Raw genomic sequence first — 72,089 nt, forward strand, 5'->3', positions numbered from 1 at the left:
CACCTAGAAACACCATAGCAACCACCCCGGATACCATAGCAACACCTTAGCAACCGCCTAGCAACACCATAGCAACCACCTAGCAACCATCTAGCAACACCTTAGCAACCACCCCAGATACCATAGCAACACCTTAGCAACCCCCTAGCAACACCCTAGCAACCACCTAGCAACCACCTAGCAACACCTTAGCAACCACCCCGGATACCATAGCAACACCTTAGCAACCGCCTAGCAACACCCTAGCAACCACCTAGCAACCACCTAGCAACACCTTAGCAAACACCCCGGATACCATAGCAACACCTTAGCAACCGCCTAGCAACACCCTAGCAACCACCTAGCAACACCTTAGCAACCACCCCGGATACCATAGCAACACCTTAGCAACCGCCTAGCAACACCCTAGCAACCACCTAGCAACCACCTAGCAACACCTTAGCAACCACCCCGGATACCATAGCAACACCTTAGCAACCGCCTAGCAACACCCTAGCAACCACCTAGCAACCACCTAGCAACACCTTAGCAACCACCCCGGATACCATAGCAACACCTTAGCAACCGCCTAGCAACACCCTAGCAACCACCTAGCAACCACCTAGCAACACCTTAGCAACCACCCCGGATACCATAGCAACACCTTAGCAACCGCCTAGCAACACCCTAGCAACCACCTAGCAACACCTTAGCAACCACCCCGGATACCATAGCAACACCTTAGCAACCGCCTAGCAACACCCTAGCAACCACCTAGCAACACCTTAGCAACCACCCCGGATACCATAGCAACACCTTAGCAACCGCCTAGCAACACCTTAGCAACCACCTAGCAACACCTTAGCAACCACCCCGGATACCATAGCAACACCTTAGCAACCGCCTAGCAACACCTTAGCAACCACCTAGCAACACCTTAGCAACCACCCCGGATACCATAGCAACACCTTAGCAACCGCCTAGCAACACCCTAGCAACCACCTAGCAACCACCTAGCAACACCTTAGCAACCACCCCGGATACCATAGCAACACCCTAGCAACCACCTAGCAACACCTTAGCAACCACCCCGGATACCATAGCAACACCTTAGCAACCGCCTAGCAACACCTTAGCAACCACCTAGCAACCACCTAGCAACACCTTAGCAACCACCCCGGATACCATAGCAACACCTTAGCAACCGCCTAGCAACACCTTAGCAACCACCTAGCAACCACCTAGCAACACCTTAGCAACCACCCTGGATACCATAGCAACACCTTAGCAACCGCCTAGCAACACCTTAGCAACCACCTAGCAACACCTTAGCAACCACCCCAGATACCATAGCAACACCTTAGCAACCGCCTAGCAACACCTTAGCAACCACCTAGCAACCACTTAGCAACACCTTAGCAACCACCCCGGATACCATAGCCACACCTTAGCAACCACTTAGCAACACCTTAGCAACACCATAGCAGATACCAGCCAGCACTGCAATCACACTCGCAGTTTCTGTAGGAACTGCAATCTAGTTCCACCTGTTTTTTGTCCGGTTAACTAGTGCCGCAGTTTTCGAGATATCGACTTCGTTCAAAAGACAAAACGTGCGTCCTTATCGGGAATGGTGGGCTTGTATACAGCTTTCCGATCGGACTTACGTTTTTCGTAAAAACTTCGTAAGTGTGCGCTTTTTTGCCCATTGAAAATGAATGGGCAGAACTTTGCACGGCCGTGTACGTCACAATTTTTGAGATACGAAGATGAAACCAATTGAGGACCTGTAGAACTTATTGAGCTCTTTCCGAAAATATGCGTCACGAAACGTTACGACATACGAATTTCGTACGATTGTCGTACGAAGTGGCCCCATAGGAATGAATGGGGCCATCGGAGGATGGCAGCTAGATCGAAGGACGGCAGCTAGAACTCCAGTACTGTGTGTAATGGAGCCACGGGTCAAAAGTTTGGGTACCCCGGCCAGCACTGCAATCACACTCGCAGTTTCTGTAGGAACTGCAATCTAGTTATTATTATTATTATTATTATTATTATTATTACTGCAATGCTTTGATTGCAATGCTTCTTACACTCCTACATGCAGGAGAAAATGATTTTTTTTATCGCATTGTTTCTATTGTTGATTTTTAATGGTTATATACAAAAAAGCTGTTGGTCGTCACTCTGGCAAATAACCACAGTATTTTTCCCCTGCAGCCCTGAAGACAGCAGGTTTAGAAAAGGTCAAAAGCATTGTGCAGGTAGTTTAAGTTCCCTGAGAGTGCAGCATTCCCTCTTTCAGCCTACACACTTCTTCACTCTACTCTACTTCCAGATCATTCCAGCCACCTGCAGCGACTCACAAAACAGCCAGTGATGGTTTAAGAAGAGCAGGGTTCACATAACACAGAGAGGTCACCTTCACCTTCAGCTTCTGGCACTAACTCAATATCTTATCTTTTAATCAACACTCGCTGAAGTCAAGAGATAAGGCGAAGTAGTCCTCCTATAAAATTTCATTTCTGAATACACTTGTAATACACTTTAAAAGAGTAGTGGTCGCAAACACTTTCAGGCAGTAGTAGCAGAAGCTGTAGTAGTAATTGTAGTAGTTTTAACAGAAGTAGTAATAGAAGTAGTAGAGCAGTAATAGTAGTAATATTGGTAGCTGCAGTAGTAATAGAACTATGGGCAGTAATAGTTATAATAATACTGTAAGTACAATACTGGCAGTAGTAGTAGAATCAGTATTAGTATTAGTAGTAACTGTAGTGGTAGTAGTAGTAATATACTAATATGGGCATTAGTAGTAGTAATTGTTGTGCTAGTAGTAGTAAAATGGGCATTAGTAACAGTACGTGTAGTGCTAGTAGTAGTAAAATTGGCATTATTAGTAGTAACTGTTGTGCTAGCTGTAGTAGGAGTAAAGTATTGGCATAGTAGTATTAGCAGCAGTGGTAGGGTTGCTACAATAGTAAAAGTATTAGTAGTATGGGCAGTAGTAGTATTGTGGGCAATAGTAGTAGAAGTAGTTGTCATATAGTCATAGTAGCAGGGCCATTCCACCAAATGGGTGCTTGTTGTAACTCTTCCAAATCAAACTCTTTTAATTTGTTATTTTCTCTCAAGAAAGTGTTTATTTTAAAGAAATGTTTGAAAGAATTTTCAAATACTTAAATAGATAAATGGCGGCTATGCTAATAGCATGAGGAAACTGAGCACTTTCTAGTTATTTTCCCAAATTTGTATTTTAAAAATGAACAAATAAGATCTAAGAATTAATTTAGGTAGCAGAGAGATAACAAATAAACAAATGAGTGCACTTAATTTTGGTCTTCCCATGATCTTTAGAAGAACCAACTGACGTAACTTCCTCTTGTAGTTGTGACTTGTAGAATGTTCTGGATGTTTCAGAACTATACATTTATTATTTAAAAAAATCAATCATAGATGGGATTTGGCGTCACACAACAATAAAAAAAAAAAATATTATATTTCATGGTAAAGTTGGGGACAGGTAACAAATGCTATTTTTTCAGTGTTCTTTATTAATGTTTTTATGAATGTTTTTAATTACACATCTTACTTTTGCAATTGGGTCAATGTACAAGACACTGGGCTTGATAATAAAATGTATTGGAAAGTTATTTTTGTGTGCAAATTTATACATGTAATTTCCTGGGGACAGAAATGGCAGCTATTAGGCGGAATAGGCCAGTAGGGTTAGTGAAGTAGTAATGTTACTTGTACTATTGGCAGAAGTAGTAGCAACAATAATATAGTAGTAATATAGTAGTAATATGAACTTAGTAGTCTGATGTCTGTTTTTCGCATGTATAAAACTCGTTCAGAAAAAGACAATCAGCGATGAATTTATTTTATTTTGGTTTCACACTTTGTCCACTAGATAGCAGCCTCGTTTCAGTAATGGAGAATTATCGCCTCTGTCTCCACCTAGTGTTTATGAGCATATAAATTTACATTTAAAAGAAATAGACCAAAGTTGATAACGTTAATATAACATTCATCCATATAATGTAGTAGGAAACGGTCTTTTGAAAAAAAAGAAAAAAAAGAAAAGTTACCAAAATATTCCTTTCAAACGTGCTGAAATTGTATTTACTTTTTTGTTGTTTATTTGTAATCAAACCAACTATGATTAACTCCTTGTATTCCTGTTAGCCTAATTGTAGTTGTGACCATTATATCTGTTTAGCAGTTATCATTTAAATTTCTATAATATATACTTAGTTTTACAGCTTCAGTTAATTTTTTTGACTTTCTGTTTAGTTTTTAATTTTATTCTTCTTGTTTAAAGCCCTTTCTCAGAATTATTTATTATACCTTTTTAATAAATATTAATTTGATGATCTTACATTACTTGTAATACAATTTTTGAGTGTTTAATGTATGTATATGTCTCCACTTACTTATGAAGGTGAAACGAGTTTGTAATTAAACCAACTATTATTAACTCATTTTATTCCTGTTAGCATAATTGTAGTTTTGACCATTATTTCTGTTTAGCAGTTATTGTTTTTTATTTTTATCATCTATAGTTTTACAGCTTCAGTTTAATTTTTTTGACTTTCCTTTTAGTTTAAATCTTTTGTTTTTCTTGTTTAAAACTATTTCTCAGATCTATTTAATATACTTTTTTCAATTATTAATTTGATCATCTTACATTTCTACTTTTGTATATTAATTAAGTCTTTTTTTAATGTTTTAACTTCCCACTTACTAATGAAGGTGAAACTCGACACCACAATCCCACAGGCTGTAAAAGATGATATGACGAGGCAGGACACAGCTGGGGAAGATCAGTGAAGTGAAATTGAAAGTAGTTGGGGATTCAGGGCAGAAGTAAATATGGCTGAGTACGAAGATTCAGGAGGTTTGTATAGTTTTTTTTTTTATTTTAACTTCTGTTGTTTACTTGGTAAATACTGGAACTGCTAAGAGCAGATATATTCAATCTCAATTACTTAACCCGTGCTTTACTTCTGCTTTCTTTTGTTTGTTGTGTTTTAGTTAATCAGTTTTTGTCTGGCTGGGGTTTTGCTCAGTCAGCTTAATACTCATCAGTCTGTGCTTTCCAACACCTTAAACAACACTGAGATCTTTAAATCCGATCCTACCTGATCAAGAGCGCTAATTGTCCCAGTACTGTGCATTTACTCGCTGTCAGGAACGGGACAGTGTGGACTTGTTGCTCTCTTCCGCTAAGTGTCCAAAAGTATGCGGACTTCCTTTCTAATAATTAAATTGCTATACACCGGTATACACAACCCACCCCCAGCTGTCAGCTGTGGATTTTACCGAGTGTGCTCTTAAAATATGGAGCTCTATCCTCTTTTTAGGTCAGTAACGCTCTATTGGCTGGGCATTAATATTCTCTAGAATGGGCCTTAGCAATTATTGACAGCTGTAGTACTGGTAATTTAGTAGTAAAAGCACTGGAAGTACTAAGAGCAATAGTAATACTATTAGTAGTAGTGATTGTAATAGTAGTATGAGGCATACTGTATATCCCCGAATCTGTGCCATTTCTGTCCCCAGGACATTACATGTATATATGTGCACACAAAATAACTTTAAAATACATTTTATTATAAAGAATAGTGTCTTGTACATTGGAAAATATGTCATTAAAAACATTAATAAAAACTTATTTGAAAAATAGCATTTGCTACTGGTCCCCGTTCTCTAACTATAAACTTTATCATGAAATATAATTATTAAATCTTTCAGATAAATCCATAAATCCATAATATTTAAGTTTAAATACACATTTTAGTTGTGTCTCTGGGTTTTTACTCAGTCCTGTTAAGTTTCCTCATAAGTTTTTCTGTATATTTGATCTTATTGAAACTATGACACTCTCACTTGTTCCCTAAATTTATTTTTAGATCTTTTTGGTTTATTTAAAAAACAAAATTTGGGGAAAATCCCTAAAATGTGCTCAGTGTCCTCATGCTATTAGCAGAGCCGCCATTTATCTATTTTTCATGTATTTACTAATTCTATGCTAAAAACTCAGTTCTGTTACTTTCCGCTCTGTTACTCATAACATAAATAGTAACAGGAGTTAATTCCAGTAACAGGAGTGAGTTCCAATAACAGAAGTGAGTGCCAGTAACAGGAGTGAGTGCCAGTAACAGGAATGAGTATTATTAATGTGATTATTAGGTAATGTAAACCACTTTTTCAATTCTGTTTGGTTCATAATTTATCCATTTGTTTAATAAATTGCATGATAATAAATTTGAACAATTTCACATTTGGGCATCTTTTAGAATAAATACAGAGTGTGTATGCATATATAATATTTTTTGTCATAAATAACAATTATTTGAACATGCAATCAACAATTTGGTGGACTTGCTTTTAAACATGCTTTTTAAATGCAGTTTAAATGCTGAGAAAAATATAACCATCTTCGGCTTAGAAACCTTGAAAAAAATAAGTAAAGATGCCTGAAAATACATGTTTTGAATAGTTAAATATATGTGTTATTAGATTTATTAGATGTGTTATTTGTAGCTGATTGTAGTTTTAGCAGTAGTAGTAGTTTTATTATTAAAAGAAAGCGTATTTCTTTTATATTTTTAGGGATATACCAATGTGGGAATTCTGGGCACATCTATATATCAGCCGATGCCAAAAGTGATATACACACTATTCTAATCTGCTTTGACATTTATAAATAAATATAAATGAGCTAAAATCAATGTATTAGAATAGTGCTGCAGCGTCTTATACTACTTGAAATATTGCATTCACAGTCGCTTTGTCCTTTTCCAGCATACAATAAATACGCCAACATGTATCAGTTTGAAATGTGATTCTAAAATAAAAAAAAGAAATTAACGGTTGATAGGGAAGTAATTCAGATATCATTTTGCATTTTTTTAAATAATTTTATTTCCTTAAAGACTCAGAATTTATTTTTCAGACTAGCTCCTATATTGCTTTAAAGCTAATCCTGCTAAATTTGCTGTTTGAGGTTTTTAGAATTAATGCAAAAGCTAATGCCTCCCCTCCTTTTTTAACACAGATATAGACTTTATAGACTTACATAGACATCATTTCACAATGCAAACCAGAGCTACAAAAAAGTGTAAAATCATAAAATGAGGCACTTGCATTATGGCATTTTTTATGCGATAGAACAGGAGCATCCACTTCACATTTGTATAGCTTACAACTGTTTAGTGGATTGGTGCTGATTTTTTTCACCTCTCTCATAAAACTATGAAAAAAGACTTGGCCTAGCTAATCCAGTGATGAAGCATGTGCTTCTGTGTTTATGGCGAGTTTGATGCTGTATGTAATCACTGATGTTCCGTGCCTACACACGGATCACAGCAACCAAAAGGAAACGCATGGGCTTTTCTAGTTTCACCTTTGGTTTCTTGGAAAGGGAGGGGAAAGACTGTAACCATTTGGTCCTATGACAGCGCATTTACTATTTCTTACTTGTACGGACTTGCCTTGAGTGAAACTGTAACATATACCCTTTCATCCGTAGCTACTTGAGGAAGGCAAAACTTTGTTCAATTCCTGACATTCCGTTCCTGAAGTTATGAACCGGGAATATGTCATAGAAGGCTAATATTACCATCACAGAGGGTGTCTGGCTAGAATTGTCTGTGTGAACAGAGAAGTGACTCACATTTACATTCAATACATGAGACCACACATACAACTCTGAAAAAAAAAACACTTAAATTATGAGTTTCTTTGATTTTACCAAATTAAAACCTCTGGAATATAATCAAGAGGAAGATGGATGATCACAAGCCATCAAACCAAACTGAACTGTTTAAATTTTTGCACCAGGAGTGGCATAAAGTTATCCAAAAGCAGTGTGTAAGACTGGTAAAGGAGAACATGCCAAGATGCATGAAAACTGTGATATTGATTTGATATTGACCAAATATTGATTTCTGAACCCTTAGTACTTTATGAATATAAACTTGTTTTTGCATTATTTAAGGCCTGAAATCTCTGCATCTTTTTGTAATTTCAGCTGTTTCTCATAAAAAAGCAATAGCATATAAATAGCAAAATCAGAGAAACTGATTCAGAAACTGAAGTGGTCTCTTATTTTTTTCCATAGCTGTATATCCCACAGGTCAGTGCAGTGTTCTTTAGCATCCATGGGACATGCCAAAAGTCAGGGTACATGATACTAGTTTCCATCCCATGATTATTGGTATGACAGTGTATTATCTCAATAGAAAGCCATATGTCTAAAGTGTGGGCTAAAGGGGTATAAAGCACCCCAGCATCAGGCTGTAGATAAGTGTAAAGCCTTTTCCAGAAGTGTAGAGGCTGGTACTGCAGCAAAGAAGGTGCAAAGTCCCTATGAATACCTGTGATATCAGGTATAAAAACACTGGGGTGAGCAGACATAAGTGCAGCAGTAGCTGATAACAGGTTTTTAGATCTTTTTAGGTTTTAGGTCTTTTTAAGCTATTCAGCATGATATTAGACTAATTATAGATTCGAAGAAAAAAACTTGATTAATTGTTCTGGACTTACAATAGAAATAATGTAATGAAATGAAACCAAACTTCATTTTTATTTATTTATAGGAGGATTAGAAAAGAGAGAAATCATAACAAAACTAACGTGACTTTTTCTTTTCTAGAGGAGAGTGTGTCCGGCTTCAGTGATACGGACACTGACTCCCACGCAGACTCCCAGTCTGGCTCAGACTCAGACCAGGGTTCAGCAGCAACACAGGTCAGTTCTATTTTAAGGAAGTTATATATCAGATATAATGTCTGTAATGCTTTAAAAACAATTATTAGTAGATATGTTTTAAGAGGAGACCATATGAATAGAAGACAGTTATGTATGCAATTGCTGAATTCTGTCAGTAAGCATTTATTAAAAACATATATTTATTCATATGTATGAATGTTGACTGTTTTCAGTCAAATATATTTGTATATCGATATAAGCTATACAGTTGATTTGTGTAGTTAATTTGCTCTTTATAGCCAGATTTTAATGCTTTATTTTACAATATATAAGATATAATTTTGAATAGTTATTAGTATAATAATTACAGTAGAATTATAATTAGACAAGTGCACGACCCAGGGTGTCTAGGTAGCCTAAATGGTTTGCAGTGTTTGCTTGCTAGGAAACAGTGTCAATATGCTGAAACAATAATATGAAATAATATAAATTAGATAGAAATTTAGTTGTGCAATGCATAACCATAAATATAATACTATATAATACTCACACAACTATAGTTTACATCCTAAATTATTTTTGATTACATTTTACAACCCAAAGTCATGAATTAATTTATTAATATAATCACAAATATGCAAAAATATTTGCTGTACCTAAACATTTGCTGACAGAATGGATCAACTGACTGCTGACTTTTATTATAAGTGAGTTTCTTCCATACTACATGGAACTGCTCTAAATTCCTTGTTACGATATGAATGATAATAAAGTACTGGTTAGAAATAGATGGATTACTTTGAGTATTATGCAAAAAATGTATGATTGTATGGTGTATATAGTTTATACAGTAAACAGAGATAGATTCATCCCACATTCTGATAAATCTGTGGTTATTAAAGCTATTAACAGACTGATGAACAGTTTAGCAGTTGTTTTGTGCTATTCCATAACCCACAGCATTGCTAACTTCTGTCTAACTGTATTGCAGCTTTTTATTAAACGCAGTGATAATGTTTTTTTTATTATTAATCAGAAAGTCTGCAAGTACTACAATGAAGGTAACTGCCGCTATGGGAAGAAATGTCGTGATCTGCACGTTTGCAAGTATTCGTTGAAAGGCAACTGTCGGTATGGATCCTCCTGTCGCTTCAAACACATTCAAGGCTCTGATAGGTCATCTAGGCAGGAATATCGTGGAAGGAGGACCCAAGGCGATACTAGAAGGGGTTACCGACATCGGAGCAGAAGCAGATCAGATTCATCAGATGGTAGGCCTATACTATAAATATTGAAGTGATGCTAACTGAGCCATTAAAAACAGATCTCCAAAACAGCTACTTTACAGGAGAGAGAGAAAACTTTGTAAACTGTCAAGTGAAGTCAATGTAAAAATAGTTTTTTTCAGGTCATTTTGAAGAGTTTCTATTGGTCCTTTCATCAAGAAATTTTGGCACAGTGTAAGGGACAGTTTGTCTGTTCAAATTATGTAGTAAACTAAAAATCGACAAAAATGGAGATAAGTGTTTTTCATAGGACAGCAACGATATGCACTTTTACTTTCAGTTTTGTATTAAATAATTTTAAGTAATCCCACAGGGGATTTGGCCTCATCATAAACAACATCAGTAGAGCAGCACAGATAGCACATAGCCTATATAAGATTTGCTTACCAGTAAAAGAATGACCCCCCGGTAAACTTAGCTCAACATGCCTTCCAGTCATTTGCCCACGATGAGTAATACAGGGAGGAGTGTTGCATTCCCTGTGTTTGAACTTTCTGCCACAGAGCTGCAGAACTAAACTGAAATGATGCACTAAAAAATAAAGAGGTTGAATGGTTTTAGTGAGGGGAATCTTGACTGTAGGAATTATAAATAGATTAAATGGACTTGCTTAGGTGCGAATAAACATATAAATAATATGCAATAATTGAAAGTCAGTGATTGCTTTCATACCATAAATAAATATCCACAACATCTTTGTTTGTTTAACACTTTTACAGAAAGTCTTAGTGGGAGACCCTACAAATGGCAGCTGGATCTGGGACAAGGCTGGGAAGATGTAGCCCATGACTATATACTGGAGGCTCAGTACTCACGCCCCAATACCAAAGGCATCAGGATCTACAATACTCCCTGTGGGTATGTCTCTGCCATGTGCCAATTAGAAAAGATCCAATATAGAACTGTTTAGTTCTGTTCCAGATATAAAATTTAAACATTTTCAAATATTCTACAGTATATATTTCAAAATATAAATGGAATCCTGAATAGTATATTCTAAGGATTTTAGAATATACTTATATTGTGTCCTATGACTACGACCAAAGCTAAAGAACATTGCAGTGAGCTGTGGCATATGGGTCACTATCATCACCCCCCCCCACTGCTCTGTGCACTGTGGGTGGAAACGCTTCCTATGACATATTCTCAGTACACATGTAACTCAATGGGTCGAGGAATGTTAAAAGCACCTTGCCATGAGCACGTTGACCAGTGTTCAACCTCACTCACAAGATAACAACTCACAATTTACACAGGTGTGGGTTGCTGGTGATCCTAAATTAATAAATAGATTTTTAATACATTTGAAAGAATTTACATTAATATGATTTACTTTACATTTTATTTTACACTGTGCTAATGTAAAACCACATGTTCATTACCTTCCTCTGCACAGTGCTCTGTCAATCGACTTCACTAAAATGCGCATTCTGAAGAAGACTAAACTGAGAGTCCGGCGCAAAGGCTCCCGCCAGAATGAATGGCTGTGGCATTACCGTGGCAATCATGGCTGGTATCAGTATGGAGAGAAGGTAAGCCTCTGTAACAATTAGTTCATCTATGTTTTTAGTTTAAAATAGGAATAAAAAAATAGGATTAATTATTTGAATCTCTTACATTTTTAGTAATCATTTCTGAAATAACAAAGAGGCGGTTTCTAAATCTAGTCCTAGAATAAGCTGCCCTATTGCTGTTTTTCTTAACACATCCAATCTATTACCTATTGCATTTCATCTCAACTAATTAACCCTTTAATGCCAAGACAAAGTAGCATTCTCGTGAGATCTCTTTCTACCATTTTCTCAGTGGATTTTTTATTTTATTTTTAGCCATGTTTTAGTTTAAAAAATCTGTTTATTTTTCAGTATATATCAATTTAACAATATATGGTATAAAAATGCATGGTTTCTCCTTTATTTTTTTTGTAATCAAGTTTTTTTATTGGCAGTTTTGTAGATAACAATATGGTACATTACAAACAGACAATGGTTTACTATCCCTTTTAAATCCCATCCACATCCACATCCACCCTGCCCCGCCCACACACACCTCACCCTGCCCCGCACACATACAACAAACCCTGCTTCCCCACATTCACCCCATCTGCCCCGCCCACATAAACCTCATCCCGCCCACATCCACCCCATCAACCCTATCCCGCCCACATCCACCCCAGTTCAACTTATCCACAACCATCCCTCCCCGCCCAACCACCACACGTATACACAATATTTACATAAAACAGACATAGTATATTATAAGAAAATTATCATGTTAAAAGAAGTATCTTCACATCCTTAACAACAACAGCGTGTTTGAGTTTATAACATGATTTAGTTACATGACACTTAAATCATATTTATAAATATCTTTATTTTTATTATTATGTTAAGAATTTAGGGCAGTTCTGAAATACCATGATATTTTCTGACATGGTTACCAAACTGTGAAAATTTCATACAGTTGGAACCCTATTGGCCCCCAATGTCTTAAAGACATCTTTAAAAAAGGAATATACCATGAGATGCCATAGACTTCAGGTTGTTATTGCTGGCTATGTCTAGTGGAGTCCATGCCTTGACAGGTCACAGCAGGTTTGGCAGCACCAGAGGGCACTATACAGTATTAGGCAATAGGAAATATAATGTTTTGCCTGATCAGTGTACATTTAGGGCCATGACAACAATTACGCTCAATTTCGGACCAAAAAAAGGGCCCACCATGTCTCTGATTGGCGTTTGTGAACACCCTATCTAATGAGTGAATTATCTCTGGAGCACATAAACAAAAACTGGCACATTGTCTAATGCAAGGTGTGAGCTAGAAAGGTATAAAGCCCTTGGAAATATTTTTTTCGGATGTTATTAGTTGGGGAGTTGAAGAAAAGGTGCGCTGGTGATCATCAAACATTCTGACCTCACTAAATAATGCTCTTTGATATACTCTTAATTCAAAAGAAACAATAAATGAGGAAGTGTCCCAATATTTCTGTCCATATAATATAGTGTACATACAGGAAGAAAAACACCAGACTGTACAGACTGGTTTAGAAAAACGCAGTCGCTTTAATATGTGTATAAAGGTTAAAGGAATATGATTACATTCTGAATATTTATTATTTGCAGGATTCAAAAGGAAATGCCAGTTCCATCAGCAGTGCCAGCCTGGAGAAAGAGTACCAGAAGAACCGGCAAGGAACAGTCCAGTTCACCATTGACTCCACCACCTACGAGATTAGATTTAGAGGTGTGTCTGAGCTAAGAGTCTGCAGTAAAACAAAAGTAAAGAGCTTCAAAGATTTAGTAGTGTGTAAAATCATGTGTGACCTCCTGGGTGTGTGTTTTCCCAGATATGTCTCAGAAAAACCTGTCCACTGGCCACAGGAGGCGGATCAGGAGGCGTCCGAAATATGAATCTCCACGCGATGGGGGGTGAGTTTGTTTACAGTGTACTGTACTGATCTGATCCAGCGACTAGAGATCAGGTCTGATCCTGGCATATTTGAATGCACTGGTTCTTGACTATTTTAATCCCAATCCATTTCCAAGGCTTTGCGTTAAGCCCAGTGTAGAGCACCCACTGCTGTCACAATACTGTCCAGCCGGCCACACTGGGGAAAGTTCTCAGAAGGTACATAAGAGTTTAGTTAGAGTCTACAGTGTAGAACTATTTTACAGTGGAGAATAAAATATTACTCAACCGCTCTCTTTTACCTGCAGGACAACCACAACGTTTTTTTTTTTTAAACCAGCATTGAACAGCACACTCAGAACCGAGTGGAGACAATATGTTAAGATGTGCATTATAAAAACCCAAATCTTAGAACATTCACCACTACAAACTACTTACCATATTTTTTGGTCTGTAAGGCAAACTTAAAATACTATAATTTTCTCAAAAAGTGACAGTGTGCCTAATAATATGGTGTGCCGTATAATGTCTACCAGTCAAGTATTAAGAAGCAGTAAAATCCACTCCACTGAAGTGGAGTTTTCAGTAAAGTTTCTCCAGCACTAAGGATGGGTGCAGCAGCATTAGCATTAGCCTTAAAATTTTGGTGAGCTTTATAGTCCGTAAAATACGGTAGTACACATCAGTAGTCAGCAAACAACAATATTTGTCAGTTTAGAGTGTATACCATCACACACACACACACACACACACAGAAAGTGACTTGACTGCAGTTAAAGGAACTGGGACCTGATATTCAGGTAGGTCAGTCAGACTGAATAATAGACTATTATTGTATATTTAACACACCACACTATAAAACAGCAATTTTCAAAAAGTCTCTACTAAGCGTAATAAATCACTCCAGACTATTGCATTATATAATCTGTTATTATACTGTTATCTGTGATTATATTTCAGTATCAATCAGCTTTTCATTTTATCTAAACTGTATGGCTGTATTATTTATAAAAACACAATTAAGGGGGAAAATAGCCTAAATCTAATAAACAAACATAGGCATCAAATGTATACCTAAAATGTATTTAAAATGTAGTCAAAGCAAGCTAGCATAACAGTAGTTTCTGAATCTACATAGTTTGGATTGTTCTGCAGTGGGTTAGTAATGTGATCAGACTGGTTTGTCTGACTATTTAATGTGTTTTGTCTACAGAGTGAACGTGGTGACAAGGGCCTTCAAAAACTTGACCTCGTCTTCTTCTAATAAGGCACCGTTGTGGCAGTATGGAGGAAAGCGTGGACGCTGGCACAGCTTCTCACATCGAGTAAGCCACCTTTTTACATAAACACTTAACAGTATATGGCCAAATGTTTATGGGCACACCTTATGGGAATTCCTTTAGCTACTATAAGTTGCCCCATTGCTGTTATATGGATCCCATTATTGCCAATCAGGGTAATAGTATGAATCTTTTTGTCCAAGGCTTTGCCTAAATGTATAGCCAAAACATTAGAATTGATCATATAAGATAAGCAGAACCTATTGTCCGGTGTTGGCTGGACAGATTTACAACCCCCAGTACTGAGGTATGGAGCAAAGGATCTATGATCTCAGGAATGATGGTGCTCTGTCCAAAACTTTGGGATGAGTTGGGGAGTTGGGGATCAGGTAGGGTGGCAAGCATCAATCAACCTGGCCTCACTAATGTTTCAGAGTAACAGATATTGCAATATATGTATATATACTGTTTCTTGAACACTTTTTTTTTTGTTTTTAGGGTGCCTGTTCAGTGTCCAGTGAAGACATTGAAGAAGAATACCAGAATGATCCACAGGGTTCAATCAGCTTCACAGTCAACGGAGATCCGTACACTATTGACTTCAAAAGTAAGTAAAGAAAATATATTAAAATCTTCTGAAATAACTACAGTGCTTATATTTATTATATACACATCAGAAATCACATTTATTGTTGCCTGTGCAAAGAAAAGACACATGAAATGCCTGCTGTTATTTTTTACCAATGTGTTTAGATTCATTAAACAAATAGAAATTGTGTCTAAATTGGGCCTGCTGTGATAATTATGTTATAAACTTATCGAAGGATAAATATACATGACCTCAATAAGCTATGGCATAAAATTAGTTTAAAATGCCAATAGAATCATTTAATCGCAATAAATCCTTGGACATTATATCAGCCATTAATGAACAATTATTGGAATAGGCCTAGGGTAAAGCATCTAATTAATATTAGAACATATAATATAAGTTTTCTTACTGTGGAGGATTTGCTCACTTTTTTCAGTTAGAAAATCAACAAACACTTGACCAAGAGCATAAATGTATACATTTATTCATATATAGGTATATTTTCATTTTTGTTCATAATATTTATAAATATATATTTTTGTTGTTTTTTCCCTTAAACAGAGATGACCCAGACCAATACGAAAACATCTGCCACCCGGCAAGTCCAGCGTGTGTAACAATGGAGATTAAGGATTAACTGCAGTTTCAGCTATAGTGCCTTTACACAATCCCTTCACACAGATCCACTCAGAAGGGTGGGATGGGGTCTCTGTTGCTTTTTAATATACTTGCATTGTTAATGGTGAATTCTGGGAGATGAGGCTGTAGATTAATTTTCTTTCCGTCTGTTTTATATGCTGTTTTCTCAATCTGACTTTTATAATGATAAACCTCAGAAGAGTATTTAGTTAGAGGGTATGACAGTAACTGGACAAAAGTAAGAATATTGCTTGAAGAGTGGTGTTTTGAACACAATACAAAAATATCGCAATGTTAAGGAGCTCCATATAACTTATATCCAACACCTTTTAAAGAAGGGGAGGAGCTAAATTCTTAACCTAGTGTCTCTCTGACAGCCTCAAAGCAAAGAAACTGCAAAATCCAGTTAACTTCCACAGAATGTTAAGAGTAGACCTATGATTCTTTGGATTGTGTGGATGTTTTCAATTTAGCTTCTTCAACCATAGACATATCTCCCCTTCTATGGAAGGTGGTGTATATAAGTTTGGTAGTTAATTAGCGGTATACAACATTAAATGAGAAATTGAAATGTTGGGTTAGCATAATTAGCTACTTTATGATCAGTGTCCACAAAGTAGCTACTTCAAATTTACTTTATTAGAAATTCCAACACAAATGCATAAGAAACAAACTTGAAAATGGGCGTGGCAGAATAAGATGGATGAGCCATAGATCTTCAATGCACTGTGATACTATACTCAGGCAAATCTATGAATTGAAACAATTATGATGATTATTTTTATTAATGTAATGCTTTCTGCACAACAGGCTGCATATATTGATAAACTAATTTATATGAATTTATAAGCCTTGGCAAAACCGGTACGATATAAGTCTACAATAGGCAGAATATTTTTTAAGAAATCACAATGCTTTTTATAAAGTGCTGTCAAAAATATCATCATCAAAAACATACCAAAAACAATGTGTCGGATAAAGGAAGCTGATGTCATGGTGTGTGGTGCAAATTGCCTTGAGGACACAGATGTCATGGGCAGCTGCTTCACCAGACCTGTGCCATACTGAAAATGTGTGGGATGGACTCCCTGCCAATCCTGTTCATGCAGCTTGCCATCGGCTACCGGAGCCCTGAGAGAGCACAATTGGTCTTGCTCCCTCTGGGTGGTTAGATGGCGCTCTCTCTCCACATCACTTCAAATGCTGATGTCAGTCAGCACAAGGTGTCTGTGAGCTGATGTGTCGGAACCGAGTCGCTGCCCTTTCATCCGAGTGCGCTGTGATGCCACTCGGCAATGCTGCATCAGCAGCAGTTGGAAAAGTGTCTAACTTCACATGTATCGGAGGAGGCATGTGCTAGTCTTAACTCTTCTGGTGTTGAGGCATCAATAGTGATAGGGTGATTCCTAATGAGTGGGTTGGGTAATTGCTGGGGTATTTTAGGGAGAAAATGGGGGAAAAAATTGAAATAACATTGAGAATATCAGAGCTGCATGGGATGAATTATCACTGGTCTCCATTAGGAACCTCTACAACTCTGAGATTGCATTACACACTGTATCTTCATATTCTGACACTCCATTCTGAGTGCAACTATTTTTTTGATGATGACTGTATATCAATGCAACCTGGCAATATAAATGCAGATCTGTTATTTTGCCTGTATTGTTTGTCACTGATGTGTAATAATATGTTTTATTTGAAATGTGTTGTGGTGGAGTAACTATGCAATAATCTCAACTGTGATAACTTTAATGTCTTTTAATAAGCTGCACTGCCTTCTGGAAAGTGGCTGTTCTGCAGTAAGTGGATCTTCAGTACTTGACATACCTGGATGTACATGTTTACAGCCTACTGTGTACATAGTTAACTGTGACAGGAGAATGCAGGATGGACTTTGTCCAATATGATAAGTGAGATGTTAAAAAACATTTAACAATGTGATCCACTTATGCGAAAGTCGTAAATTCTTTGAATAAAGCTTGAAACATTCTGGTGGAGTATTGCGTAAAGCTCAAACTCAATAAATGAAGGATTCTTCATTCTGTTTCACTTTACTCATTATCATTGAGCTTAAAGAGAAAATGTATCTGTCAATGATTACTTTCTCAGTGATTCACAGCAGATAAACTGGCCATAAATGGCCCATGCCTCATGACAGTAACATTGCTTTTAGCAGCGTCTTCAGAAGGGGAGTTAAACAGGGTTGGAGAAAAGTAAATGCTGGTAATGGCAGCAGGTATCCCTGCTGTTTTAAATATTACAAAATATTTATAGGAGACAGTCACACATCAGTTTTGTCTACAAGTGAGATGTAAAGATAAACAGAATTGAATTATCTGTGTGAATTTTTAACATATTTAAAAAAAAAACTTTCAATGAGCACCTATTTTATGGGGTGGTTTCACAAATACTTTTTCACAGATACTTCATCAGATCATGATGATGCTGCTATTTTTAGAAATCGAAGGTTCTGCCTTGTGAAGATTTGCCCTGGATCACTGCTCTGGGATTAAAACAGGATTGTAATTGTGGGCATAGTTTCTGAACTTTGAAGGCGTGCCTTTTTTTTGGGGTGTTTTCCACGATGGATTTCTCACAGATGCAGATTGCAATGTTCCGCCATTTCTAATCATATACAGGTTGTGTATAATAAAGGATTAAGGATTAATATATAAATAATTCCTGGGAAAACAAGGTGCAATTTTGGAATTAAGATAGTAAAGCCTATTAAATGTACGTAGTTACATGCAGTTTGAATTTTTAGGACTTTGATAATTTGGTTAGAAGTATCCCAATTTTAATTAGATTACAATTATGTAGAAATAGAATTTATTTTAGATTTATTTTTTTCTGCATTTGATATTTTCTTTTTCTTTCTGTTGAGTTTCACTTTTTGGGTCATTATTCCAAGCAGAGATAAAGATGCTAATTAAGTAAATTTCATATGGTGCAGCTGAATAGGTGTTACAGTACCTGAGCTGGTACATTTGTACATCTTCTAAGTCTGTGTTTGATTAGATAAGAACACTTAAACTGTTAAATGTGACAAACCATACTTAAAATGGAATAACATATCTGGTGGGATTTCATATCAAAGCCTTCTTCTTTATTTTTTATTATTCGTCAAATCTTTCACAGACCTCAGTTCAGTGACAAAATGCTTGCATAGTCTCACACACATTATACTTACACGCCTGGACTGACAGACATGATCCTATAAGACATTCCAGCAGCCTAGTCGATAGAAAAAGAGAGAGTGAGAGAGAGAGAGAGAGAGAGAGAGAGAGAGAGAGAGCACTGCTGCTTAGGCTAATTTGTACACATGTGATCTGTGTACACAAGGGGGAAAGACTCTAATCAGTGAATAAAGCAAGGTAAGTGTCAGCAGATTAAACTGTGAGCTCTTGTGCTCAGTGTGTCTCATGTGTACTTATGCTTCATGTCACTGGGGATATTGATCACTGCCATCTTACACAGTTAAAGGTGCATACAGTAGAGAAGGACAGGGTCAGTCAAATCTGCAGTGACGTTAGCTTAATAATTACACACTTTTTCACCATTTAATAAAGTAGCAGTTTTGTGTTAAAATCATAGAAGCCAATAAACTACCTTAAGTTTAACTGAACCTAGTTTCATGTTAGGGACCGTCACACAATTACCAGAAGAAAAAAAACAGTTAAATAACTTTTTGTAAAAAATAATGTGAATATTGTATGGTTAAAATCCTGATGTAACAAAAATGTCACAGCAAAAATGTCTTGTAAACTTGTATTTTAACATTTTGTTCTAGAAATCATATGGAAACTAGTTAACTTGACTTTTGTTGAACAAAAAACATTTAATAAGTAAAGCTTATTAGTCCGGAAGGCTTGGTCCGATAGCTTGTGATCATCCGTCCTCCTCTTAATTATATTCCAGAGGTTTTTAATTTGGCAAAGTGGTCTCTATTTTTTTTCCAGAGCTGTATAATAATAAGTATAAATTTAAAAATCTTAATTATTATAATTAGAACAGAATAAGTAAATTCACTATTCACTCACCAAACATACACTCCTACATTTTATATACATATGTTCTAGGTCAGAGGAGTATTAGTATTAGGACTGAAGAGAGGAGTTCAGGTAGCTCCTGCTTGCAGTAGGAAGCCAGTCCCCCTCTCTGAAAAGTGGAGTCAGGAAAGAAAGATAACAGAGTAAAAGTAAGTAGGTGGATGCTGTGGTGGATGGTGTGGTGGAGGTTTGTGCAGACCTGGCACAAACATGTGAACAGGGTAGAGATGCCATATGTAGAACATTAGATTGGAAAGAGCGAGTTCAAGTTTCTTTCTCCTCCCAAAATGTAGCTATTTTATAACGACACAAATATACATATATATATATATATATATATATATAAAGTCAGTTTGACAAAAAAAGGTCACTTAAATTAACACCTAAAACAAAGAAACATCGAAAATTAAATTACATTCAAATAACTGTCTAAATTCAGTAATAAAACAAAATGTCAACAACACACAAAGTCAACCTTCCTAAGGAGGAACCAGGATTCACGGGGGACTCATTCTCCTCTGGACGTAACTATGTATAAATTACTGATTAAAAAATGTACTGTTTCATCACATAAGACAATATTAACAAATAACTGTCACTATATTCCCAAGCTGGTTTGACATTATACTAACCCAAAAGGTGGTATTATATTAACCCATGATTCCTAACAGCACTCTGTCTTTCATTTTAAATAATAATGTCCTTAAGGTGCTCATTTGGGTGTGCAGAGTTTGTGCTGGAGATAAAACTAGTTCCTTTTAAAAAGTAAATAATAAAATTCCCTTTTATTTTAGTTTTATCCTTCTACAGGTCTGTTCCAAGCATGTTAACAAAAGAAATGCTTTTATTTGAATTTTTGCACCAGGAGTGGCATAAATTTATCCAAAAACATATATATATATTTCTGAACTCTTAAAACTTTATGAATATGAACCTGTTTTCTTTGCATTATTTGAGGTCTGAAAGCTCTGCATTATTTTTGTTAATTTAGCAATTTCTCATTTTCTGCAAATTAATTCTCTAAATAACAATACTTTATTTTTGGAATTTGGGAAAAATGTTAGAGTAAAACAAAAATGTTCATTTTACTTAAACATATACCTAAAAATAGCAAAATCAGAGAAACTAAACAGAAACAGAAACTAAAGTGGTCTCTTAATTTTTTTTCCAGAAGCCAGAAACACGTGTAGGTTCCACTGGTGGTTTTGGATAGTAAATAAAAAGCCTTTATTTGCATTGTAAATATTACAAGACCTGGTTCCTGTCATGCTACTGTATGAGAATTTGAGGAAGTACATTTCTCTTAAATGGGACATAAAGCATAAAAGCACTTTATTTACAAAATGTTATTTCTTAATAATAATAATAATAATAATAATAATAATAATAATAATTATTATTATTATTATTATTATTATTATTATTATATCTGAAATGGTGTTGAAATACTTTTTTTAGAGTGTTGTCTGTTTAAGATTATTCAAAATTTAAAGGAAGCAAGTTAGCTAGCTAGATAATGCTAGCTAAATGGCTAAAGCTAATCATAACAATTTAATGGCTTGTTTACCAAAGGCTAAGTGAGTTAACATGTATTTTGTGTCACTGTAAAGGTTTCTAAATTTCATGCATACACTGTTTAACAAAAAGACTTTAATGAACACATTATTATAAATAAACAAAAGTAGTTACATTTATACAGTTTTCTTTGGTGTGTGTGTGTGGGGGGGGGGGGGGGGGGGTGGGGGGGGGTTGGGTTTTGCCATGTCCACAGTGTTGCCTGATTAAGATGAATCAATCTTTAAAATGGTTAAATAACACTTACTAACATTATGGAAAAGATTCCCAAAATTAAAAATTAAAACATTGACAAAGTTGATGTTGCAACAACGTTACCAGAACATAATAAAATGTTTAACAAAAACATTCTAAGAACATTCAGAAAACTTTAAAAAGATTGAATGGGAGCTGCAGTCTTATCTTATGCATTTTCATAACAAAAGTTAACTGAAAGCCCTGATGATTGACAAGAGAAGGGGTGATGTCCTCGTGATCATCCTTGTGTTAAATTTAAAGGGGGCCATTGTTCTAAAATGTAATGTAAATATCTGTACTGCCTGCCTGGTTTATAGGAAATGTAGCTGGTCAGGAATTTGGTAGAAAGGAAAGTGAAAGCACGGCAGGTCGCTGCTGTAGCTGCCTGCCGGTGGTCTGCGAGCTCTCTGCCGCTCATTATCTTCACCAGTGAGTATATTTTACTTTTTATACCATTACTGCTATATTAAGTGTTTAAACACAACAATTAACAATACAATAATCTGGTAATAAAGAGCTCAGCTGTCGATATAGCCTCTACACTGTCTGAATGAGAAAGTTTTAAAGCTTTTACTGGTCAGTAATGCTTCCTGATCACTGTGTGACTTGTGTTTTTACGTTCTGATGATTTGCAGTGTTCAGATCCGCGTTTGATTCGGTTTTGGTAAGTAATATGTTGTTATGTACTGGTACATGCTGTAGCTACATGCCTCCCATTGACATACAGTATATATTTATAATAGGTATACATATGTAAAAGTATAATTATTAATAAAGTACTAGAGCTCAGCTGCACAAGCAGAGATCTGTTTACTGTAAATTCATGGAGGATATAAATCTCTCTCACAGACGGATACCTCAGATTCAGATGAAGATTACACAGTAGAGGAATATGACACAACAGAAGCAGCAGCAACAGCAATGCCAAATCTGAGGAGTGCCTCAGGTAAATTATATTTTTTATTTAACTATTCTGTGTTTTTATTGATTTTTGACATGTCCCATTTAAGATAAACCTGTGGGATATATGAATATATGTGCGCACTGAATGTGGAGTTGCTTCTGTGCTGTTTACAATTCTAGCCAGACACCACCAGTCATGATCATTACCACCCACTGTGCTACCCACTGGTCTTCCTTTTCTGGGATGGCCCTGATGAGTGCCAGTTTCCTCACAATGTTTTTGAAGGGCTTTGCATCTGCACTTAAAAATACTTTTAAAGTTCTTGAGATTTTTCGGATTTACTGACAAGTTCGGCACAGCTGAACCATTCCAGGTGACTCTACCTCATAAAGCTGACTGAGAAAATCCAGCCAAGATGTGCAAAACTGTCATCCTAAGAGGTGCTTGCACTGTATTAACATGGAAGAATACTGGTCTAAAATTGTTCTTTTAATTATCACACATTGAAAATGTTTTTTAGGGATTTAAAAGTGGTTTGATGACATGGCGTACATTTTTAAGTGTTGAATTTCACTGCTCAATACCAAAAATAAATCAGGAACCTGACAGGAATTAATGTATTATCATATACTGTATATATGTATATCTTTCTATAAATTGTATACTGTATATATATATTTCTATAATAATATACTGTATCTTTCTATAAACACATTCCCAATATTTCAGTGTACAATTTGAGGTAAAAACACTTTTTTCTACATACTTGTCAGTTTTCTGTTGCTTTTATATTGTTTATATTGGAATTGAATATTAAAAACAAAATGAATAAATATATTTTTTACAAATATATTGTAAACATATATTAAGAATATTTTGTCTAGATTGTCCAGTGATAATTAAAGCTATCTAGCTTCATTATAAACATGAAAAAAAAAAACATATACAAGTTTGTCAGAGTTTTAAAATAATTCTGCACTTGGGCAAAAAGCAACATTTTGCTCCAGTCATTAAACATTTGAATCACTTGTTGACCGGCTGTTTCTGTGGTTTCTGACATTTTAATACGCTGTGATATCAGAAAAATGACAAAAGATTTAACGTAGGCTTTATTTTTGCTACTTTTTGCTACAACTTTTGTTCATTATTTCCGTTTGAAGAATAACACTAATAATTTAATTTTCTTTACATATTTATTTACAGGAAACCACTATGAGTGGCACTTATTTGATGGGCAGAAGTGGTCTCAGATCTGTAATGACCACATAATCGAGGCTAACTACTGCCAAGTTGGAGTGAGAGGGATGACGATACACACAGACTTAGGGTGATTTTGTGTTTGTATTAGTGTTAAATATTTGTGTTCTGCGTACTCGTATTGACTTTCGATTTCTTCTATTATGCTCAGCTGCAGTTCTTTTTCCTTTTCACAGATCTCTGTACATAGACTTTGACGCTATGACGTTGAGAGGGCCATTCACTGGACTCAGGATACGACGACAAACCTTCCTATCACAAGGCCAGACACAGGATATAGCCTGGTACTATAAAGACGATACCTGCTGGTGTGAATATGGCTCTCAGGTGAGGGACGTGAAGTATCTGTATTGTATTAAAGTTCTTAAAATGCAGAACACTGATGCAGGAGTTAATAAAAGACACAATCTGTTGATATACACAGCAAAATTTATATATATATATATATATATATATATATATATATATATATATATATATATATATATATATATATTAATAATAAGGACTGCACAGTGGAAACAACCCCCTTTACAAAGACAAGTTGGTAACTTTAAATGAGAACAAAAAATATATATAATCTTTACCTTTCAAAGGAAATCAGTGCAACAGTAAAAATATATATTTTAAGCCTTTTTGTAGCATTTCTATTGGTCAATTAAAAATAAAATAAAAACAATTATTAAAATAAAAACAAATAGCAGATTGAAATAGTGACACTTTACAGGAGGGGTAAAAAAAACAGGACTTACGGCAGATAAAAACATCGTTAAATGGTTAAGTAATGTCTCAACTAATTAGTAAGTGACACTTGTTGCTAATTTTAATACTAATAAATGTTGAAAATACTAATATATAATTATATAGAATACATTTGTAATGACTAATAAAGTGTTAACTAGTGTCAATTAATAACTATTTGAGACATCACTTTTTATTTATTTTTATTAAATCATGTACTCTTATTGTGTTAAGTGTTATCAGTGTCTCCTAAAGCCTGCAGAAACATGCATCTGAAGATATGCTTGGTCAGAGTTCCTGCAGCACCCAGCTCATTGCATAATCCAGCATTAGATTTTGTAATCGCAATATTGCAATAACAGTTGATATACTGTAGACTCAACAAAAACAAAATACACTCAGAACAAACAATGAATAAGCACAATATTTTGTACATATAGTATCTTTTGTATATATTTATCCAGATATACATATATGTCTTTCATGTTCATAGGATTATATGTTGTAAATATGACTCTTTAACAATAAAATAAATAGATTAAATAACTATTTAACAATATTATTAGTAGTTATTCTTAATACAAATAAAATAATCAATGTAAGATAAACATTTATATTTGAATGTGTTTAATTGTATCTTTTTAACTTTAAACACAGATTTCTTTTTGTGAACTATATTTTAAGTACAAGCTGAATTGAGAGAAAGACAGAAAGAAAGAGAGAGGAAGGGGAATAAGAGAGTATTCATGTTTAATTCACATTTCAATATAAATAAAAAATAATCCATGTCCAACTTCTTAACTTCCTAACTTCTAAAAAATACAAAAAAGCTAATACGCCAACAGGGTCTGTAAAATGAAGTTGCTAAATTGATTCAAGTTGATAAAATTGGTAAAATGATTAATGTTTTACAAAAATTAACATGTTAAAGTTTTCCGATTAATCGCATGTATTACCATGGTTAATAACTAGTCAGGGACTAGGTTTAATCTGTGTGAGAATGGGTATCTGTACTGAAAGTCCCACTTTTACACTAACAGGGAGCGAGTCACAGCACTTCTACAATAAACAGCCAAGACCTGGAGAAGAGATATAACTCTAACCCCAGAAGCTCCTTCCAGTTTACAATCGGATCCAATACCTACACACTGGACTTCACTGGTAACTTTCCTGATTCTATTCATATAGTGTTTTGGTATTAAAGATTAAATATACATGTTTACTGTTTTGTTTGCTGTTTTATAGCCATGACCCAAACCAACATGTATACTCATATGGTGAGGAAAGTGAGGAGGCGGCCGAAGTTTAACTCCATCGTCTCTGTGAATAACAGGTGCTGTAAACACTACTTATTCTGACTTGTTCCATATTAACTACGGGAAATTGTAAACAAGTGTCAAATATTGTGTGTTTGCAGTTCCCAGATGAATTTTGCACAACTTTCATTGTCCACACTGTCCATGAGTCCACCCACTGGGGTCATCTGGGAGTTTATGGGTGATGAAGGTGTCTGGACAGAATATCAGAAACCAGTGAGTGATTTTCTTTTATATTAATGTACATACTGTATATAAGAAAGCACAAGTCCTATAACTTGCAATGAAAATAACTCATTATTTGAACAGTTGGAATGAAATGTTCATAAATAATGTTATATGGTAGTAATAGAGATTTTAAAAAATATAAATATTTTATTACAAGTGATTTTGGATCATTTCTATTGGCCTGTTCATTATGAAATTTAGTCACAATATAAGAAACGACTTTCTCATTTCTGATGTGCTGTTTCAGCTCTCTTTCTCTCTCATATCCACCAGCTGTCACCAAGAGAAAACCGACAGCTAAGCAGATTTAAAGTATATCACAAAGTAAAAAAGCATTGGAGATTACTGTACACTGTATTAAAGAATACTAAAAGGTGTATCTCTGCTGCCAGTTAGGGTTAGCTATCATGTATCAGACGTATCATGTATGATAAATTATTATAGTTAATACTCTCAGGTTTCTAGTTGTTTGAACAGTGTCAGATCTGGGCTGCTAATCCCTATTATTACAACCAGGCTTATCTGAATTAGTATTCTGTGACAGGCCTCGAGTGTGAGCCAGACTCAGTTCAGTTCAGCAGAGGAAACTGTGAATAAATTATTGATTTGAAAAGATTGAAATTAATATTTTGATACAATGTATGATAAATGAGATTCACATTATGTTGATATTGATTAATTGTTGAAATGTGATAAAAATGTAAAAAAGGGATCATTTAATATAATATATCTGTTTCCATACTTATGAAAAAAGAAAATAAACTTCCAAAAATAAATAAGCAAAAAAAAGTGAATTAAACAAAAAAAATTAATGTATTAGGAATGCATCAGATACAAATGCATATAATACATAAAATGCATATAATACAAAGTAGTTTCCTTTAAGCTCTACACATTTGAGAAGTAAAAGACAAAGAATGAACATACAATATTCAGCTCTGGAAAAAATAAGAGATTACTTAAAAACTTGAAACTTTGATTTTACCAAATTGAAAACCTCTGCAATATAATCAAGAGGAAGATCATAACCATCAAACCAAGCTGAATTGCTCGAATGTTTGCGCCAGGGTAAAAGCATAAAGTTATCCAAAAGCAGTGTGTAAGACTGGTGGAGGAGAACATGCCAAGATGCATCAAACCTGTGATTAATAACCAGGGTTATTGTTTAATAACACAAATATTGATTTCTGTAGCAATCTGCATGCCTAGGTGCTTGATTTTATACACCTGTGGCCAAAAAAGTGATTGGAAACTGAATTTAATGATTTGGCAATATAGAGATACTGATATAAATGAGACTAATTTATATTCAAATGTAAATATAACTATGAAACTATTCTGTAAATTACTGTATGTAGAACTGTTCTGAGCATTATGTGTTTCTGCAGGGTTGTTCTCTGAACAGTGCAGACATAGAGAGACAGTATCAGCTCAACCCACAGAGACAACTTAACTTTACAGTCGGCCGATACAGTTACACGCTCAGCTTCAGTGGTGAGTTTCACAAACGAGCAGCAATAACCTGATCATTTAACAACCAAGGAAATCAAGCCAAGTGTGCTGTTATTACATGTTCTCCACATAATCACTAATTTGTTATTGTACAGTATAATCTCAGTGGGTTTAAGTGGTATAGCAAAATGACAGTAATTCCTTTAGACTTGTACAAGTAAATATGCCATGTTTTCCCACAGAAATGTATCAGACCAATGATAGATTTGGAACAATGCGGCACATTCGGAGGACTGTTGGTGGAAACCTGTGTATTAGTAGGTAAGAACCCACCAGTACTACAGGAATTGGAAACAAAAAGCAATTAAAATAACACAAAAAAATATGTGTTGTGCTCTGATCAAAGGGCAGGTAAAAACACTCTTGAACTATTAATTTCCACAGTACTGGGAGATGCTGCTTTAGCATCAGCAGCCGGAGTCTGAGAGAGAGCACAATTGGCCATGTTCTCTTTGGGTGGGTACAGTAGATGGTCCCTTTGGGAAGTTGGTCGACACATGTGTCTGTTAGCTATTGTATCAAAGCTGAGGATCTGGCACCTCCCTGACGACAGTTGAAAAGAACCAAAACCTGCTTTAACATGTATCAGAGGAGGCATGTTCTGGTCTTTACTCTGCTAGTGTCAGGGGCATTTCTATGATAGGAGAAGTTCATATGAACAGAGATTGGGCAATTGGCCTTTCAAATTGGGTAGAATTATAAAAAAAACAATAATAATTTGTTGCACTTATGCAGTTGTGATTGATTGTCATTTATTGTACATTGATGTCTCCTCAGTTCTCAGTCTCAAGCTCGCTGGCAATTTAGAGACATGGACGGCTCCTGGAAAGACTATGTTAAAGTAAGAGAATTAGCTTTTTTTTCTGGCTGCTTTTGCGGGAATGCGCACGTCACTCAAAAAATATTTGGACATTTAAGTGAATATGAAATATAGAACAATCACTACTCATGTTTTAAACATGCCTACTGAAGCATTGGTGCATTCTTTTTATATCGATTTTAAGGGACGAAGGAGCTTTTGAAAAATGTCTTTGTTATGGAAACTTAAGAAGGAAAATGTTTCGTTTTTTTTGTTTCATCAGTCTGGTTATTAATAAAGCTAGCAGATAGTTAACTTTACGTTTATAGCTTATTCAGAATGACTAGCAGAAAAAACATGGACAGTGTTAAGTCTATCAAAAGTAAAGCCACCACAGGTCTAGCACGTCTCCTTGCTGGTTGCAATATAATGCTATGTGTAGCTCCGCCCATCCCCATATGTTTCGAAAACAAAATAGCCCCACCCATTTTCTGTCTCATCTTCCTCTTTTAAACTCTCTTTCTAGTGTCAGTGTTTAATTTGAACAATTACTTTACCCTGTTTTTCTAATATTGCCACTTTACATTACATTATATTTAGCATTTTTAAATCCTTATTCTTCTACAGTATATAGAGAGAAGGTAGGGCAGCACTTCCTAAATCTTAAACCTTTTAAAACATTATATCTGTCTGCTTTGAATCTGTTTGCTTAAGCAGGGAAAGTACCAAAATATGGTGGCAACTTCAGATCCATGACCGAAATTGAAGAGTTATATTATGAGTTAAAATAAAATTAAAATAATGTAAGTGGAATTTGTGTGTGCTGACTGTTCATGATCGTTGGATTGTGTTTAGGGCAGTAGGCGGGGTAATTGTACTGTTTCCAGTCAGGAAATCGAAGCTCAGTACCAGCGGAATAAAACGGGCATCATGAGCTTCAGCACAGGAAAATTCAACTATCAGCTCAACTTCACAGGTACTATTACATTATCAATTGTGTTGTTCTTTACATTGTCTGATGTTGAGTACAAACTCTGGTTTACCTTCAGATATGCATACATTCAAAGCTGTTTACCCTGTACATAATAAAATATGAGCTATTAATACTGATTATTTCTGCCTTAGCCATCATAGCTGAGCCCCATTCTAGAACACTGTGAAATAAATAGCTATAGCTACAGTTATCTACATATATATGTAGCTATCTTTACATCACATTGTACTGGCATGTTACTTGATATTGTAATTAAGGAGATGGACACATTTATGTTTTATTTAGCACAGTAAACTTTCATTCTATTAAATTCTAACTCTATTGTATGCCTATAATTATTAGTTGACTTGTGTATCTGCTTTCGAAATGGGACAAAAATATTTGCAAATGTATTTCTTAGTGCCACTGTTAATAGGATTACTATCTTTGTTTTGAAAGGATTTATTGCTAATTGAAATTTTCAGGTTTCGTACCACATAATGTAACATAGCTTCTCTTTTTGCTTTGTTTTTTCGCACTATAAGACATTCCATATTATAGGGCGCTCAATAAATAAACGCTGGGTGCTGAGACATCTAAACTTAGCTAAGTTATGTAAACAATATATATATATATTTTTTAAGTCAAACGAGCACTGCATGTTAATCTACACAGCTTTCTCTCCTGATAACTGTTAATTTGGTGGAGTAAACCACTTCCGTTTATTTACAGTATGCTTAGATTTCCAGATTTTCACATGGTTAGCGGATAACGCCGCCCAACAGCTCTAGACTGAGGAGCCTGAGTGTTCCAGTAAGCCAGGGTGATATTAGCTAGCAGTTTGTCCCACGAAGCTTGTTTTAATACAGTAAACACACAAACTACAGGCCGATAATACTCACCTCAGAATGGAGAAAGAGCTAGTACTTAGCACAGTTAGTGGGTAATGCTAATGCTTCAGCAATCCTAGTCAGGGTTAGCAGCAGGCTACAGGCCGATATTCACCTCTGAACGGTAAAAGAGCTAGTGCTTAGTGGCTAATGCTAATGCTGCTCCAGTGGTGCTAGCCAAAGTTAGCAGCAGGCTACAGTCTGATAATACCTTAGAATGGCGAAAGAGCAAGTGCTTAGCGGCTAATGCAGCTCCAGCAGTGTTAGCCGGGGTTAGCAGCAGGCTACAGTCCAATAATACTCACCTCAAAACGGCGAAAGAGCTAGTGCTCAGTTAGCGGGTAATGCTAATACTGCTCCAGTGTCGGTGCAGGAAACTGTTCCAGGACTATCCTGTGTGATTTCTTTATATTTCAGATTCAGGATTTTGAATAATAAGCCACTTAAAAAAACCTGTGTTCCTAAAATAATTAAAATACTTAGGACAATCAAGTCATTTTTGGTTCTATGAACAATTCCAGTATCATTTATGAACAATATTTTGTGTTTGTGTGTATTTGTATTACAGCCATGACTCAGACTAACCTGTCCACTAACACGAGGAGGCCGGTCCGCCGACTGCAGCAATAAGAGTTGGACTGCACGTCTGGAAGTTCTCAGGAACCATGGAGTTTACATGTCTTTAGTTTACCTGTATCTACTAAACAACTGCTCTTTTACAATGCCTCTGTTCTGTCACTGCCCTGTCACTTTTACTACCTCCTGCTAACCTGCACTGCCAGGATATTTAGTACTTAATTGGCGGATTGATTCTGAACTTTTATCGCTGTTTGTGTTTTGTGCAATGGGAAGTTTGTCTCCCTTTTTTCTAAACCATGACTCAGAAAACACAATTTGATCTGAATTCTGAGTTTTGTGATGTTACTCCACTAATACTACCTAAGTATAGGAGATTATTTGGACAGCAATTTGTAAAATATACTGCTTATGGTAAGTACGCAGTAAATGCAGTAAATGCAGTAAATGTTGTGGATAATGAAGATGTCTTTTAAATATCGGGATAGAACTTTTTTTTTTTCATACAATATAAACCAAAATGTATTATTTTGCCCAAAAAGCAACAAAAAAATGTATAATCATTATTTCATAAGAGCATTAGTCACAAGGTTTATGAAAGTAATATCTGTCAATCTACAATAGGAGTCAGTTTTTCTGGTGTCTGATGTTTTTTTTCTTTACTTTTCTTATGTGATATTCCCTTATTTGTAATGTGATGCACTTTGTATAAGCCGTGTTCTTAACATAAAATCTAGAAAAAAAATAAATCTATTTCTGTAATCTGTAAAATATGCTGTGAAAAAATGTGAACACCGCCAATTCTCCCCATATTTCAAACCCTGCTTGTAGCAGTTTAAAATGTTCTAAAAACAATACTGCGCTTGTATATGAGCTCTACATACATTATCCAGTTTTAGTCCTTATTCAAACTTTACTCAATCAGTCCTCCTTTCTGTCCAAATCTATGCACTAAGATTAGAACTGTACACAGATAAAGTGACCAAAAGGCATTAAAGAGAAAGTCATCAAGTGTATTTTGATAAATATGTACAGATTTCCATGAAAACTCTCAACTTCAGACAATACAACCCCGTAACACAATACAAAGTTCACAAAGAAGCCACATTGTACACATTACATCGCTGGAATATAAAGATTCTGATAGAAGAATAGGCTTTCTTTTCTTTTTTTTTTCTTTTTTGTGTTCCATTCATTTAGGTGTGAAATTAGTAAGTAGTCTTGCTGGCAACTGGAACCGGGTCCAATAACAGAGGGTAAAGTCCAGTTTACTGTAAGGAAAATTCTGAATTTCTGGTTCAACTAAATATCACCTAAGAATTAACACAGCAAAATCTAAGCATTCGTCCTATGCAGAGGATTTCTTTCAAGCAAATGATTTCCCCACAACATACAATATCCTTTCCAGATCACTGGGCCTCATTCACCAGCCATTTCAGGTTTTAATGATTTTCTTAGAAATCCTCTTGAGAAAAGTAATTGTCCTCATAAAATAAATAAATTCCAAATGAGAAAACCATTATTATTATGTAAGATCCTTCATGAAAACTGCAGAAATGTTGCAGGTCATTAGAGCAGTAAACCTTAAACCTAACCCTGACTATTTCAATGAACATGGAATTGGAATATTACTCATTTAAATGTGTCTATATTATTTTAGAGTTATTAAGATTACACACACACTGTACAAGTCAGTTTGACCCAGAAGTGATGCTAAACGTTTGATATGGAAATGTATATGAATTAAGCTAAAGAAAAGCTAGAGAAAAATATTATTAAATACATTTAAGTTTTGGACTGTTAAACATGATTAAACACGGGTCAGTTTGAGCCATTAGTCACAATAAGGGCTTTTTATGGTGAACTACAGGGAATTATCATAAACGAACCATGATTTGTAAGAGGTGAACATTTTAACACAATATTAAATATATATTTATATTATTTGAGGTAAAATGTCTATTGTTTTACATTGTTGAATAATACAAACTTAATTTGAACTATTGTTGACAATATGGGCTTTAAAATGTAAATATTTAGATAAAAACCTATGACTATTTTTTATTTACTTATAGAATTATCATTATCATAGAGGAACCATAATCTGAAATTAAAATTTGATTTTTTTTTTGGCTGGCTTTTTCATCTGACTTTGGAACATTACTGCCGTTTCTTAAAGGTCAACATAACAGGAGGTTAAATAACGTAATTTCTTCTTACATATGGCTGGTGAATAAGACCCTCTGCTCACAAATCAATTAAACAAACTTCCAAAATTTCCAAATTACTTCTCTGATGACAATCCAGTGTGTAATTCATTTATTGAAAACAAAGCCCAGATACTGCTTAGATATGAAAACTGCATGTGTTAAAACACTCACTCATTCACATCAAGCCTTTTACAAAACCCTTCAAAAGTCCTATTATTGCACACCTCTCTTCATAAGGCTTCTGTTTTTTCTCCATTCATTCACTCGTACTCAGAGGTCCCCTTTGAGAAAGTGATCAATAGATAATATATTAAAAAATCCTAACCCATATCAAATAAATCTCAATATACTATACACTTCATTCACTATGATATGTAAATACTATACACAGTTCTAGGAGAGTGGCTCGCCGTGTCTCAGCTATCTATTTGGTCATGATGAGGAATAAAATGTTAAGCTGACCGGTGTGCGGCTTTTCTTCTCTGTTCTTGTTTTCTTGTTTGTTTTTTTTAAACCCCTCCCTCCACCCACTCTGTCCCAGTACTACCATCACATTGGCTCCAGTGCAGGTATGATCAGTAACATGCAACAAAAGAACAAAACATATTGTCACTCTTGGACAAAAACCTTATATCTCACAAATTGCAATTTTACAGTACAGAAAAAAATCCTTTTTGACTTTTAATGAAAGTCAATGTAAAAAGATTGAATTTGTTAATTTGTTTCTATTGGTCCATTCATCAGGAAATTTAGACAAAACTTTAAAGAACTTGAAAAACAGAAAATGAGAGACTAAAGATTTTTGCATGACAGCAACAATAGGTTACTTACAAAATATATGGACGCACACCAGCTGGACAAACATAGGTACACAAACATACATAAACAGACTGTCTAGTGAAGCTTTTAAAGGCCAATAAAGCTTTTTAATATTAAAAGTGTTACTGTCTTATAACCCATAAAACTACACAAGTTGAAATAATTGAAATAATTACTACCTATTGGGTTTCAGCTAATCTGTATTTTTATGCAGATAACTTCATTGGCGTTTAAATGCTTCCATACACGTAAACACTTAAACTAAAATTCAAAAGGTTTCATTATACTGCAGATCTAATGAGAAATCTGCATGTTTCATTAAACTGCACATAACACTCCAGTGTGCAACCCAGCAACTGTTATATAACCCCATTCTGAATAAAAATACAAAAACAGAAAAAGGCAGAACCCAAACAGATACATTAAAAACAGGTTCCCTCCATTATTTTGTCATCACACACATTCTCACACACACACATTCAAACAAACAGCAGAGATAAAACATTCCACCTTTTCTAATGTTTTCTTTGTAATCTTTTCTGAGACTTCGGTCATGTTCATTTGCTCAAATGACAGAAAACGAAAGTGGTTTAAATCGGACCTGAAGATACATGGCTAGTGTGAGGAAAAGATCAGTTAAATGAGGAAGAAGGAAAAAGCCTATTGGTCTGCCTGCCTAAAACAAAGCTAAAGTGCAGCCTTCTCAAACTTCATCCATCCACAGAACTATAGAGGAATAGTGTGACATGGTCTCAGTACTGGATGGACAGCAATTAAAGCAATACTTCAATAGTTTCAGCCAGATCTCTGTCTGCAGCATTCATAGCGCACACACTTAGTAGAAGCCACTTTGCAGCAATTGTTGCAGCAGTACAGTATTGTTTTGCTCAGTACAGTACTGAATTATTGTGGTAGTAAGTAAGTTATCAGTATTGCGATACACACGGACATGCCAAGAAATCGTTATGTTAAATGATTATAAAGTGTCAACTTAGGACGGTTTGGGAACATCAACAGCTTTATAAAGTTGTGAGGTGTTATCATGTGAATAAGGTTGTACACTGGCCAGTGTGCTCATTGCAAGGTAACATGAATTACAGGAGTTGGAGTGAGGTGTAGATGGATGGGACGACGTTCCATTTCTGAACTTGTGTGGGTATTTAATATTCCTCCATCCACAGTTTTAGGTGTGTACCAGGAATGCATCATAATGTACCTATACACCCTTAATAATTAGGCCTGGTTAGTTGGATTTAGTGCAGTTTATACATAAAAAAAATCACCATACTGTGATTCTGTGATACTCGATATATCGCAAGGATAAAATCCTCAAATAACAGGAATTATGGATTTATTGGTCTCAGTTTCACAGAATTAAACAACCAATATTCCTTACTGCAGGTTTACCCTATCATTAGATTAGCACCGCAACATGGAGTAATAAAGCAGTAATATCAGTAATCAAATTTGGAGACAAGTCTTAGGAATTTCAGATTGCCTATGTTTCAATAAATATATTTACATTTGATGCCACTTATTGATAATGTATTGCGAACAAAAACGATACAATATATCGCAATACTGATATTTTCTCCCACCCTATTAAGCACATGCCATTTTAATAATACAAATAATACCGTAAAACAGTATTGAGATATTTTAACGTGTGGTATAGCACCCACACCAACCACACGCTAGAGATGAAGCAGACAAAGATTAGGCTGAAGGTGTTCGGCTCAAGTACTTAGTGGAAGATTCTCCACACCTTGCCTGCGTGTCTGTTGTTAAGAATGTTTGTATATGTATGTGTATAGACCTCTGGTATGCAGTACTCAGGCAGAAATACCAGTAAGACGAGTGTGATGTATAGAAGAAATATGCATGAACCTGCCTGCTTAAGGCTGGTGGCCGTCTTCTGATTTACTGATGCTCAAAAAAAATAAAAATAAAATAAAAATAAAAAGGTCCACCACAAATTATACAGTTATACACAACTCAAAATTAACCAGATGAAAAACAAAGCAAAAAGCAGGCAGTGGTTCATTAAGATGGACTATAAAGATCTTCTTCACCCTCATATTTATCCACGGCATTGTTGATATCATTTCCTTTAGAGCTCTCTGTTGACAGGCAAATAGAAAGAAGAACGACAGTCAGCCAGAACTGGTTTAACCAAAGAGGTCCTTCAGATCGTTATTGACCGAAGCGCTCTGTTTCAACATTCCCGTGTTCATGGTGGGGTTAGCTCCAGCTTGTGAGAAGTTCTGTGGGTTAAAGAAAGGGTTAGCTTGCATTCCAAACCCACCTTGCGACCCTGCTGCTGCCATGCCAATCGGTGCTGCCTGCATGCCGGCAGTCTGCGAGGGCTGGCCTGCACCGAACTGGTTGAGCCAGGGGGACGGGGCGGCAGGGCCGGCGACTGGTTTGGGGGTCATTTGGTTCAAGCTGACTTTGGGCTTGCTAGCAGAGAAGAGGGAATCCAGGGCTGACATGTCCGGAGGTTTGCTGGGCTGAGTCTGGTTCTGTGTGAGGGCGCTGAAGTTCGGGGTGCTGGTGGTGGTCGCCATCCCTCCGTACAGGCCAGGGGTGGCTGGCCGCATTCCCATGCCCCCAGCGTGGAAGCCCATGTTGGAATTGAAACCATTGTTCATGGTACCCATGCCACTCATGTTGGGTCCACTGGAGAAGCCAGAAGAGAGTGCGCCTCCAGTCTGCATGGGCGTTGTCCGAGGGCCAGAGCTCAGGGATAAGGTGTTAAGTGAGGTCATGTTGTTCAGTAGACTGCTGGTTAAGTCCTTTGCCTGGGAAAGAAATAAATGAGATTAAATTATTACTGTACTAATGACACAAACTGTAATACAAAATAATACAAAATAATATCATATGCCACAAAAATATATTTAAAATATTATGATTGTGTAAAGTTAATTTCCAACACCTAACTGATATAAAATAAAAAAACTTGCTGAGTATGGTTTTAGCCCAATCTTATATTAAAAGTAACTAATAACTGTGTACACTCAAGATAGCACCTCACCAAGCAAGCAAGATAGATCTATTTCTGGTGACTCTACCTCATGAAGACTCTTAGATTTAAATATAAGGAGTGTGCAGATCTGTCCTCAAAGCTAGATGTGGCTACCAAAGTATCAAAGTTATTCTGATTGAACACTTCTAGTTTAAAGAAAATACACTTAATAAGGAGGTGTATCCAAACTTTTGACCGGTTCTGTATGTTTATCCGTATGAGAGAGAAAGTAACCTGTGTGGTTGTTGTTGCAGGTTTCACAGTCTGTGGTGCCAGAGGTTGCTGGCTCCTTAGTTTGGCAGCCTGCTCCTGCTCCTTAGCCAACCGCTGCTTCTCCTCCAGGGTCAGAGAAACCTACACACATGCAAATATATGCTTATAAATATAAGTGAAGTAATAGCTCATGAACATGTACAACTGCACAACTTTTAGAATAGTTTAACACTATTCAAGCAATTATTTATAGAAGCTACAAAATAATAAGTCAATACTCTACAGCAGGGGTCGGCAATTAAGTTTGGCCGCGGGCCAGATTTTTTCCAAGCCATTACATGGCGGGCCACAAGCACTTGGCGGGGGGGGGGGAGGGGGGGCGGATTGGCGGGCGCGGTGGCGGGAGGGCGACAAGCAGACATTCAAGTGGGCTGATGTGGGTGAAATCTGTTTGAAATACCTGTTTGTTAAATAAAAAAAAAAAAAACGAATAAAAAAAAAATAACAGAATAAAGAAGCTAGCAGTTATCTTACAGCCCGTGGCTCTATCAAAAAATCTTTAATAAATTTTTCTGTTTTGGAAAATTAAGTTTCTAAATAAAGAGCATTTTTGAGACGGACAGTCCGATTTTTTATTTCCATTATAGTTCAACCTCACGGGCCAGATGTTTCTTGCTTGCGGGCCGCATCTGGCCCGCGGGCCGCCTATTGCCGACCTATGCTCTACAGATTAACCAACAATCTCAAAAATAGCAGCTTTATAGGAAAAGGCTAATCTTTCAATGCAAATCGATGTAGAATTTTTTTGTTGTGAAATTTTTTAGCATGACAGCAGTAAAATCTAATGCAACCTAAAATAGTTAAATCAAACAACATTAATGATCACCATTTATGACTTGCATAGCACAGTAAAGACCTAATTGAGCGTATACTCTTACTGTAACTGTCTGCTCATATGTTTTATAATCTTACACATATTTGATGTGTCTGTGTTGCGAGAAGCAAACTCACTCTAGAGGGCTGCGAGATGGTGGCGGATGAGCCGTTCTCTTTACCATTTACTCCTGTACTCGCTGAGCTTCCACCAAATATGTCATCAATCTGAGAAATGAAAATAGAAATGTCGATTCTGCCCCATGTCAGCATTTTCACATTGAATAATAATGCCAGAAAAGCACTCACATCTCGAACCTGACTCGACACATTAGGGGAACTCTTTGTGTCCTCTGATGGGTTCATCTGGTTGGACAGATTTAGGCTCCTAAAAGAGACACATTTTGTTTCACTACTGTTAAATACATTTAGACAGCTCCAACTGTACCCAATATTTGTATGTAAATGTAACAGTACATTTTCCTAAGGCTTCAAACCATCATTAGTATGGTGGTGATCAAGGGAAAAAATAAGAATAAAGTTTGTTAGAGAACACGTACACAAAAGACCAGGACTTCTGGAACAACATGCTTTAAAAAGATTAATCTTGAGTCTTGCTATGAATCATTTTACAGTACATGAATATAACATAAATATTCATAAACATATTGCCTGCTGTGTTTTCTTAGCAAGAAGAGCACATTTAATTAGTTATTTGTTTTAATATATTTTTTATTTATTAATGATACTTAAACAGTTTTATATTTCAATCCAAATGTCCTTTTAATTTTTCAATTAAAAGTGTACTGCTATTTAATGATCATTTGCAAATGCATTACAATCTTACAGTATTATCAGCATATTAGTTGAACAAAACAGCCTTAAATCATAACAGGCCAAGTCAAAATCAGACATGTATAAAGTACTAGAGACCCAGTACAAGTAAACGTACAAGTGCTGTATCAAAATAAGTGATTTGAGTAGAAGTTAAAATGTTCTTTAAGCATCATACTTAATTAGAAGTACTAAAGTATTCTTTTTTTGTACTTAAGTTTTGCAAGTAGTTTTTTTTATAAAATGCACTAGCCAAGTACTGAAAGTAACCGTACAGTATTGTGTTATGTATTTTTACAGAAAGCTATGGAAAGGAGTGAAAGACTCACTCACACATGTACTAACATCACAGAAAATCATGTCACTTTTCTGTCAGTTGAAGTGGCATATAATGTGGTGCGAACCATAAAATAAATAATAATTGGAAATTATTATTTGGGGGAAAAAAAAGTCTTATCCAAAAAGAGAGCATTCCTGAAATGCCTGGGGTCGAGGATGTTGCCATGGCTTCTTTGAGGACAGATTTTTATACGAACAGACAGAGACAGACACACAGACAGAGACAGACACATAGACAGACAGAGACACACACACACACACACACACACACACACACACACACACACAGAGTCCAGTCTTATTGAGAAAGAGAGCATTGTGTAATTGCCTAGGGGAGGTCGAGGATGTTGCCATGGCTTCTTTGAGGAGAGAAGCCTGAGAGAATTCACCCTTCACCATCACAGCCTTTCACACACTAACCCAACACACTGAGAGCCTGCTTTTTTAAGATTAGTTACTTGCTTTTAAGATTTACTTGCTAAATGATTTGTCTTAAAGTCATTGTCTAAAAGATAATGACTGATTTTCAACAGTTTCATTATGTTAAATGTGGTAGGTAAATAATTTGAAAATGTGTTGCTGTAAAAGCCTTTTTAAACAGGAAAGACCTTTACAAAGCAGGGGTAATACACTTTGGGTAGATTTCCTCTTCCCTAGTGCTGGTCACAATATTTTGGTCACTAAAAATACAGATCTCTTTAAACGGCCATACTAAAACTTTCTAACTTTGAATGGAAGCCAATGTAAACAATTTAGGAGATTTTAAAAGCTATTTGGAATCAGTTTTTTGGACCATTCATCATAATTGAAAAAAAAAAATAAAACACTGTCACACTGTCAAAAAAGTTCAAATATGGATGTTTGCATGATACTAACAAGATGTTCACTGGTTGTTTTTAGAGCCACAATTCCATAACAGTGACAGAAGGCCATTGCTGATTAACATTTTAGGAAATTTAGGAAACTTTTGTCAAAACCTCAATATTATATTTTTATTATGGGGTCCTAATACTTGATATACTATTTATAATTATAATTATTTTTGTTTTGTTGTATTTATGACCTCTTAGTCTTAGATTAGTTTAATACTACTTAAAAATAAAGATTTTAGTGGACTCGTCACAGCATTAGAATTTTTTGTAAAGCTAACCAATATTGAATTATAATTTTTTTCAACAGCACTAAAACATATACACAGCCATGTGCCATGTAAATATAAAGGTAAATGTGAAGGTAAAGAAAGTAAAAAAGAGAAGAGCAATAGCAGTACTGCCACAAAACTAAATATTAATGGATAGGGTAGGGCGCTTTATGTAGATAAGAAGAGAACATGAGAAGAGAACTTGAGCACCTCTGCTGTTCCTGCATGCTGTGGAGTTGCTCCAGCTTGGTCTTGTGTTCTGCTTCCATTCGATTCAGCATCTCTCTGATCACAGCCATGAAAGAGTTAAACTGAAACACAGTTAACAGGGGAATCAGTTAATATGTGCAGTTTTGTGTGCATATATCTATAAGATAAATATTATTAGAAGTTAGAAGTTTACTTGGTTGAGGTTGAGGTTGTTTTCAATACTGATGCTGACCAAATGAGGCACACTTTTCCCTGCGAGGTGTTCCTTTGGGATGCCTAGTTTCTTATGGGCAAAAGTGCACTTGTATATACCTGTAAAAAGAGATGCTTGGATTGATTTAATTGCTGAATGAAATCACAATACATTCCTTATTGCAGTGGTTGATCTGTGAGATGGATTTTCGATTCAACAAAAGATATTTAATTTCCAATATGGCTGAAGTAATAGACAGCGAAGAAAAATATGTGTGTGGCAGAAAATAAAACAGAAAAAAAAATTACCCAGAATTCCCATGAGTACAGCTGGCTCCCGGGACGGAATCTGCTGCAGGAAAGGCAGGATTTCATCAATGACAAACCACTTATCTAGATACTCCAGGATTTTCCCCAAGCACACCAACGAGTTCACCCTCACCTACAGAAAGAGAAAAATCCAGAATAATTGGAAACATTAGATTTTTTCAGAGGATTTATTCAAAATATTGATAAAATCAACAATGCTTATTCATTTTTTAAGATTTTAAGACTTGTATGGGCCAGAGACTCTTTACAAACGCATTATGTCCCTCAGTGACATATACTAAACATCATAAGAGTCACAAGATTTACCATATTTACAGATTGTATGTGTGCTGGGTTAATGCAACTGGCCCCTTAAATTTGTATTTTTTGTTTCTATAACTCTGTTTCAACCATTTTAACACTCCAAATGCTTTAATTAAATATTTGCATTCCATTAAACTAGCTCTGACATAATTTCTAGAACAAAATGTTAAAATACAAATTAAGAAAATTGTTGTTATTTATGTTGCATCAGGATTATAAGCTTAAAATATTCTGTCATGCGCCCCAAAAGAAAAAAAAAACTTTGTAAAGCTAACCAATATTGAATTAATATTTTAAACAAATATATTAGTTAATCAAGCAACAGCACTAAAACATATATATATATATATATACATACACACACACACACACACACTAGGGCTGCATGTTATTGAAAAAAATATATATTTCAAATATTCTTTTTTTGGCGATATATAACACGATATTAAACAATGCAGGGCTCATGACATCACCAGCCACGCCCCCACCCACGCACTGTCTCACTTCTGGAACGATCAAGAGCTGAGTCAGCTCTGAGCACTCAAAACCCGAGGAAAACTGCACAGGCATTTAAATGACTTTTTAAAATATGAAAATGAATGAGCTGCTCACTGAATTTCTCTGATTCCATTTTACATTTGGTATTAACATTCAGACATGAGTCTGTGGTTTGGGCTCTAATGCGTTAAATGTGTAATGCTCTGAACAGTGAAAATCTGATATGCAGTAGAATTTAGGGGAATTCGAGACTCACAGCCAGCGAAGAGGTCTGCAAACAGGCCGATTTGATGCGAGGGATAAGTGCATTCTTCATGGATGGATAGTCAATCAGATTAGCAAAGCTGGGGATGATGTTCAGGCACAGTTCCTGCAGACAAAACATAAAAAAAGCTTGAGCTCTAAAATTATTAGAACTGCGGAGAAGATATGAAGAGGATACATTCTATGGTATCTGGAACATAAAAAGGAGCATCAGTTTACCTTTAAACCTTTTTCAATGCTCTTTACTGTTGGTGTACCTGGATTTGAATGGACGGAGCCTCCAGTGCTCTGTAAACCATGGGGAGCACACTGTTCTTGATGTCCTCAGGAGGTGTTTTTGTGAGAAGCAGGTCCATCTTTTGTAAGAAGATCAGGAGGATCTGAGCATGTGAAAAGAGAGCAGAGGGGTGAGAGGGGGAAAATGCAACACAGCATAAATAAAGTGCAAACTGGTAAAACAATGAATATATTATACAGGTGTCTAATACTAAGAGGGAATATAATAAGGGTTGCAATGGTTAATCAGCAATATTGAAATTAATTAATAAAGTTATAACTGCATTTAATGCTCCACAAATGTTCAGAGATTACAAACACTCATCTACTTAGACTACAGTGTATTAAAGGATGTGTAGAGGGGGTATGGCTTAATTCTTTTATAAAGAAATTAATAGGCATTAATTAGCTAAGCAAATTTGAGGTATGACGATGCTAAGTGCAAACTGTAGGAAGCGCAATGACTAATACAAATGATTAAATCAATAATAGTTAATCTGATAATTAAACTAAAGCAGTTAAGACAGCTATATAATATGTTAAATACTACTGAATAGAACTCTTAGCCACAGTACAGTTAATGGAGCTACCAGTACAGGGTGACCAACTGGTTCATAAAAGGTCACTCACCATGTTGCTGGCCTGAGAGCATGAAGGAAAAAAGTAAACGGACAGGCTCAGGGGATTGATATACATTTAAGAATTAACAGATGGGTAGCAGTAGATGTATATGTTTGTATGCATGCGTGCCAGTGTAAACTGAGGACAAAAACTGTCAGTTTTAATGAAAAATACTTATCAAAATTTACCAAATATATACCAAATCTCCCCTTTGGGAAAAAAAAATCTCTTAATATTTTTACTAAATAATAACTTAAAGACAATAAAGAAAATAGAAATTAAATGATTTTCTAAAAATGTTTTTTTTGTTAAAATGTCTCAAATCATGCACATTACAAACAGACAGTACATGTAATTGAGCTTTGTTCGTATGTCTTTACAGATAGAGCAATGGAGTGTTTTTTGTGGTTTGTGTGTCTGCGTGTTTGTTGTCCTCTGGTATACCTGAATGGGCTCCTGTTGTTTGAACACTGGGGTGAGGTCTGGTAAAATCAGACGAACATACTCCTCTTTTGTGCACTCTTCTGCTATGAGCAGCACATTGGGCAACACAAACGGCACCATGTCCGGATTCACAAACTCTGAGGTGAGAGCTGGCAAGATTCGATACACCACCACCCTCTGTAGATCACAGAAACAACAAGCACCCAGCTTATACAAAACAACTCCACCAAAACATCTTCCCAGTTTTCATTATATCACTAAATCACACACCAGAAACAGAAAAAAAAAGAATGTGTTAACCAATAATAATCATTCACTTAGAAGTAGGTCATGATAAGGAGGGCATATTCATTTTGCTTTCCGATCATACAGATTTGTTGTAAAGACCATGAAATGAAAAAAATAAAACATTAAAAAAAAACAAAGTTTTTAACAATGTATATTCAGTTATTAATTAGAAAATGTAAGCCACGAAAATCAAAATAGTAACAATAAATGTAAATTTCCTTAACGTAACCCAGAATGGTTAAACTTCCAGGCTGTTGCAAGACTGTTGCTATGTGGCTCCAGGTTGTTTTTACAACCTTGCTTGCTAGTTGCTATGGTGTTGTTAAGGAGATGATGGGTGGGTGCTACAGTGTATCAACGTATTTCTTAAGGAATTTTAGCTATTTTTTATGATGTTGCATATTGATAGGGTTGACAGGAATTTGCCAAGTGGTTGCTAGGAAATAACTGATGAATCTCGGGTGTTGCTGTGTTGTTTTGGGATGTTGTGCAATTGCCACAGGTGGTTGCCGTGGTACTTAGTTTCGATGGTTAGGTGTTTATAGTATAATTTGTACTATGGTTAAATTCAAAGGGTGGCAAAACTTTTGCACCTCATTCATTCATATGCTAAATAAAATGCGCCAAAATCTGCTGCTATGCAGGGACAACATCTCCACTGTAGATGAAAGCAAGACTTAATCTATAATTAAAGAAATTGGATGCAAAAATAATCAAGCTCATCCTTAATTAAACCTAGACAGAACTCTTCAGCTTGTCACAATCTCTCATTCTTGCCTTGGGCAGCTTGGGTAGGACTTTAGGGAGGCCTTTATAGAACTGGGACTTCTGTAAATTATCCCTCTGGAAGAGCGAATCAAAATACTGCAGGGTCACGGCACCAACATCGTCAAAGAAGGGGATCTGAAAAGAACAGAAACACAAAACTTTGTAAGGAAAGGGTGTCTGCAGTAATGTAGCCATCTAGGACTAAAGGATACTTTAGTTTTTTTCACTTGGAGTTCACTTACAATCTTTAACAGGACTTTCTGAAGCTAAATTAGAGATGTTTAAACATGGTCTTCCAAAACATTAGATAAATAGCTAGACTTTAAAACTCCTGACAGTTATTTGCTTGATATTTTAACTACAGATCTATTGAAGCAAGATATTCAAATTTATTCTCATATTTAAGTTTAACCACTCTGCAGTAAATGTTCTTTATACAAAGAGGAAAAAAAATATACTCACCTTTGTCATCTGATCAGCATCTGGTCTCACGTTGGCTGTGACACTCAGCAGCATCTTCACATGTTCTCGCACCTCGTCTGGGATTTTGCTCAGCACTCCAGGACTCAGACGACTCAACTAAGAACAAGTTTAAAACTCAGGAGGAATCCAAAGCCAACTGCTCACATCCTTTATTCACTCTAATATTACAGTGGGACATGCTGGACTAATGTTGTTGTTGGGGTAATGTAGGTAAATATTAAACCCATAAAAATCTCATTCTTTAAAAAAAAAAATCTTAATTCTTAATTAATTCTATAAAAATCTACTGAAGCAACTGAGCAAAATAGCCTGGAAGGACCTTTAAGTTCAAGGATAAATGACCCCCATCATTTAGTGGTGCAGGGAAGTTTAATCTATAAAAAACATTCAGTAGCCACAAAATGTGTGTTCTAAACCAGAACAATTTTTCTGCACAAAAACAAGTTTTAATATTTTTAGCAACATTACCCCAAAACTGGTCTATTCTAAAATGAATAAAAATAAATTCAGATATAAAATGTATTGGCTAATCTATTACATCTGGAGAGCAAGTATTCCTATTAGTATAAAGAATGCAGAATGGATTTCTGATACCCCGCAAAAATACTGGAATACATTAATAACATATCTGGCATTTGATCTCAAAGCAATAGATAGAATATAATAAGTATCAGAAAGGCCAATTATTCATAAAGAAAGATTGGTACCACTTTTAAAAAAGACTACCTTTATAAAGGATTCATAAATGGTTTACAATTAGTTTATTAATGGTACTAATTAGGTTGTAAATGCCTTACAAATCATTAATAATCAGTTATAACACATACATAGAAAGGGTAATAATATAGATGGCTTTGGGTTCACTTTTTGGCAAACAACAGATCATTGTTGCCCTTTCTACATATGTGATATAACTGACTGTTAAGGATTTTTAAAGGCATTTACAACCTTATCAGTAACCATTAATAAACGAATTTGTAAACCATTTATAAACCCTTTATAAAGGTAGTCTTATTTTAAAGTGTTACCGAAAGATTTGACATTTTCCCCTCACTCACCTGGTCTAGTTGCCTGCTGAAGCTCTTGAAGATGTCCTGCTTGTTGACCCGAAAGACTGGCTTCCCCTCGTTGAAGACCGCATGCACGACCACTCCTAATGAGTACATGTCAGAGGCGGAGTCACAGCTAACTGACAGGATGTATTCCGGAGCCACATACTCCGGGTTGGGGAGACAGAGAGGGGGCGAGTTGGGGTCCCACTCCTTACAGACGTATTTTGGCTACAGGACACAATCAGAAAAACAAAACACACACACAAAAAAGATATGGGAGTCAAGTTATATAATATGGCTGCAAAATATTATATACAATATGGCAAATATACAGTATATTGCATCAAGCACTGAATATGACAAGGTTACAAGGCTGACCTGCATTATCTACTGATGTATTAAAAAAGCCAATTTGAATATATAGTACAATATTACTCTATAACAGTATTACAAGAAAAAACTGTGCACATATACTGCATACTAGGGGCATATCATACTGCCTGCAATAAAATTGCAAAAAAACCTTTACCACAATAAAAAAAAAAAACCCTCCATATCATAATAACAGCAATATTTTTGAAAGCTTACTTTTAATTGTTTGTTTGCAGTTTATATGCATTTAATAAAATGTGCTACCCTTTAGTTCTGTGGTAGATTTTTGTTCTTACATCACTTCATTTTTGTTACATTTTAAATTTGTTTTGCTATTTTTATTCTCCCTCACATAATTTATATCTGGCTTCACAGCTGTATAACTGTCTATACTGGACACTAGGGGGCAGTGTATACTGTTTCAGACCTCAGCATCTGATGGGTTGCTGGAAGAGATGCTGAAATCGAAGCCCATGATCTTCCAGGCTCCACTTTTATTTAGGATGATGTTCTCTGGACACAGGTTACCATGTACCATCTTTACTCCACTGTGCAGGAATGACAGGCCCTCTGAGATCTGTGGATAAAGAGGGAGAGATAGAAGATGAAAGATGGAATTGTGCTGATGGAGCACCATCTAGTACTTTTAGGATGATTTGTGGATTGGGGATGAGGTGGCCAAATAAATGGTTTTGTCAGTAAACACACTGAACACAACTAAATCCAACAAAATGTTTCAAAATCTAGCACAAGGCACATGGTTACTCCAATTAAAGCAGGATAAACTTTTTTATAACACCCTTACTTTAAAAAGAAAGAATGAATACTGTGTCCCAATACTTGTATTGTCCATGTATTGTCTAGATATGTTCATATTTACTTAATACTTTGAAAAATGTTTGTTGACAGAGATCCCAGAGAGTTAATTAGGTCAAAACTATTTAAATAATTTTATTCAAAGTTCATCTGAATAATTTTATTCTGAAGCACTGTGGACTGTTTTTAGACAGATTATACAGACCATAGAATGTCAAACTGCATTTACCTTCACATAGCTGAGCAACAAGTGTTCAGTACATGAAAATGACAAAATACAAAAATACAAAAAAAAAAAAAAATAAATAAATACTACGATCAATTATTTAGCACCTTGAAGTTTATTCCTGGACTAAAGAGTATTTTGAACACAGATATTAATATTATGGGTATGGCTTTCAAGCATCCCCTCAAAGAAAATATATTTTAAAAACGACTTCAAGAATTGAAACCCCATTGACTGACTTCATTAAGAACCTCTAAGAAAACTCAATGGGTTTCAGTAAAACAACAACAAGATCATCTCACCTGCAGTAAACCATACTTGGTCTCAACATCGTAGAGTTTGTAGTCTTTGATGTCTGTGGGAACAGGGCTTGGCAGATTGTCCCACTGGCCCAGCACGTTAGCCAGGCTAGCAAACACTGGCTCTGTGCAAAATGCCAGGCAGTCCCTGAGAGAGAGAGAGAGAGAGAGAGAGAGAGAGAGAGAGAGAGAGAGAGAGAGAGAGAGAGAGAGAGAGAGAGAGAGAGAGAGAGAGAGAGAGAGAGAGAGAGAGAGAGAGAGAGAGAGAGAGAGAGAGAGAGAAAGAGAGAGAGAGAGAGAGAGAGAGAGAGAGAGAGAGAAAGAGAGAGAGAAAGAGAGCAAGAGAGAGAGAGAGATTATAAAGCAACAGTTGTTTGTTTGCTAGTACAAGAAAATAAACACATTTAAAGTAATCTGTATGTTTCTTAACTGAGTTTAAAGAGAAGGAGGAAAAAAGCAGAAAGTTATTCCCTATTCCGTCTTTCACACTCTCTGTTATGTATTATTCATAGGCCCTGTCTCAGAGCTGGGTCGAGTCTTTTGATCCAATATTGAGGCTCTACACAGCAGTCCAAACAGCGCTTATACACTGAAAGAGAGAGAGAGAGCCAGCAAAGCTCTGCCTAAGCCACATCCTCCCACCCCATCTCTCCAATAGTGAGGAATATGCTCTGTGTAACAGTAGCTACTCACTTTAATACTGGATTTAATAATAAAAAGCTTTTATGTTCAAGTTGGGAATGTCAGTGGATGATCAAATCCAGTGGATTGGGATCAGGCCCAATCCATGCATTAAAGTTTGAGCATCCCTCATCATTTTAATGATTTTTCTTAATAAATCACTGGTTGTTCACGTCAGCAATTTCAGTTAAATGTTATATCATATAGCAGATGAACACAGTGATATTTAAGAAGTGAAATAAAGTTTATATGATTTACAGAAAGTGTGCAATTATTCTCTAAACACAATTAGATGAAGAAAAAAAAGATGCATAAATTTGGGCACCCTTGATTTGAATACCTTTATCGCTATTTATTGGAACTGATGATAAATGCTCTGATCCAGACATCTGGTCATCACAATTTACATTATATTTGCCTTCAAATACAACTTTAGTAACAGCTCCTGTAAATATGTTTATATGTGTACAATAAAAAAGAGCCAATTTAATCTAATGAGCAACTGTGGAACGCAACTTGGTTATAGTAAAAGCTGGGAGCATCTTGATTCAGGCAGTGAGTTGGGATTAGGCCACTCTAAACATATTTTAATGGGACATATTTTAATACGGGCAATTCTGATTCTTTGTTTTTACTGCTGTATTCTAACAGACGATAGACCCAGTCATCTAGCAATTGCATTTATCTATACATAATTTTATTTTAGTCTCATTGTTTTGTTGCTATGTTTGTGAAATAAAACTGGCATTAAAAACAGAAATAGTTTTAAGTCCCTTTAAAATGTAAAAAAAAAAAAAAAAGAAAGTGTCCAGATCAAGGAAGATAGGTGTATGACCAAGTATTAATAAATTATACATTTTTAACATTCACAATTCTCCAACACCAATTCTTAGAATAACAAAAAATGTCCATGATCATATTTAAAACAAGCTTAAACAGAAAAGAAGTCAGTGAAGGAATGATCTACACCTAAAACTACATTTTTCATGTATCTCTGTGTCTCTGTAACCAACCTCGACTCCTCCAAAGGATGCTGAACTGTAAGAAGGCGTGGGTGTCGTAAGCGAGTTAGCTGCTGAACTCCTTTTTTAAGTGAATCGATGATCTGGTCCTTCTCAAACTTCTGGTATCTGTCAACAATCTTCTTGTCAAATACAAAGACTGCTACTTCCTATGAATTGAAGAAAGATTCCAGAAAGACACAACAGTGAAAAACAAGTCTTATTTTTTTATTTTACATTTTCTTTCCAAAGCTTTTGCTATTTACTGCTTTATAAATACAAAACATTCTGTTTTTGTTCACCAATTAATTCATCACCATAAATGAAGCAGTAAAATACAGAACTGAAGATGCAATGCAATAACAGTTTCATCACTTTCCTAACACAGACGCTGTCAGATTGTGTTTCCTGCAGTCCTTCCACTACTGCATATTAAATGACCTTCCTGGCACACAACAGCCACACTGAACTCATATCCGTACCAGCAACTCAGCATGAAGTGCTTAACTGCTTTATGAGAGCAGTAAATTAACCCATAAAATACAAAAATATATTTTTAATCACTCACCTGTTTTGTGGATTTCTTAGTGCCGTTGTAGATCCTCCAGCACATCCCCGGTCCCCCGCTTGCAATGTGTCGGCCAACTTCAAATTCCCGTGTCACTGGATTTCCCATGACAGCACTAGTCACATCAGCAGTCACTTTGGTGACTGTGCTCTTTAGCTTATTAAGCATGGACTCCATAGTGTAGCCAGCAGTCAACCTGCAGAATAACAAAAAATATTTTAATTTAAATGTAAATGATTGGCTGAATGGGGTGTTGTACATTTGGGTTAGGTCTCCAAACCTGGGACACCTGCTAATTGATTTTTTCTTTAGAGGCAAGGGTAGTAATATAGATTATCCTGCTTTTGTTGGCATTGCTGTCAGGTTTTGTTTGCATTCAGCAAAATGACCATTAGTGAGGTAAGGAGGTCAAAACTTTTTTATGGAGCTCCATTATTCCAGAAAACACAGATCCACTACTCCACATCTCAATGCTGGGGTGGGTTTATACAGCAACTTTCACCAGATTTCAGCAGTTAATAATCCAATAATCCCTGTGTGCAATAAAGATTGGAGTAAAACAAATCATATGTCGAAGAAGTGTCAACGGTACAGATTTTCCTTTTGCATCCAGCAATGTGTAGCATGAGTTCAGAGTAATTTGTCTAAAGAGACATGCACACATGGCGATGACGATGCTTAAACTATGTATTGTGCAGTCCTACTTCCCAGTATTGGGTAGGTCACACTAGGTCACAAAAAACTGCTCTAACCCTAGAACTATGAGCTTCACAAAAATAACAAGCACTAACTCTTTCCAATACATTTGTCCACACATGTGCATCCAACTTATTATACTGTACCCAGATAATCAGTTTTCTTTACTGCACCTGTCAGTAGTTTTGATGACTGTAAATGTAGACTGAAACATTATCAAGCATCAATTCAACATTACACCACACGTATTGGGAAATAATCTGTTTATAAAAAATGGAGCAGCCTGAGAGCACAAAGTCAGCAGAGCACTAAAGCCCTATTACAAACAAACTTCTCTCCACAGCCAATTACCTCACCCTCACGCACTAGACATCTCATTCACACCAACTCAAACAGCATCTGTTTCTGCCTCACACTCTCCCTCCACAGCCCTGTTTTCACAAGTCAGACGCCAACAAGGCAGGAAGAAACAGCAGCATAAATCACTGAGCTTATTTCAGCTTAGTCTCTGCAATGTTCACAGCCCCTTGGGGTGTATTCATCTCTAAACATAACCCAGAACAAAAGACAGGGATGAGATGACAGATTCAGAACAATGTCTCAGAGACTGAAATCTTTTAACATAGTCTACCTTGACAGAAAAAAAGAGCATTGAGAGAAGAGAGTGAAATGCCATAAAGGAAATACACTATATTGACAAAAGTACTGGGAAACACCTGCATTTAGGAGAATTATTCACACCCATTGCCTCAGTTGTATAAAATCCAGCTCCTACCCATGCAGACCGTCAGTACAGACATTAGTGAAAGAATGATGAAAGAGCTGACTGAACCCCAGTGTGGTACTTGGTAGATGGCACTGCTGCAACAAGTAAGCTGATAAAATGTTGTGTTTGTCAAAGTGTTTGTCCATATAGTGTATGTTAATAACTAGAGGCACAACAATGAAGATTGCATAAAACATTGTTTAAGCAACTGTTAATGCCAAAAATTCATGTATTTTGTAATATTTAAATATGCATATATTGCAGTATTTTTTATATATTTGTTTCAGGAATTGTGCAGCATTAATAACAATTATCAGAAATGTATCTGGTATTGTCACAATTTTAATCATTATTTGTTTTTAAAACTCCACTATAGCCAGACTGAGACTGCATCACAATTTATAAATGTGTAAATGTGCCTACACAAAGACTACAGAATCCAAGCCTATCATACACACTGTACACCACCCAGGACAGAAATGTCTATTGTTATATTGTCCAATGGCTTTGGTTTGGTTGCTGCCTACTCAACTCACTACTCTATTTTGCTTTACAAAGCAGAAACATGGTCTAAAAGAACAGGCTTTAACACAATGGATTTGGATCGATTTAGGACCAATCCCCGACCAGGCAAACCAATGGTGAAACTGACAGGAAAATGTACAAGAGGAAGAAACCTTGTAAAAGCAGACAGTATAATCAGTTTTGTTAGTAGTAATGATATTAGTTAGTGTATGCAGGGATCAGTGTCATCAATGGGATGACCTTTCTTTAATTCATTTTTGATGAGAGTAAGTTTAATTTCCTGTTCATGTCAGCAAACCAATCACCGAAAAAAAAAAAAAAAAAAAATCATAAAACGGCTTCTCTGCAGTAATATTCATCACCACTTCTTTATATCGGAGGTTATTCTTATTTTTTTAGTAACAGCTTATTATTTTGTAAATGGGGTCCAGGAGAACAGCACTATATCACTCTCTGTATGCTCTCTTTGGTTTAGTCACTGTGTAGATGTGAGTGATAAAGCATATAGACAGCTTCATATTTCAACAGGATCTTGCACCGGCTCATGCGGCAAAGTCGACCAAAGATTGGTTCACTAAAAAACAGCTTGAAGTTTTGGCATGGCCGGCCAACTCGCCTGACCTCAATGTCATTGAAAACCTTTGGGCCATCGTCAAGCGGAAAATTCGCGACAGAAAGCCTACTACGCTGGAAACTGAAGCAGAACATCGCCACTGCCTGGGAAGCTGTGAGTGCGGAAACTTGCGACAAGCTGGTCAAATCGATGCCGCGGAGACTTCAGGCAGTCATGCAAGCCAAGGGGGCAGCCACAAAATACTGAGAAAGTGAGGATTGTAATTATAATAAAAATTATTCTAATTCAATGAAACGGTTTCTCCATTATTCTAATTCAATAAAACAACAGTGTCACAGTTAAATGGCCTAAATGGGCCTTTTGGAAAGCTCAGCTGAGCAATTTTTTTTCCAGGTAACGAGTTCTGTGATTAGTCTAACGAGTAGGACAGGTGCGGTGAACACCTGATTTGCTTTCTGCACAAAAAATGCATTCAAAGAATTTCATGATTGCACTATTTCAAATTATTCTAATTCGTTGACCAGCACCTGTACACATGAAATGATTCAATAATATACGGACTGTCATTTCATAACATTGACTTACTAAACCAGCTAAATCAGATCATTCCACTGACGTATTAATTACAGCACAAGATGCTTTCCTGAGTATATCAGAAATGGACTCAATACTTCTAGGACACTATAAAAAGTATATTAGTTGGACAACTAGACAGAAACCAACTAAAACCAAATAAAGAAGAGTACTGGTAATGCCCTATAATGGATGTGGTGAAACAATAAAATACATTTCTTGGCCATATAATGACAATACATCAGCTAATGCATTTTCTTATCACACAATTAAGGACTGTGTCATTAAAAATTAAGTTATTTAAAATTGGCGTTTATCTCTCCCAATTTTTTCATAAACTTCAGAGAAACTAAATATTTGCACTGCACTTTTACAGTTTTACAATCTGCCAACCCTTATCACCTAATCTAGACAACTGCAGCTTCTGTACCTCCCCAAATTGTTCTCCTGCTTTCTTACACTGTGATCAGGTGTCCTGGAAATAATGCATATTAGATGCAACAGCCAAAACTCTATGTACACAGATTTTTTTTTCTAGCTGTCTTGCAGCGTGCCAATTCATTACTAAACTGAAACAGTTTTCTATTCAAAGTAACATTTCTGCTGCATCTCAAACCTGTGCAAGAAGGCCTCTGATGCAATTTGTGTTTTCAGGCAACAGTGCACATAAAGATAAAGGGTCCTTTTCAGGAAATAATTCTTAGTACAAATAAATGTGTGTAAAGAAGTGATTGTTGTAAATAGTGGTATGAAGAAAAGGAAGAGGAAGTTGTTATAGGTGGTTTTCACTGCAACCTATTAACTGCTGTATTTGTTAGGGGTCTAGTTTTACTCTCATACTGAATTTAGCGTGTATCACATTCTCAAATCTTGTTTTATATGTCTGACTGATACAAGCAAATGATATTATAAAATATTGTAATAATGCAGTATGCAGTATTAATAAACTTTCAACCATCACCTGTTCAAACTGTACAGCTGTATTGCACACTAGCACACTCTGAATTTATAAATCCATTATTCTACACCTCATGCATTATCCGAATATCAATTTCTAAAACTTTACACATATACTTACGTAAATAATAACTGACAACTGCTTAACAGAAGAAAACCCGTGTTTTCAGAAGAAGAAGACCTGTGTGATGGTTTGGAGATGTTCTGACTTGATCGTCTTGCGATCACAATTTGATACTTACACTTACATAATTTTTCCTGTTTCAACGCAAAAGCCTCAAGAACTGATTGTTCACTCATAGTCTAATATTTACCACCCCTGGATTTAATATTCCCACCCTGTGAATATTCCAAAAGTCATGGAACAGCAGTATGTGAAATGATCATGAGGTGTTACCTGAGGGGATGGCACTGTAACACCCACACCAGTAAAAATTGTGAGGTGTTATCTTGTGAGTGAGATTGAACACTGGTGAGCGTGCTCATGGATAGTCAATAGGAATTATGGAAGTTAAAGTGAGGTCTGATAGACCTCGGACACTTAATTTCTGAATTTTACAGTGGACAGTGAAGTGGTTGGTAAAAATGACAACTGGCAGCATCTCACTGGAATTGTAAACAAAAATGTTACTCTGGCAGAAATCACATCCACATATATGATACCAGTTCCTATGTCAAAACAACAATGGCAGACAGGTTTGTAGATTTGCACACTATAAAGTCAGCCTTAATCATCTCCTCATGATACTGCATGGCCACTTGTGGTAAAACCACCTAAACCTAAAAAAGTGTAAAGCTAGTTTATTATGCCTATATCTAAATAAAATGTGACTTTTTGCAATTTTGATAGCTTAACTGAACTAATTTCCAAGATTCAGGTATCATTGGTAATGGGATTTTTACTATAGTATAAAGTTTACTTCTTATTAACAAAGACTACAGGCTATACATATTAAACAGTTGTTTAGTCTTACTATTGAGCATTAATCAGTTTTTTTTGGTCTGCATTTTTAGTCCATTAATTCAGCTATACAATTTGTGGCTGTAAAAAAGTTATAATGCTAACGTATCCTCCACACCGTTTTAAACAATTAGGATTGTTTCTAGCTGGTTCTACTGTTTGACTGTACGATAAACTATCTTCTCAAACCATTGCTCATAACAAAGGTAATTTTGTGTTTCATCAAAAAAATTTTAAGAATGTTATTTTTTTTATTATTTTAGAAAGGGGATGATATGCTATACCCTTTCATGGTTCTGGAGGAACATTATTTCACAACACATTATTTTTACAATCATCTTTAATGTGCTCAAAGACATAGCTACAGATATTAGTTCCAAACCAGTTTGGCCCTACCTCTTAAACCTATTCCTTAATTTTGTGTGTGCGCATATAGGGGTAGCGTGGCCCGCTTCTTGTTAGGCTGGAGGGGTAGAGGGGAGTTTTAGGGTAACATGGCCCTTTTTTCAGATACACACTCAAAACAGGGCTGAGAATCACTGGCACGGTGTGGCACAAATGACCAAGGAAATCCATTAATTGTAAGGTTTTTCCTCATTAAAAATGACGACAACTACTACATTACATTACATAGATTAATGTGTAGTTTTCTGGCCCTTCTCTTCATAACAAGCATAGTAAATATTGTTAGTGTCTCAGAAGCTATATAGCTTGCTAACATTTTCGTTCCACCTTAAAGGTTGCAACAGATGGCAGAAAATAAAATAATAGCTATTAAAACCTAATTTCAGGTACACAACAGGGAAATTTAAGGAATGGACAATAATAATTAATGGATGCACCTCCCGACCCCTTTTCTAAAGACATACAATGCCCTAAAGTTAACTAGTTAACTGCTACACATCTGTATTGTGTCTGGGTTGTGTCAATTCTTGGGACGAGGATTTCACCCCCTTCATTTGTAACTCTGTTCCAGGGAGAAGGATTACACTGGAGGTAGGGGTACAAAAGAGAAATGAAAATGGGCCATAATAATGAATATTACTGGGAATCAGAGTAATCCAGTGGTATTGTCTACTCCCAGTATGAGGAAAAACACAGCTGTCTAAAGCATCGTGTTAAGGAACACCTTGTTGACACCTGTTGGCTAAATGTACCTGATCAAAACAAATGGTTTAGCTTTAAGAAATAATTAACTAGCTAGAATTAGTTCTTCTTTAAAACGTGATTACATGTATATTAAAGCTATGTTCGGGCGTGACAGGTGCAGCCAGCCACATCCCACATTATTAGTCAGAAATCTCTGTAGTATTTGGGCTTTAAACATAGATATTAGGTTATGATAACTGATGTACTATTGCCTTTGGATAGAAATGTAGTACGTTAAATTAAAAAGTAAATTACAGAGCTAGCTAGCTGTTATAACTACAGTTGGCTAGGGAAGACACATTTGGGGGTGTGCTGCTGTCATCAACTTTAACTTTAAAAACATTTTATTCACTTAAAGGTTGGCTAAATATTGATTTGTGTCATCTAGCGTTAGAGTTAGTTACTGATTTACCTGTCCGGTTTATTTAGATAGGTAGTAGCACATGACCTGCTATGTTTGCTTTTTAAGACTAATTTAACTAGCTAGCGATAGCTAAACCACAGCTACGTGTTAGTCGGCTAATGTAGCTTAGCTTCGCTTAGCTGGCAATGAATCATTATTGTGGGGGAAAAGCTGTTAGCTGACTAGGCGATTAACTAATCTTGTTTTTTAGACAGGCATGTTCGATGTACATAAGTTAAACGTTTTAAATAGGTACGTAGCTAACGATACAATAACACTAAATGTAACGTTACAAGCTAGCTAAGCTAGGTTACTTATTTTTCTTCGGTTTACTTAGCTACAGATGGGCAATCCAGGTCCAGAAATTAAAAATCCGTCCCAGGTTTTTGTGCCAACTGCCTGGGCGGCTCAGATGCAGCGTAACCGCCAAAGCAGTTGGAACAAAGACCTGAGACGGATTTTTGATTTCTGGACCTGGATTACCCATCTATACTTTTACATATCGTTAGTTTTCTTAGCTATTTCACTTTACATTACACGTTTAAAACCCTACAAATTATTAAATAATTAACAAACAGAGCATTAAAAGACACTAAATCAATGCGAACAAGCTTATCTAGCTTAGCCACGGTAAGATGTCACTCTCCGGTTAGCTAATATACGCTAAGATAGCTAGGTTAGCTAACCAAAGTGTAAGATTAGCTAGCGTTATATATTTTTTTAAGAAAACCCGCTTCAGCTCGACTAAACCATGTATGTTTATCCATATACCGCTCCTTACCTTTATCAGGGATGAGGTGACTGCGCAATTTATCCCACGACGTCAATTTCAGGGCTGTATAACGTTAACTGTCAGTGTAAGCGCCAGCAGCCCTCAGCCCAGAGCAGCTACATCAAAACACCTGTAAAAGCGTCTCTCTCAGTGAAGCCGGACACACTCACACACTGAAACACAACCCACAGGACTACATTTCCCAGATGGTGCTCAATGACAAAAAATTAAATAAAAGTCTTTGATTGACTTAAATCTATGTTTATAAAATATTGACTCGTTTTTTATTTTTGAAGTCAGAAATACAATTTGAAACGTGACGTTTTTTCTACCAATCACAATTTGGCATACTAGATTTATGTTGTCACTACTACTGGATTTAAGCCTTTTAAGTTGTTAAACTTATTTAAACCATTTTTTTTATTAAGTTAGATATCCAATCTCTATTTGGCATTAAATATTCACACATAGTAAATAAGTTTTGATTTGATAGTGGCGATACAACAAAAAATAATTTTGTGTCATAAATAAAATAATGATTATTATTTAAACCCTTTTTTTTGTTTGATTAAGATACCTGTTAAATCAAATTTGTGTGTATTTGCTTGTAAAAATGTAAATTTACTAAACAGTAATTCAATGTAATGTGTACGTTTAAATATTACATATTGTGTTATTTATTTCTTAGTAGCAAACAAAAATACAAAACATCAATTGTTTACAATCTTTATCCCAGGTAATTTTATGCATTTATATTTGTCTCACACACTGAAAGACAGGAATACATTTCCTATTCGCAAAAATTCTAAAATAAGAGTCTTTGATTGACTTAAAACCATGTTTTTAAAATGTTGATTCGTTTTGTTTTTGAATTTTCTAAGTCAGAAATACAATTTAAACGTGAAAGATTTTTAAGAATCCCATTTTAGCATACACAATTTCTGTTGTCATTATTACTAAATATAAGCCCTTAAAGTTGTTGTTATACTTATTTAAACCATTTTTTGTTTGAACAATATTTCTGTAAAATCATTTTTTTGTTCTTCTGTGTGTGTTTGTCTAACAGCTTTTGTGTGTTTAATGGTCTAACAGCTTTTTTTTCTCAGTGTGTATTTTTTGCTTGCAAATGTTATATTATACACATTATGTTTATTGTAACAAAATCAACAAAATTTGTTTTACTTCAATTAATGTAAAAATACCTTTACCAATTGACATTAAATATTCACACATAGTAAATAAGTTTAGATATGATAGTAATGATATGACAAATATGGATTTAGTTTCATAAAGCTAAGCTTTTTATTTCATTTATTTTTGTTGTTCGAGTAGATACTCGATAATTAAATTTTTGTGTGTGTATTTGTAATGGTTTACCATTGCTTTTTTCTTGTATATGTAAACAAAAAATAAGACTGTAAAAAAAAATGATTTGCTAAAAAATGAATTTTGTGAAACATCAATTGTTTACAGTTGTCATCCCAGTTAATTTTTAAGCAAATAGCACTTCTTGTCAGCTAAGGACATTAAACTAAAAGAAAATTTACAAACATAAAATGTATTGGCTTGCATGCCCAACTTCTGTAAAACACGTAAAAGTGTGCATTTGACATATTATTATGTTTATCATAACAAAATCTCATATATTTCTCCTTTTTATATGAAGAAAAAAGGTTATTTACTTTACTTTAGATCAGAGGTATTCCCATGATGTATTTTAGCAATAGAAAAGTCTGTTTGTCAATACAAAAATAAAACAAGCAATACTTTTGCAACATGTCAATTTTACTTCAGTAACATAAAGACATTAGTGCACATGTTAGTGCATATGTTAGAACTCCAGTATTCAAGCCTTGTCATAAAAGTTCTTCTAACATAACATAAGCAGTATACAAATACAAGGTAACCATTTTGGCACTAGCAGTTCAATTACAGTCTGTGACTATCTGTCCACCACTCTATATATTTATATTTAATCCAGTTCAGGTACAGAACTACAACATCAATTCATTCTAATTCAAAACTATAAAATTTGTTAAATATTCAATTGTATATTAATATTATTTAGCATTCTGCTACATTTTACAATATACGTCCCTTTCTATGTTAGACATTTTCACATATTTCACCAAAAACTGAACAAATCACAACAAATCATTAGTTTCAAGACATTCAGCATCCAGTAAATTTAACAAAACTACATTAATAAAATAGAACAAAAACCAAGAAGAAGAAGAAGAAGAAGAAGAAGAAGAAACACATCCCTGACTATTTTTAAACATACATCAATTCAAGTAATTCTCAGCTGAGGATATGAGGAAATTAAAAGCAATTAAACATCATGGCTTGAATGACAAACTAATTTAAATAAAAGTTTGTGTTCCTTTGCTCTAAAACAGTTCAGTAGTAGTAGTGTGCATTTGTGAAATTATGCTTATTATAACAAAATCTCATTTTTTCTCTTTTTTAGGTAAAGAAAAAAGGTTCTTTACTTCAATTAATGTAAAGGGACCCTTTTCAATGTCTATTTGACATTTAATATTTACATATAGTAAATAAGTTTTGATATGATATTGGTGATATGACAAATATGGATTTAGTGTCATAAAGCTAAGCTTTTTAACCCATCCTTCATTAAACAGTTATCTTCCAGCAAGTACATACAGCAGAATAAATACATACAGCAGTATGTAAACATCATTTTACCATTAACAGCAACGGTTTTAGCAAAGTACCAAAGCTTCGTCTTGTACAGAGATGGGCAAGTCTAGCCTGTAATTACCCGGTTTAGTAGGTCTGCTAGAGCATGAAAAATCAGAAATCTGAACTGGACACTGGCTAACAGTGAAAGTACCCGCTGTAGTTCTGCCCTGTTTAGAAGGTGGAAGAGAAGTGCTGGAGGAACACAGCTGGGTGGTGCTTCTGGAACTCTTTGATAAGCCGCCGTCTCTCTTTGGTGGAGAGCTTGTTGTTGAGGGTGATGTGGTCAATGAGCTGCTTCAGGCTGTCAGAAGTGGTCTTCTCTCGCTGCTCTTTATACTTCTTTACCGACACCTGCTGACAGAACGCGAACACTGCAGGACAAAAAAAGGCATACATTTTAGTGTTCATATGAAAAATACAGCTTTCTAAATAAAAGTGGTGATTCCATCAATGTATTAAAATTTCTTTATTATAATATTATTTTAAAAAATGATTAATGGCCAAATTAATTTATATCAAATAATGTGTAATTAGATCTTGGTCATTTGTATACTTAGTTTTTTAAAACATTAAATCTGTACAAAAGAAAAGAGAAATATGATATTTTTATAAAGCACAGAATACCATACTGAAGATGCTAATCTGAATATAGAGATTTTTTCATTTACAAGATGATCTATTCGATGTAATCTGTGTTAACTTACGGGCTACATTATCCGGATCCCTCCCCTGCTGTAAGGTTTGCAGGGCCTTCCTCACAGTCTCAATCAGGGACACCGGAGTCTAGTTTCATTGGGTAAAACCAAGACATTCAGGTGAATTTTTTGTTTGAGTTTTTAAGAAAGCAAACATTTACTTGGACTAGACAATAGGGCAGTACAAATTATGCAGGTTCTAAGCTGTTGTAGTTAGAGTGACATTACCTTAAACAGGTGTAAGTGGTTGTCCATTAGGAACAGTAAGAGCTGCTCACACTGCACACGAGCCACATCTTTACCCTGCAGCACAGCCTTCACAAACATCCTGCTTACCAAAGCCCTGTTCTCAATCTGTTACAAAACAAAGGAAAGAGAACCAACCCAACAACGTCAATGTTGGATTTTCACTTCATTTTTTCTGCTACGTAAAGAAATAATGTCTCAGAAATCATTACGATAAACAATGTTATTGTAATTTTAAGAACAATTTATGCCACTGACACAGTAAGAATATAATAGCATAATAATTCTTTTATACTCATCTAAAGAGTACTGAACCATAATTGTGAATATTTAGGGGCTCTAAGGGGTCCATCAATCCTATAATTATGCTTTTTAACATAGGTGTCTGTTAGCTGTTCCTTTACAACTAGGGATCCTCCGCTTTCCTCAGAGTGCGGTGGCAACCCAGTGATTCAGCATCAGTGGCATTTTTTAAAGAGGTGGACTCTGACTTTACATGTACGGATGAGGCACTTATAGCCCTTCTAGTGCTGGTTGCATTCCTAGTGGCAGGGGGACTCTAATGAGTGGGTCGGGTAATTGGTTTTACAAATAGAGAGGAAATGGGATGAAATAAAAAAACGAATAGGCGCCATTTCTAAATAAATATTACTACAAATCTGAATAATAGAACTATGGGTATGTAGCACACATATTGTAATGGCTCTAACTATAAAACAAGAATCAGCAAACAGCATAGTTCTGTTTATTGATAGACTCAGCGTTAATGGGTCATGCATGTTTTATTTCTGTGTTTGTGTTAATACCTGTTTGTGCAGTTTGAAGGCCTTAGAGTCACCAGCTTCAGCCATAAAGGCCAGCAGCCTGCGAAGCTCATCTCTAGAGCTAGCATCCAGCAGACGCAGACACAGCTGAGATGCTCTCAGTGCATCCTCACCCCTCCCGCAGTCTGAAAGAAACACAGGCATACAATTCAGTTCACTGATCAGCCTACTTACTTGTTTCTTTTAATATATTAAAACCCTTTCATTTCACATAAATTTCATGTCACAGATATATGCATCTTCAATCTTTGAGATACAGTTTTGGTTTTAATTTATTGTAATAAACAACATTCTGCCATGCTGTGCCAAAGAGTGTTGCACTGACAAACTGAATGGAGTCCTTGAGTACTGCCGACACCAGTGTTTCCTCCCTCATTAAAATCCATAGTTTGTAATTTTTAGAGGGCTGGACAGCAAAGTATTTAACTGCTTTCATTTCCATACACTTTACTTTTGGTTATGCACATTCTTTTTTTGTATTTTGCTATTTAGTAATGGTAATATTACAAGTAATGTATGTAAGGAACAAGCTAAAATCAATAAAAAATGATGGTTAATGAAATAAAAATCTGAATAATATAAATTCTCTTATATACAGCTCTGGAAAAAAATAAGAGACCACTTATATTTCTGAATCAGTTTCTCTGATTTTGCTATTTATAGGTATATGTTTAACTAAAATAAACATTGTTGCTTTATTCTATAAACTACAGACAACCTTTCTCCCAAATTTCAAGTAAAAATATTGTCATTTAGAGCATTTATTTGCAGGAAATGAGAAATGGCTGAAATAACAAAAAAGATGCAGAGCTTTCAGACCTTAAATAATGCGAAGAAAACCAGTTCATATTCATAAAGTTTTAAGAGTTCAGAAATCAATATTTGGTGGAATATCCCTGGTTTTTAATTGCAGTTTTAATGCATCTTGGCATGTTCTCCTCCACCAGTCTTACACACTGCTTTTAAATAACTTTATGCCACTCCTGGTGCAAAAATTTAAGTTGTTCAGTTTGGTTTGATGGCTGTGATTATCCAGCTTCCTCTTGATTATATTCCAGAGGTTTATTAGAAAAAAATGGTAAAATCAAGAAAAAACATTATCATTAAGTGGTCTCTCTTTTTTTTTTCCAGAGCTGTATATACCCAGCACCACAGTTAGGCTACACCTTTACCCAACAGCTTCAGAATGCCTGTGTGGATGTCCATGTAACGTCCAGCCAATAAGGGCATTCTCTCCTGACTGCTGTAGTACTTGGCTATGGTATCAAACAGTATTCTCTTCTGAACTCTCAGTCTCTCTTCACCCTCACTGGAAGTGTCATGGACCAGCTGCTCTCCTGTTGCCACTATCAGCTGATCTGGGAACAGCTCCAGACAGTCTGCTGCCGCCATCAGCCAGGAGTCCAGCCTGTAAGAACAAAACGTAGATCATATAATGATGATGTAATACCAGATTAACTACATTACTTGTGATGACAATAGTTAGTTAATAGTTATTATTCAGGAGGAAAAACAAGTTACAAGGAACGATAAATTATTACAATTTTAGACTGATATGAGTAACTTTTGGTCAATGGTTTTTGATCTGCACATACAGAGGCAGTGTGTAACGCATGTGTAACGCAACATGACTGATTGGACAGTTTCTTTGGTATTTACAGAACAGGTCTGGGCTTCATAGAAACCATGCAAATAACAAATAATGCAGGATAATTAGTGTTTAAGGGGATCATGTAATTGGACACTGACTCTGGCAGATTGAGGACCTGAGAAACCTCTCGGTCTACACAGGTGTTGGAGATGATCAGGTCATCGTGGTTACGATGTAAGGGCATGCGAAGGGACTCGGGTTTCGCAGGTGAGGTTAGAATGCAGTCCAGCATGGGCAGCTCCACTAACTGCAGTAGCTGGAGGAGAGTCTGCTGCTTCCACACTTCCTGTACCACTGTAAAACATAACACAGTGAATATCACAATCTAACCATTAAATATATACACACTATATGTACAAATTTGTGAACATTCCTTCTAATTACTGCAATCAGTTACTTTAAGTTGCACCCATTGCTGACACAGATGTCCAAATACACTCACAGATAATGCCCCAGTCCACAGACAATATACTACTCTTACATGCACTGCACAGTGATTTTTATTTATTTTTTTGATGAAAATTAGCAATCATCCATATTCTTTGTAAAGAGTTTTACAGTTGGGTCAGTGTTCTTTAAAAAGAAGTGTTTCTTATAAAATGTATCATCAAACTTTTAAGAAACTCTATCACAATATGATAATGATAATGTCTGTGTGCATAATTTCTGATGACAAAATACAAACATTTAATCGCAAACTATGCCAGACCTGTCTATTTTTTTTCTATATTTATAATTAGATGCATAACCACAAGGTGAGTAACTATTTTTCATGACGTGAATTAAGACATAAAAAAAGGGTTTAAAAAAACATGTATGTCACTTTAAAATAAAAGCCTTTTAGCTTTTCAAGTGCTTCACAAACAAAAGTCTAACCTGTTTTGGAGAGGCAACTAGTTGATAAGCCAGCGTGATTTAGACCAGAGGGCACAGATGGCTGGAGGTTGATGGTCTGCAGTATCCTTTCCACCCTTCTGTCAGAGGATCCATGTGCCAAGGGGTTGGAGATGGTCCTCACATCCTCAAACCTCCAGATAAAAACATATCAGTAGAGGAATAAGTACATATGTCATCATTATCATGCTAATTAATCAATTTACAAATTTCATTACATAATCAATCAAATTACATTTACAGCTATACTGTCCAAATCCTAAAAGTAGATGAAGTATTACAATATAGTAAAGTGAAAACCATTGCACGCTAAGTCTGTGTTCTCAAACAATGTGTTATAGACAAATATAAAACCCTGTAATGCCCTGTAATAGCAAAACGCTAACACTGCCTTTCAGAGCAAGAACGGCATAGCAACTGTGAAGCATGGTGGCAGTAGAGTGATGGTTTAGGGAGGCTTTACTGCATTGAAACCTGAATGTCTAGATGTCATAGAGGAAACCTGCATTAAATTCTGCCATGTATTTAAGAACTATTTAACAGAACTTCAGGTTAGATGAAGCAAAGTTGGGCCATGAAACAAGACAATGATCCAAAGCACACAATCATCCTGACATAAAACTAACTAACATTTTGTATGCTTGATGCCCTTGTTTAGCAATGAACTAAAGGATGTTGTGAGACACTAATTAACAACTACAGTTTTTTTTTTAATCATAAGCTGCAATTAAAGTTCAGAGAATCACTATAATATTAATTGTTTAATGGCGCCATTATTGTTGACTATGACCAATAATCATGATTTAATCAAAAATAAATAATTTTGAGCATCATAGTAGACTAACAGCATTATTACTCTGTTAACTTACCTGGACCACTTCTTTTTCTTTCCGTTTTGTTTTACTGGTGTTACATTCTCCACATCTCCACTACTCTTGGCAGATCCTGGAAGAGCATCACAGTCCACAAAGCGGTACAGGCTGCATCCAGAGTCCTCGAAGGCCATCTCTTTCTCTCTGCGGAAGAGTTTCATACCAACCGGCTCGAACACTCGTGCATCCATGAGGGCCTGGCATAGCCTGGCAGCTTTGAGTCGGGACACCTCGCTGGAGCAGAAGTAGATGTTCTGCATGAGATGGCTGAGGACCACATCGACGGCATCGGAGCCAGTGAAGCACTCTCTGTGCACACGCAAATGCTGGCGGTGGCGCTTCACCTCAACCTGTGTCTGTAAAGCTCCAATAATGTTTCTCCACAGCTGCGTTGCTCTGAACGGCCCTGTCACACCTGAGAGGAGGAGAGATGAACAGACTGAACAGTTTGTTCACACAGGGTCAATAATGTAGACTGGAAACATACTGCCTCTGACTGTATTTCACAGGTGAATCCACTGGTGAGGAACTGACTGTTTTTATATTATACAGCAGAGTAGCTTAGTCCTTCAGTTATTTCAACTTAAAATAAAAACTAAAAAGGCTAAAGTAGACAATTTTATACTTTGGTTTCATGAAAATTTAATTATCTAATTGATTAGACAACAGAGTAACATTATAGTGTTATCTAGGTCAGTGATAATGCTTTATTATTTGTATCATATGTTTTAATGTGGCTGGTCATTTATTATAGGATTTCAGCACTAGTTGTTTGTGAACGAAAAAAACATTGTGAAAGTTACTCAATTTTGTTTTTACTTAAAATATGTTGTCATACATAAAATGGTAGTTAAACATACTTTAAAAATAATTTAAAGAGCAGCTTTTAGTCAGGGGTAACAAAAATGCATGTATTTTCTGTAAAGAAGCTAAAGAATCTACTTAATACCTTTTTTTATTGTGTATTTTCTGCTCTTTCTTGGTGGACATTGTTTGGGAAGGAAATTATTCTCAAAATCTTCTCAAATTTATACATTACTAATGATTAGATAATAATTTTCACACATGGATTGTTCATATATGCAACAAAGAAAACAAATTCTAAATTCGAAAATGTTTATATATCTGATAATTGCATATAAATAAATAAAAAGACATATGGAACATAAGTTATTATCTAGGTTATATTACAAGCTGCTGACATAGGTTAGCTAGTTAACTAGCTAATTAGTAAGTTTGTTAGTTAACTAGATAACTAACTTAGTTTCCTATCAAATTCAGTGGTAGTAAATGTGTTAGTACACGTAGTTACACAATGTTATCCAAAACTCAGAACTAAGCTTACTTAAATCAGTTTAAACATATTATTAGCAATGTATAAAGACCGTAAATAAGACTGGGTTACCTGCAGGTTGTCTGTTCTCTCGAAAACATCTTGTTTCGCTGTTTAGCCTCCTAAACCTCGGAGTCAAATCCACCGCCATCACCCACCAGGAAACAGCGTCATCCCCCTAAACCCGCTGACAGAACCAGAGCCGGTTTATACAGAGACTGACCACGCCCTAAAATCCCCCGCTATAGCAGGAAATCCCTGAGAACGCTAGAGGGCGCCCGCGAGCGAGTCCTGAAAGAATAGCGGCTAACGGAGTTAAACGTCTAAAAGCGCAAATTAAAATAGAAGTAGGCTACTTATACGATATTCCTTTAATTTTTTGTACAAAAAGCACAGAAAACTATCGTGTATATTTTTATTTTTCTACAACAAATGGGTTTAAGCAGTAAAAGCGCTAGCATTACTGCTATTGAGCTGATTGGTTAGTGAGCCAGAACTCGTTTAAAATGTTTATAACGAGAGTTTAAAGCTTTATTATTATGTCTGCGGTACTGAAACGTTTGATATTGCTCAGTGTTGAGGAAATTAGTACCTTTTTGAGTATAAAAAATGATCAAATATTTATAAACTATGAATTTTCTCCATCGCTCCATATGAACCCATTCATTTTGGGTTCACTCTGGAGCGCCCTCTGGCGGACTGACAAACCCAGAAGAGATTCTATAGTGTGTCTTCTCCTCTCCAGAGATTCTTTGACAGAACAACGGACGGAAACTGATTTTAAAAACATTAAACAATAATCTGCGGATCTTAAAGTGTGCTTGTTATAGTTATTTTTATTCTTAATAAATATGTAAAGAAATACAAACAAATAGCAATCATAAAATACTGGCGTAAGTCAGTTACCTTGATAAAACATTAGTAGTGGAGAAATCTGAGCCAAAAAAATAAAGTATACTAAATATTTTAAATCACGTAATAATTATTATAACATGTAATGTCATGTAATAACAGTGACGAAATTAATAAAACGATTATTATAATGAATTTGATTATTTTCTTTTATTATATGTAAGTAAGTAGGATAACATAAATCTATACAGACATTATGGTTAGGCAGAAAAATATTTGGGTAATTTGGTTAAATAAAGTAGACGTAAAGGTTGCTTTAAAAAACGCTAGACACCCTATTAAAGTCATTTTTTTTTATTTCTCTTTTGGGACTGTTGACTCATATACAATGATTGTAATTGATTATTTATTTTTGGTACGCATAAAATATGTCAGAAACATAGACATTTTTTATTTTGTGACAGCAGCAAAATAAAATGCTACAAATCTATTGCTGTGTTAAAACTACACTAATTAGAGAAGGTTAAATAAATGTCTTTAACTTGTAAAGTTGATGATAAAAAAACAACCTTAAAACTGCGTTTATGTAACATTGGTTCAAGTTGAAATTCTAGCACCGAATATATGTTTATTTAAATATTTTGAAGGGTTGTAGTTTTCCTTTTATTGTTGTTTTCTTTTTTCTTCTTCTTTTTTGTTGCTGGATATCTTGCTGTTATTTTGGTTAATTTCGATTGATTGTCTGATAAAGTCGTATAAATAAAAATGTAAAAGTTTTGGATTCACAGATGGGCAGATGGGCTGGAGTTGGTGGGAGTGATGGTTGTAAATAGGCGGGGAGTCTGCTTTGTTTACTAACACGAAAAGCTTCTTCAGCCAAGAAAACGGTAAAACGCGCTTGACCTACCTCATGAATAATAGATCAGCCCTGAGGCGCTTTAATGAAACACATAGTTGGCTGTACAGCTCTGATCAAAGTACTGAAATTATCATCTTTTACTTATCGTTTAAAAGGGAGACGATGTTCTTATGCTTATGCTTCAAAGGGGGGCAGAGGCTGTGCTCCAATAACTTCCAGTAATGTGTTTTAGGGCACTTAGCTCGCCCGTAGAGTCTGGCATGTCAGAAATAGTGTTTTTAATGAATTTTAAAGAGAGTCCAGTGAAGATCATTTGTAAACAAGTAGAACTTTTTGGATAAACTGAACTTTTATAAACAAATAATATAAACAATATGTACATATTTAAGTAAAGTTTAATACAAACCATACATATAAAACTATAACATTGAATTAATGCTAAATCAACATAAAAGAACTAACAAAACATCTGAGATCAACGTTGTTTCAATACATTAGCGATGGAACAATCAACGTTCTTTTATCGTCCGATTGCTATCTGGGTAAGGGCTTTTATGACTAAAAATAAAGGTTAGAAAATAAAAATTATTAGAAATTTGTATTTTTTTATTTGTAATATGTTATAAGTGATAATAGACATGCATTTCCGCTGTGGATTGTGCTCCTAGTCTTGTAACTATATTTAAATTCATGTTTATTCTAAAAAAAAAAAAAAATTACTTAGGTTTTACTTATGTGCACTAGCCAGTGTACAAGGCCGCGTGTACGCCGATTGGAACACATCCGAGGAGACCAAGTATGTCGACGTAATGTCTGCGTAGTTTCTAACGTAATGTCGCACTGAGGGAACACCACGCGACAACTGTAGACAAGATGGCGACTGCGGTCTGTGCTCGATGTGTATGTTAAGTTAAGACACCGCTGGTAGAGAAACAGGTGGGTACAGATTTATCTCTATTTGGCTGAAACGGCTGTATTCGGGGTCTAGAGGCGGCGGGTGGCGGGGTGAAGCGGCGGGGGAGACGGAGCTCCGGTGACCCGGTGTGATCACATTTACAGCCTAATCCGGACCCAGCCTGCTCACCTAATGTTCCATAGCGCGGCTCTGCGTGTTAGAGCTCCGCGCTGGAGCTGCCGGGGAACCGTTTAGCTTACTTTACTGCCTCTTCACTGCCCGCGTGTCTCTGTTGCACGCTGACTTTTAGATTAGCTAGGTTAAGTTCCTTTAGTATCGTTTTCTGATCCCTATCGTTTTAGTTCCCTAAAAAAAATCAAATTTCATAATAAACCTCAGATGTGCCATATAATAAATCGGTGTCCTGTATGTTAACTCGGCGAGCTAGGTTAACCTTAGTAGAGTTTGTGTGTTGTGATTTTTGCTGATTAGTTAACGCTAATGTTTTACGACCGGCTTTTTCTATCTGCGTACCACTGAAGTTTACTGGAAAGGTTTAAAGCTATAATCAGAATGTAGGTTATAGTAATCTATATTAAGAAATGCTGATCTGTAACACTGGGGTTTCTTATGCACACAGACAGATAACAGGATTACTGTGAGCTAATCTAACCCTAGGTTAGTTAACCTGCGTTTTAGTAACGCTGCTCTTTTCTAGGACTGAAAGTCAGTCGGTGTTCCGTCGAGTTATGATAGCCATCGATACGTGCTTCCTAAAGGCACCGCGCATGCGCTGACCTACACTTTTAAAATTATTTTTCCTGTTTTTTTTATAATAAATCTGTTTTCGGGGTTTTTATGTGCATTTAACAACCTGGACTCGCTGTCATTGCACAAAAGTGTACATTGAAATTAATAATAATAAATACAAAAAATATTGGTTGAAAAAATCATACAAAGCAGTGTGTAATGACTTCTTTGCCTTAACTTGACCATGATACAGTGATTAATGCTATCCAAATATACTAGCTACATCTACTGGGGACATGCTCTAATATGATGCTTCTTTTGTATTTTTACAGTTAAATGTACACTAGGGTAGCACGGTTTGACAGAGTAGCACAATTAGACAGAACACCGGGTTATTAGCTATTCTATGCTACACCGACAACAGCTAACCTGTCTAACTTAAACCCAAAGATTAAGAGTTTATAGTTAAATAGGAATGACCTTTAGCTTTCCCTTTTATTGGAAATGTAATAATAACTATGATTAGGGGTATGTCCAAAATGTAGCTATATCACAATATAGTTTAGACACACCTCTTCTCATTCAATGTTTAATTGAATTCAAATTTATTGTTTACTCTGCAATTCCATATGCATCCCTTAATTGTTTTCCGATCTTTTAATAGTAATCTACAATATAGAATATACATTAAATAAAAAAAATCACTGAATGAGAGGGTGTTCCAAATTTGGTTGATGCTATATAATTCATATATTTATATGAAGAGTATAGCCACCAGACATGTATAAACTACTAGAGACCCAGACTTAAGTAAAAGTACAAGTGCTCTATTAAAAAAAGTGATTTAAGTAGAAGTGTTCTTTATGTACCACACTTTAAGTTTGGAGTAAGTATTGGAGCTAGTTCATTCTAAAATTGTACTAGTGTACAGTACTGTGTTATGTAGTATAACAGAAAGCAGTGGAAAGTTCTCAGAGTGAAAGGCAAAACGGGAGCAGCGAGTTCTTACTATAAGATCATCTAGATCTTTAATTCGCTCAGTAATGATGCAGCTTCATCAAACCCAGTGGCAGTGCAGAGCGTATTCTGCTCTGTCTTTAGTGATAATGAGGGTTTAGAATGATTCCTAACATTTGTAGTTATGATTGTAATGAGAAACCATCCAGCCTATAAAAAAATAATACTTAAAATAATAATACTTAAGTACAGTAGTGAAGTAGTTCACTACTATGTTACTATACATCTCTGATAGTCCTAGTCTACATAGACATGAACATTAAAGACAAACAGAGCAGCAACATCTGTCAAAAAAAATACAGAGATTTCAATAAATATTTTGCTCTCGTTCTATATCTAAAACTTTAGAATGAAACTATTAATGGCCAGCCTAATGCTTCTAATGAGCCCAGTTTGTTGATACCCAAACAGATCATATTATTTTAAAAACACAGTATCATATTTATAAAATCTCAAGGAGAACCTTGGAGTATCAGTAAAGAAAAGGTTGGACTCGGTTTGATCAGATTAAATGCAAGGTAAAGTGTGCAATGTGTAACACAGCATATCTCAAATACACTCATACAGCAGTGTGTCCCAATCCTATATCTAAGGATCTTAATGCAGTGTGCACAACAGGAGTAAACAGTTTTTATGTTTCCTTTCTCCAGCACTCCTGACTCAACCCATCAGGCCTTTCATCAGTTTGCAGTAGGTGTGTTTAGAACAGGAACGCATAAAGAGCGTTTGGTGCCAAAGAGCAAAAGTACATATTGGTGACTAATGCTTGGAATCATTTTGATTCATTTGATTAAATGAATTACTGTTTTAACATAGTTTTTAAAATGTGTTCATGGAGATTGTACATCTGTACATATAAAAGCTGTCCGAGGCAATCTTAGTTGATTCTCTTGTAAAATTAAAGAATATTAACAATGTTTAAGAATTTACAAAGTTTAAGAATTAATATTAAGTTTTTAAATATAGATTAATTTCATTTTTTGTTCTGTTCTGTCTAAATGACTAAAA

At 35.6% G+C, this 72,089-nt stretch overlaps 5 protein-coding genes across 6 annotated transcripts in view; 3 read left to right on the forward strand and 2 right to left on the reverse strand.

Moving 5' to 3' along the window:
* The first annotated feature begins 4,776 nt into the window (after nt 1-4,776).
* si:ch211-244b2.4 (ZnF_C3H1 and WWE domain-containing protein) lies at nt 4,777-17,947 on the forward strand. The gene is made up of 10 exons (XM_007234962.4): nt 4,777-4,879; nt 8,642-8,736; nt 9,734-9,968; nt 10,703-10,841; nt 11,380-11,515; nt 13,109-13,229; nt 13,333-13,414; nt 14,608-14,719; nt 15,173-15,281; nt 15,828-17,947. Exons 1-10 carry the CDS (start codon nt 4,855-4,857, stop codon nt 15,881-15,883), a joined length of 1,110 nt encoding a protein of 369 aa, XP_007235024.3. The 5' UTR covers nt 4,777-4,854; the 3' UTR covers nt 15,884-17,947.
* Nucleotides 17,948-21,948: 4,001 nt separating this feature from the next.
* Nucleotides 21,949-31,846, forward strand: si:ch211-244b2.3 (WWE domain-containing protein). Its single transcript, XM_022671367.2, has 13 exons — nt 21,949-22,198; nt 22,405-22,433; nt 22,619-22,715; nt 23,877-24,000; nt 24,107-24,257; nt 25,712-25,832; nt 25,917-26,004; nt 26,089-26,203; nt 27,604-27,709; nt 27,910-27,988; nt 28,505-28,568; nt 29,382-29,502; nt 30,958-31,846. Coding segments are annotated over exons 1-13 (1,158 nt in total). The 5' UTR covers nt 21,949-22,197; the 3' UTR covers nt 31,020-31,846.
* A 111-nt stretch (nt 31,847-31,957) lies between these two features.
* On the reverse strand, nt 31,958-57,650 carry scyl2 (SCY1 like pseudokinase 2). Of its 2 annotated transcripts, XM_007234960.4 has the most exons (19): nt 57,500-57,650; nt 50,115-50,310; nt 49,559-49,716; nt 47,868-48,012; nt 46,951-47,100; nt 46,158-46,379; nt 45,079-45,195; nt 44,626-44,751; nt 43,561-43,737; nt 43,126-43,137; nt 42,477-42,599; nt 42,212-42,325; nt 41,134-41,266; nt 40,826-40,944; nt 40,633-40,733; nt 38,418-38,496; nt 38,247-38,336; nt 37,257-37,376; nt 31,958-36,795 (listed from the first exon to the last, which is right to left on the reverse strand). In XM_007234960.4, the coding sequence occupies exons 2-19, from the start codon at nt 50,289-50,291 to the stop codon at nt 36,163-36,165; spliced, it is 2,796 nt and encodes a 931-aa protein (XP_007235022.2). In that variant the 5' UTR covers nt 50,292-50,310; nt 57,500-57,650; the 3' UTR covers nt 31,958-36,162. The 2 variants fall into 2 exon arrangements, with proteins under 2 accessions (XP_007235022.2, XP_007235023.2); XM_007234961.4 differs by lacking the exon at nt 43,126-43,137.
* Nucleotides 57,651-59,254: 1,604 nt separating this feature from the next.
* Nucleotides 59,255-68,594, reverse strand: depdc4 (DEP domain containing 4). Its single transcript, XM_007234963.4, has 10 exons — nt 68,468-68,594; nt 66,781-66,895; nt 65,373-65,790; nt 64,486-64,637; nt 63,708-63,903; nt 63,131-63,366; nt 61,941-62,083; nt 61,117-61,242; nt 60,898-60,976; nt 59,255-60,564 (listed from the first exon to the last, which is right to left on the reverse strand). Exons 2-10 carry the CDS (start codon nt 66,857-66,859, stop codon nt 60,365-60,367), a joined length of 1,629 nt encoding a protein of 542 aa, XP_007235025.3. The 5' UTR covers nt 66,860-66,895; nt 68,468-68,594; the 3' UTR covers nt 59,255-60,364.
* Nucleotides 68,595-69,236: 642 nt separating this feature from the next.
* Nucleotides 69,237-72,089, forward strand: part of usp44 (ubiquitin specific peptidase 44) — a 12,634-nt gene continuing 9,781 nt past the window's right edge. The window contains exon 1 of the mRNA XM_007234964.4: nt 69,237-69,355. The gene's annotated coding sequence lies outside the window, so the exon portion shown is untranslated. The remainder of the gene's footprint in view (nt 69,356-72,089) is intronic.

Source organism: Astyanax mexicanus, chromosome 2, assembly GCF_023375975.1.
Source record: "Astyanax mexicanus isolate ESR-SI-001 chromosome 2, AstMex3_surface, whole genome shotgun sequence".
In the NCBI taxonomy this organism is placed as follows: domain Eukaryota; kingdom Metazoa; phylum Chordata; class Actinopteri; order Characiformes; family Acestrorhamphidae; genus Astyanax; species Astyanax mexicanus.

What these genes read in the sequence shown, in the direction of transcription:
- si:ch211-244b2.4 (XM_007234962.4), top strand. Translation starts at nt 4,855, where the DNA reads ATGGCTGAGTACGAAGATTCAGGAG. An exon ending in GGCACAGCTTCTCACATCGA is followed by an intron (nt 14,720 to 15,172) that starts GTAAGCCACCTT and finishes TTTTGTTTTTAG; the next exon opens with GGTGCCTGTTCAGTGTCCAG. An exon ending in GTACACTATTGACTTCAAAA is followed by an intron (nt 15,282 to 15,827) that starts GTAAGTAAAGAA and finishes TCCCTTAAACAG; the next exon opens with AGATGACCCAGACCAATACG.
- si:ch211-244b2.3 (XM_022671367.2), top strand. An exon ending in GGTGTGAATATGGCTCTCAG is followed by an intron (nt 24,258 to 25,711) that starts GTGAGGGACGTG and finishes TTACACTAACAG; the next exon opens with GGAGCGAGTCACAGCACTTC. An exon ending in CTACACACTGGACTTCACTG is followed by an intron (nt 25,833 to 25,916) that starts GTAACTTTCCTG and finishes GCTGTTTTATAG; the next exon opens with CCATGACCCAAACCAACATG.
- scyl2 (XM_007234960.4), bottom strand. Translation starts at nt 50,291, where the DNA reads ATGGAGTCCATGCTTAATAAGCTAAAGAGCACAGTCACCAAAGTGACT. An exon ending in TGTACTCATGGGAATTCTGG is followed by an intron (nt 40,945 to 41,133) that starts GTAATTTTTTTT and finishes CTCTTTTTACAG; the next exon opens with GTATATACAAGTGCACTTTT. An exon ending in ACAACCTCAACCTCAACCAA is followed by an intron (nt 40,734 to 40,825) that starts GTAAACTTCTAA and finishes ACTGTGTTTCAG; the next exon opens with TTTAACTCTTTCATGGCTGT.
- depdc4 (XM_007234963.4), bottom strand. Translation starts at nt 66,859, where the DNA reads ATGGCGGTGGATTTGACTCCGAGGTTTAGGAGGCTAAACAGCGAAACA. An exon ending in AAGAAAAAGAAGTGGTCCAG is followed by an intron (nt 64,638 to 65,372) that starts GTAAGTTAACAG and finishes TTTTATCTGGAG; the next exon opens with GTTTGAGGATGTGAGGACCA. An exon ending in CCTTCAAACTGCACAAACAG is followed by an intron (nt 61,243 to 61,940) that starts GTATTAACACAA and finishes GTTTTGTAACAG; the next exon opens with ATTGAGAACAGGGCTTTGGT.